The 72089-nt window shown below is 40.4% G+C and overlaps 1 protein-coding gene across 1 annotated transcript; it reads left to right on the forward strand.

Annotated features, from left to right (window-relative positions):
- Positions 1–1591: 1591 nt before the first annotated feature.
- On the forward strand, positions 1592–27867 carry LOC119543620 (cytochrome P450 27C1). Its single transcript, XM_037848471.1, is given in 12 exon segments — positions 1592–1765; positions 3288–3336; positions 3338–3417; positions 3419–3483; positions 9319–9447; positions 9450–9527; positions 10468–10622; positions 16254–16262; positions 23369–23532; positions 24801–24882; positions 25340–25543; positions 27751–27867. Coding segments are annotated over 12 exon segments (1191 nt in total). The 5' UTR covers positions 1592–1706.
- Positions 27868–72089: the final 44222 nt, after the last annotated feature.

A 72089-nucleotide genomic window follows, 5' to 3' on the forward strand; every position in this document is an offset into this window, starting at 1 on the left:
AAATGTCTATTCGCCATCCTTTGCTCATTTTAAAAATTGAGTTATTATTATAATTGAGTTGTAAGAATTCTTTATATATTTTAGATACAAGTTCCTTATCAGATACATGCTTTGCAAATATTTTCCCCTAGTTTGGGAGTTGTCTTTTCACTTTCTTGATAGTGTGTTTTGAAGCACAAAAGTTTTAAATTTTGTTGATGTTCAGTTTATCTTTTTTTACTTTTTTTGTTTGTGCTTTTGGTGTCATATCTTAAGAAACCATTGCCAAATCCAAAGTCTTAAAGATTTACCTCCATATTTTCTTCCAAGAGTTTTATAGTTTTGGCTCTTTACTTTTAGGTCTCACTTTTGTATACGAAGGATCTGACTTCATTCTTTTGCATGTAGCTTTCTGGTTGTCTCAGCACCATTTGTTGAAGAGACTATTCTTTCCCCATTAAATGGTCTTGGTTTCTGTGTTGAAAATCAATTGACCATATTTGTATGGGTTTATTTCTTGACTCACTGTTTGATTCCATTGATGTCTTCATCTATCCATATGCCAGTACCACCCTGTTTGGATTCCTGTAGCACTGAGAGTTTTGAAATCTGGACGTGAGTCCTCCACCTCAAGATTGTTTTGGCTATTCTGGGTCCCTTGCGTTTCCATATGATTTTAGGACCACTTGTCAATTACTACAAAGAAGACAGCCAGGAATCTGATAGGGATTGCATTGAATCTATGGAGCAATTGGGGGAGTATTGCCATTTTAATATCAAATCCTCCAATCCATGAACATGGGATGCCTCTCTATTTATTCAGATCTTTTTAAATTTCTTTCAAAAATGTTTTGTGGTTTTCAGAGTATAAGTTTTCACTTATTTTGCAAAATTTATTGCTAAATATTTTATTCTTTTTATGCTATTGCAAATGGAATTGTTACCTTGATTTCATTTTTAGATTGCTCATTGCTAGTGTATGGAAATACAATTGATTTTTGTATATTGCTCCTGTATCCAGTAACCTTGCTGAGCTCATGTATTAATTTCAATAGTTCAGTGGATTCCTTAGGATTTTCTCTATTCAAGATCATGTACCTGTGACAAGAGATAACTTTACTTCTTTCTTTCTAACCTGAATGCCTGTTATTTCATTTTCTTGTGTGTGTGCGTGTGTGTGGGCTGCATTTTTACAAGCTCTTTACAGCTGGCCATGGAGGGCATGCTTCATGGAGCAGTTGGGGGCACTGCCCACTTAAAGCCTGCAGGGCTTTTGGGACAGGGACTGGCCTGGGAAGTTTCAGTCTCCTCCGGAGCTGGGTCAGTGCATCTACCTCCAAAATGACATGCCTTATGGCTTCACACAAGACTTGAGAAAATAGTTCTAAAGAAGAAGAAAACTTCCAGGAATATGACCATCAGTGTGCAAATATGCTTATCCTAGGAATATTTAAAGTTGCCACCTGATTTGCACCATCTAACAGAGCTTCCCTCTGCTCCAATTGTCTGCTCTTGTAACACTCAGGAATGTTGATGCCAAACATGTGTCATATCTCTGTATTTTTTCCTTTCTGATTTCTTCACGGTATTGAAGCAAAAGCACATGCAGGAATTCGGAAGAATCTTCAAGTCTCACTTTGGTCCTCCAGTTTGTAGTGTCTATTGCACACCGCAACTTGGTGGCTCAAGTGTTGCAGGCGGACGGCGCCGTGCCCCAGAGAGCCAACATGGGGTGCTGGAGCGAGTACCGTGAGCTGCGATGCCAAGCTGCTGGGCTCATAACTGTGTAAGTCAGGGCGCCCAGGCAGGGGCACACGCTCTCTCAAATAGTGCAGGGGACCAGTGGGATTGTGCAAAGGGGACCAGTCTGGGGTCCTCGGCCCCTCCTCTGCGGAGAGGTTTGATGACCCAGCCATGGGCAGGAGCTGCTTCTCAAGCATGACGTTGTGGCTTTAGGTGTCTACTCAGTGACAGTCGAGGGACCTGAGGATCAGGAGCCCCTGTGCCTGGACAGGGGACGAGCGTGGGCCATTGTTTCAGGAGACCCCTGTCCTAACAAACTGTGGTGGTTATTCCCAGGGACAAACCTTCCCAGAGCAAGCCTGTGTATTGGCAGACTGGGAGGAGAACCCAGGACGTCTGCACATCCCCGGTCAAAATCCCTTTGCTTTGGAAATTCTACTGTGGTTCCTTTGAGATTATCTATCTATCTATCCATCCATCCATCCATCCATTATCTATCCCTGTCTATCTATCTTGATCAATGTCTAGGGGGAGAAATGCAACCGTCAGTTTCTCAAACCACGTAAACGAAAACTGTGATTGGATATTCCAGGGTCCCTCAATTTCTGCCCCATGGGAAATAATTAAAGGCATGGAAACAGCTTTTTCCTGCCTGTCATGCCCGACAGAGGAGCGGGGCAGGCTAAGGGCAAAGCCCTCTGTTCCTTGCTCCAACCCAAGTGAGCTTGTCTGCTTCCGTGGTGGGGTCAGGAGCCAGTGGGCACTTGGCAAGGAGGGAGGCTGTGCTGGTGGATGGAGCACAGTAAGGAGAGAAGGGGACGGGGTGCACAGGCAGAGGAGACTGCCTGCCCCGAAATCAGACCCTCAGGCTGGGGTTTGAGTGCAAGTGGTTTATTTGGGAGTGAGGAAGGAAGGGCAGGTAAATCACTAAAGGGTGTGTGGCTGGGTGACTTACAGAGGCTTAGTCCCTGGGGAATCCTCTGACAAGCTAGGTAAACCTTGGGCTTCTCCAGGGGGTTCTCTCACTAGTTCCTGCCTTCCTCGATTGACAGTGGCTCTGGGGCTGGGTACCCCCCAGGACCCTCCTGCAGATGGGCTACGGGGGATGGTGACAGCTTCTGCCACCCTGTCTGGTGGGGCCACCCTCAAGGAGTCACCAAGGCCCTTGTAGCAAGTTGCGGTGGCTTTTTTTAAAAATGTCAACACTTAATTCATTTATATATAAAACTTTTTTTCTCTTTTGCTAAGCATAGTAGTCTCATATGTCTTCACTATAATATTACTTCAAAGTTTTTCAAAGAGAACCATATAACTTTTAAGAAATAAGATTCCAGTGACCATTTTTTTCCCCTTAAAGTTTGCTTCAAGGGCAATACCTGAAGCTCGAAAAGGCTCCCAAGTTACTCCTTTCTCAACAAAGCCACCTTCGTGTTTTAATTGCCTTTTGATTGGCAGATTTTTGTTGCTTCTTTATTGCTGGGAAATTTTGCAGAGGTTCTTTTGAATTCCTTCCCAGGATGCCAATATAATCGTATGATTATTGGAAACTCATTTTGTTCTTTCAGGGAAGATGAACAGTGGCTCAAGATGAGAAGTGTTTTGAGACAAAGAATTTATGAAACCAAAAGATGTGGCCGTTTTTTCTAGAGAAGTTAACCAAGTGATTGCTGATTTAATTAAAAGGATCTGCATCCTCGAGTCGGGCGGAAGATGGAGAAACTTTGACCATCAATAACCTTTTCTTCCAATATTCAATGGAAGGTGAGGCCCCTCCACTGTGGGGCCAAGGAGGTAGGAAAGAGGATGAGGTGATGTTTGACAGAAAATAGTAATTATCGTTCATTGAGCACTGTCATATATACATTTATCCCTCACTCCTGTTTTCAGAGATGCAAAAAAGAGCTTGTTCAGGGTTACTCTGCCCCCTTCTTTTTAGCAGCAGAAATTTAGTCTCAAATACAGGAAGTTTTTTTTTTTAATACTGTTTAATTGAGATATATTCACACACCCTACAGTCATCCACAATATACAATCGATTATTCACAGTGCCATCATAAACTTGTGCATTCATCACTAGAATCAATTTTTGAACCTTTTCCTTACTCCGAAATAAAAATAAAAGCAAAAAAGAACACCTAAATATTTCCATCCCCTCCATCCCATCCTATTCTTCATCTAATTTTTGTCCACATTTTTCCACTCATCTGTCCATACACTGGGCAAAGGGAGTGTGAGCCACAAGGTTTTCACAATCACGCAGTCACACTGAAATGCAGGACTTTTTGACTCAAGCCTCCATTCTTCTAATTCCTACACTCTACTACCCCAATAAAGAGCACATTGTGTGTTAGCATGTCTTCAAAAAACTTCAAGTGTAGGGGGACATTGATCGCAAAGTCGTTTTGACTTATTTATTTATTTATTTAAAATTGAAATTGTTCACATACCATACAATTATCCAAACATCCAAAGTATGCAATCGATTGCCCATGGTACCATCATACAGCTGTGCATCCATCACCACAATTAATTTTTTTTTCAATTTTTAGAACATTTTCATTACTCCAGAAAAGAAATAAAAACAAAAAAAGGAAACTCAAATCCTCCCATACCCCTAACCATCCCCCCTCCATTATTGATTCATAGTTTTGGTATAGTACATTTTTTACTGTTGATGAAAGAACGTTAAAATACTACTAACGGTAGTATATAGTTTGCAATAGGTATATTTCTTTCCCTATATGCCCCTCTATTATTAACTTCTAGTTATAGTATCATACATTTGTTCTGCTTCATGGAAGAGATTTCTAATATTTATACAGTTAATCATGGACGTTGCCCACCACAAGTTTCACTGTTTTATATATTCCCAGTTTTTGACCTCCAACTTTCCTTCTGATGACATACGTAACTCTGGGCTTCCCCTTTCCACCACCTTCACACACCATTCAGCACTGTTGGTTATTCTCACAACGTGCTACTGACATCTTTGTCTTTTTCCAAACATTGAAGTTCAACCTAGTTGAACATTCTGCTCATAATAAGCAACCACTCCCCATTCTTTAGCCTTGTTCTATATCCTGGTAACTTATATTTCGTGTCTAAGAGTTTACATATTATAATTAGTTCATATCAGTCAGACCCTGCAATATTTGTCCTTATGTGTCTGACTTATTTCACTCAGTATAGTGCCCTCAAGGTTTCTTCATCAACCCATTTTTTTAAAGACAGTTTTGTTCACACACCATACATTCTGTCCTGAGTAAACAATTGATGGTTCCCTGTATAGTCACATATTTATGTATTCACCACCATCACCACTATCTATATAAGAACATTGCCATTTCTTCCACAAAGCAGGAGAAGAGTCAAAGAAGGGAGAGAGACAAAAGAAAAAGAAAAAAGAATGAGAAAAAAAAAAACATGACAACTGGGAAATAACAAAAGGAAAGGTAGCATTAAACTAAGTAGAATAAAGAATCAGACATTACCAATGCCAGGAGTCCCATACCCCTCCCTTATACGCATTTAGCTTTGGCATATTGCCTTTGTTACATTAAAGGAAGCATAAGACAGTGCCTCTGTTAATTATAGTCTCTATTTTGCATTGATTGTGTTTTTCCCCCAATACCTCCCTATTTTTAACACCTTGCAAGGTTGACATTCATTTGTTCTCCCTCATGAAAAAACATATTTGTACATTTTATCACAATTATTGAGCACTCTAGGTTTCACTGAGTTATACAGTCCCAGTCTTTATCTTTCCTCTTTTCTTCTGGTGTCCCACATGCTCCTAACCTTCTTCTTTCAACCATACTTACAGTCATCTTTGTTCAGTGTACTTACATTGCTGTGCTACCACCACCCAAAATTATGTTCCAAACCTCTCACTCCTGTCTTTTCCTATCTGTCTATAGTGCTCCCTTTAGTATTTCCTGTAGAACAGGTATCTTGTTCACAAACTCTGTTAGAGAATATTTTAAGCTCTCTCTCATATTTGAAGGACAGTTTTGTCCAATATAGGATTCTTGGTTGGTGGTTTTTCTCTTTCAGTATCTTCAATATATCATACCACTTCCTTCTTGCCTCCATGGTTTCTGCTGACAAATCTGCACATAGTCTTATCAAGCTTCCTTTGTATGTGATGGATTGCTTTTCTCTTGCTGCTTTCAGGATTCTCTGTTTGTCTTTGATGTCTGATCATCTGATTATTAGGTGTCTTGGCATAGTCCTATTCAGATGTATTCTGTTTGGGGTATGCTGTGCTTCTTGGATCTGTAATTTTAAGTCTTTCATAAGAGATGGGAATATTTCCTCTATTATTGCTTCCTCTTTTCCATTCTCTTCTCCTTCTGGGACACCCATTACATGTACATTCAAGCGTTTCATGTTGTCATTCAGTTCCCTGAGCTGTTGCTCATATTTTTGCATTCTTTTCTCTATCTGTTCTTTTGTGTGTAGGATTTCAGGTATCTTGTTCTCCAGTGCCTGAGTGTTTTCTTTCTTCCTCTTGAGATCTGCTGTTGTATGTCTCCATTGTGTTTTTCATCTCCTACATTGTGCCTTTCATTTCCATAGATTCTGCCAGTTGTTTTTTTGAACTTTTGATTCCTACCTTATGTATGCCCAGTGTTTTCATTACATACTTCATCTCTTTTACCATATCTTCCCTAAACTTCTTGAATTGATTTAGCATTAGTTGTTTCAATTCCTGTATCTCAGTTGAAGTGTAAGTTTCTTCCTTTGACTGAGCCATACCTTTGATTTTCTTAGTGTAGGTTGTAGTTGTCTGTTGTCTAGGCAGCTGGTTTCCTTGGTTGCCCAATCAGGTTTTCCCAGACCAGTACTGGCTCAGGTCCCAGAAGGAGGAAATATTCAGCACCAGTTTTCCCTGAGGATGTTTCTTAGAAGACTGACACACCCTGTGAGACCTCAAGGCACTGTGCTTTTCCTAACTCGCCCAGCAGGTGGCTCCTGTCAGCCTGTCACTCCCAACTGATGTAAGGAGGTGTGGCCCCTTTAAGTTTCAGCTTAAGTTGTTTCTGGTTTGATTGTTTACCCTCAGGCCCTGGGGTATGGTTCTGAGTGGAACGCAGGTAGTAGAACTGAGCACCATCTCTTTCCCCTAGGGAGTTTTCATTTGCATTTAAATAGGTTCTTTGTCTCTCTGACTCTGCTATCTCCACCCTTTTCTGGGTTAGAGGGCTGTGAGCTGAAAATGGCTGAAGCTTTCTCCACTGAGCTGCTCAGGTTGGGAGAGAGAAAATGGGACAGTTTCACCCATCAGCCAGAGATAGCACCTGGTCCTCTGGGCTCCCCCTCCCGAGGCAGAGAAGTCCCCTGGCTCTCCAAGGTCATTCGTCACTAAAAGCCTCTGTCTGCTTGTTGGGGATTTGCAGCTTGCATTGAGCAGTCCACAATTGCCAATTAAAACCGCAATTGGAGCTGGACTGAGGAATATTTGCTTGTTCAGAGAGTGCTGCTCCCTATCACAGCAAAGCTTTGCAGTTTGGGCTGCTATGGGGGAGGGGCTCCTAGCTTGCATCCTCAGTTTCTGCTCACAGATTCCGTGCTGCCATTTCAGGCATTCCTCTCAATCCAGGTAGGTGCACGATGTGTGGAAAGTCATGGTTGCCCCTCAGCAGTTATTCCAGATCATTTACTAATTGTTCCTGGTTGTTTATTAGTTGCTCCAGTGGGACTAACAAACTTCCAATCCTCTCTATGCTGCTGTCTTCTTCCATCCTCCATTTTGACTTTTTAAATTTATTTTGAACAAGTGGTACATTCCGCCTGGTTCAAAAATCAAAACATACCAAAGAAGTGTTCAGTGAAAAATCTTTCCTCCTCCATGCTGCTGGGGCTGCCTACTTCTTTGTACCTTTCAAGAGATAGTCTCTGCACATACAAGGAAATGCATGTGAATATTCTTTTTTATCCTTTTAAAATAAATGGCAGTATATCTTGCTTTTGTATTATTTTAAGAAGTGTTTATGGTGGTAAAATATATATAGCATAAAATTTGCTATTTTAACCATCTTTAAGTGGACTATTCAGAGGCATTAATTAAATTCACAGTGTTGTGCAACCAACACCACTATCTAATTTCAAAACTTTTTCAATGCCTCAAACAAAAACTCTGTACCCATTAAGCAATAATGCTTTTTTTTCCCTCACTTAAAAATATTTCCTGGAGGAACTTCTATCTGCTCTTTCATTCTTTTTTTATGAGTTCACCTTACTTCAAATTTAATTTTTAAGTTAAGTTTTTTTGAAGTCTTGATATTAACTCTATAAAAATTGTAATGAAATCAACAGAGAAGTGAATTGTGAACACGGTGGAAAATCCTGCTAGTTGTTAAGTCCTGGAAACCATTTCCTCTGCCTCTTTAGCTCTCTGGGCCTGGGGCTCCCTGCCCCATTTTGGGCCAGGATTAGCCACCTTCCAATTCCCCAGAGGTTGTGCCAGTGGGCAGAAAGGCGACTCTCCTTCGCCAGGTAGGGCTGGATGGGCCCGGAAGGTGCTTCCACCTCCCTAGTCCTCAGGGCCGCGACCATCCACCGTGAGGTACAGGACGGGCCTGGGCAGGGGCTTTGCAGTTATGCAGGTCGGCCCTCCCTGGTTTTCACGTCAGACCTGAGTTTAAATCCCATCCCTGCCTCCTCCTTTAGCCAGGCTGTGTCAATTCTGCATCTTAGTATTTCCTCTTTAGAAAGGGTTTCTTGACATCTGTCCCCCAGGGTGGTGGAGATGCTTAGATGAAGCAATAAAGTGTGAGCCAGCATGTTCAGTCCCCAACCCCAGTGAGGCCTTGCCATCTGCTGGCACGAAATGTGCAACACTCAGCCTTACAGGATGCAGTCTCAGACAATGCAGGCAGTGGTGCCTCACCCTTCCTGGGGTCGAAAGGCACTTAGGACATTTTTGTGTGTGTGTGTCTGGGGGGGAGGTGGGGAGGAGTTGTTTTTTAAAAAAATTATTAAAAAAATTTTTTGTGGTAACATATATACAACATAAACTTTGCCATTTTAACTACTTTCATGTGTACAATTCAGTGATGTTAATTCCATTCACAATCTTGTGCTACCATTACCACCATTTGCGACCCAAACTTTTCCATCATCCCGATCAGAAATGGCCTCCGTTAAGCATTTACTCCCCATTCTCCCCCCCCACCCCCGCAACCTCTAATCTACTTTTTGTCTCTGTGAATTTGCGTATTTTAGTTCTTTCATAGCAGTGCAATCAAATAGTGTTTGTCCTCGTGTCTGGCTTATGTCATGCAATGTGATGTCTTCAGGTTTCATCCATGTTGTCGCATGAACCAGAGCTTCATTCCTTTTTATGGCTGAATAACACTCCATTGAGTGTGTACCCTACGCTTTGTTCATCCGTTCATCTGCTGATGGACCCTTGGGCTGCTTGTCTTTTGGCACTTGTGAACGATGCCACTGTGAACATCGCTGTCCACGTAGCTCTTTGTGTCCCTGCTTCAGGCACATATTTGGAGAGTTTATTTTTATGGCCACATATTGCATGATGATGTTGTGTATAAGCTAAAAGAAGAAGGTTTTAAAACTCCGTTTCCTGTCTAGGAGTGGCCACCATCCTTTAAGAGCGCCGTCTGGGCTGCCCGGAAAACCATGTGCTGCCACCAACCGCAGAGTACATCGAGGCCCTGGAGCTCACGTTTAGCATGTTCAAGACCTCCACGTATGAAGATGCCACCCCAAATGGCTCCGCTCCTTCGTCCCAAAGCCCTGGTGGGAGCTCTGCAGGTCCTGGGATGGACTCTTCAAATTCAGTAAGATTGACCTGCCTTTCCCGCTGGTTGCGTATTTAACCATCCTCAGACTGGGAGTTATTATGGCAGGGGATGACCAGATACATTTACACCTTGTTACTTGGATTCATGAACTCTTAGGTTGGTTTGTCAAATAGGCAGAAGGTGGGTGGGTTGCCACTAGAAAGAAACATGATGGAGTTTTCATTTGAAAATGATTTTTAATTTTGACAGGCACACAAGCAGTGACACATATGAGTAAACATTGTCCATGAGAGATGGCATGTTTAGTCCAATAATCCCTTCATTGTTTAAAATGCAGTTAGAGTTTCTGGCCCTGGTACAGTCCTTTGAACATTCTCAGTTGTAGCTTTCTGGAAAGAGACAGATTCATTGTTTCCCACCTGGTGAGAACAAGCCAGGAAAAGCCATTTTTGTTCATACCCAATGTGTGACTACAAAATAAGGAGATTGGTTTTCTTCAGTGGCTAAAAATTTTTTGCCATAAAAGCATTTCCAGAAAAAAGAATCAGATTTCCAAAATGTTTAGAACAATGATTTTAGAACAATGCTAATAGAAGAAACTAAAAGGAAGTTTCCCATGGTGTTTTTTGAAGGTCAGCATTCGTTTGAATATATGTATTCTGATGCATGCGCATTTTCTCTTCTGGAGGCATCATGAAAAGAAAAAATAAAGAATCTACTTCCTTGTTACTCCTTAATAAATAAATTATTTCCAGTGCAATTTGATTTGCAAAGCTATTTGATTTAATTTACACGTAGGTTATTTTCAAAACCCTTCTATCCATTTACATGACCTAGTACTACTTGAAGTAAGTCCCAACTGTGCCGCCTTTTATTGACTTAGTTAAGTTATTGGGAGACAAGAGGGGGCTCAAGACTGAAAGAAAGATTATTCTCGACCGAGACTTCTTTCAAAAGAAATGCTATTTCCAAACAGGCCAGATTCACATTGACATCAAGATAAGGGACATCCAGTGCCAACTGGAGTGAGGCGAGAGGGTGACCGGGGGTTTTCTCACGTGCCTCATCCTTGGCCAGGAGCTGATGCTGGAGGAGATCTATGCCAGCGTGACCAAGATGTTGCTGGCCAGCGTGGACATTCTGAGTTTGTGGGGTCTCTCGTTTCCTGGGTAAAACACACATGGTTCAACCTCACGAGACTTGCCTGGTGATCGGAAGGGAGTTGTCTACTTTGAAGGCAGATCCCGCAGTTATTGGACTTGAAGACCCTCAGTGTTTGCATGAATGTGCATCCGCTTCGCTTCTAAAGGTCTCCAGGAGAAACTCTATCTTATTAAAAATATACATAAACATAAAACTAAGGTGTGCAACCAATTCTGAAAAAAAAAACAAAACTAAAAAAAACACACAACAAAATGCCATAACCGTGATTTCATTATCACACACACACATATGTAGTGACATTAATTTTAAAAGTTTAAAAATCATTCCTGATTTTTCATTTTTTAATATGGAAAAAGTTGACAATGGCCCAATGACCTTTGTTTTTTCCTTCTTTATTAGAGAAGTTATGAGTTTACAGGACAATCAAACATAAAATACAGGATTCCCATCTACCACCCTATTATTAATACCTTACATTGGTGTGGAACATTTGTTACAATTCATGAAAGCACATTTTTATAATTGTACAATTAATTATAGTCCATGCTTTAACTTAGGATTCACTGTTTCTGTAGTGTAGTTCTATGGATTTTTTTTTTTTTTAGTTTTTATGTTACCATATATACAATCTAACAGTTCCCCTTTTAATCATATTCAAATATATATTTCAATGCTGTTAATTAGCAGGATTGCCAGATGATATAGCAGTTTTACACTTGGCTTCCTGAGGAAATGCTGAACCATTTTCCACAGCGGCTGCACCATTTTATATTCCCACCAGCAGTGAAGGAGTGTTCCTATTTCTCCACATTCTCTCCAACACTTGTAGTTTTCTGTTTTTGTTTTTTGTTTTTTGTTGTTTTTTTTTAAATAGTGGCCATTCTAGTGTGAAATGATATCTTGTGGTTTTCATTTGCATTTCCCTAATAGCTAGTATTTTGAGCATCTTTTCATGTGTTTTTAGCCATTTGTATCTACTCTTTGGAAAAATGTCTATTCAAGTCTTTTGCCCATTTTAAAATTGGGTTGTTTGTTTCTTATTGTTAAGTTGTAGGATTTCTTTATATAGTCTGATTATTATACCTTTATCAGATATGTGGTTTCCAAATATTTTCTCCCATTAAGTAGGCTGCCTTTTCACTTTCTTAACAAAGTCCTTTGAAGCACAAAAGTATTTAATTTTGTGGAGGTCTCATTTATATATTTTTTCTTTCATTCCTAGTGCTTTGGGTGTAAAGTGTAAGAAACCATTGCCCACCACAAGATCTTGAAGATGCTTCCCTACATTTTCTTCTAGGAGTTTTATGGTCCTGGCTCTTATGTTTAGGTCTTTGATCCATTTTGAGTTTATTTTTGTATAAGGTATGAGATAGGGGTCCTCTTTCATTCTTTTGGATATGGATATCCAGTTCTCCCAGGACCATTTGTTGAAGAGACTGTTCTGTCCCAGTTGAGTGAACTTGGCAGCTTTGTCAGCATTCAACTAACCATAGATGTGAGGGTCTTTTTCTGAACTCTCAATTTGATTCTATTGGTCAATATGTCTATCTTTATGCCAATACCGTGCTGTTTTGACCATTGTAGCTTTGTAATATGCATTAAAGTCAGGAAGTGTGAGTCCTCCAACTTTGTTCCTCTTTTACAAGATGTTTTTGGCTATTTGGAGACCCTTACCCCTCCAAAAAAATTCGATAATTGGCTTTTCCATTTCTGCAAAGTAGGCTGTTGGAATTTTGATTGGGATTGCATTGAAACTATGAATCAGTTTGGGTAGAATTGACGTCTTAATGATCTTTAGTATTCCAATCCATGAACACGGAATGTCCTTCCATTTATTTAGGTGCCTTTGATTCGTTTGGCAATGTTTTGTAGTTTTCTGTGTATGGGTCCTTTACATCATTGGTTAAATTTATTCCTTGATATTTGATTCTTTTAGTTGCTAATGTAAATGGAATTTTTTTTCTTGCTTTCCTCTTCAGATTGCTCATTACTAATGTACAGAAACACTGCTGACTTGTGTGTGTTGATCTTGTATCCTGCCACTTTGCTGCACTCGTTTGTTAGCTCTAGTAGCTTTGTTGTAGATTTTTTGGGACAGTCTACATACAAGATAATGTCATCTGCAAATAGTGAAAGTTTTACTTCTTCTTTCCAATTTGGATGCCTTTTATTTCTTTTCCTTGCCTGACTGCTTTAGCTAGAACTTCCAGAACAATGTTGAATATGGGCTGGGCATCCTTGTCTTGGAGAGAAAGCTTTCAGTCTTTCACCATTAAGTATGATGTTAGCTGTGGTTTTTTTCCTATATGCCTTTTATCAGGATGAGGAAGTTTCCTTCTATTCCTGGTACTCTAAGTGTTACTATCAAGAAAGGGTGCTGGATTTTGTAAAATGTCTTTTCTGCATCAATCAAGATGATCATGTAGTTTTTCCCCTTTGATTTGTTTATGTGGTGTATTACATTAATTGCTTTCCTTGTGTTGAACCACCCTTACATACCTGGGATAAAACCCACATGATCATGGTGTATAATTCTTTTAATGTGCTGTTGGATTCAATTTGCAAGTAGTTTTTGAGGATTTTTGCATCTATATTCATTAGAAAAATGGGTCTGCGATTTTTCTTTTCTTTTAGTATCTTTACTATCTTTAGGGTGATGTTGGCTTCATAGAATGAGTTAGGAAGTGTTCCCTCCTCTTCAATTGTTTGGATGTATTTGAACCAGATTGTATTAATTCTTCTTGGAATGATTGGTAGAATTACCTGTGAAGCCATCTGGTCCTGGGCTTTTCTTTGTTGGGAGGCTTTTGATGACCGATTCCATCTCTTGACTTGTAATTGTTCTGTTGAGGTCTTCTGTTTCTTCTTGAGTTAGTGTGGGTTGTTTGTGTATTTCTAGAAATTTGTTCATTCAATCTAAGTTATCTACTTTGTTGGCATAAAGTTGTTCATAGAATCCTCTTATGATCCTTTTTATTTTTGTGGAGTCAGTAGTAATGTCCCCCCTCTCATTTATGATTTTATTTATTTGCAACTACTCTCTTTTTTTCTTTGTCAGTCTAGTTAAGGGTTTGTCAATTTTAGTGATCTTATCAAAGAACCAACTTTTGGTTTTGCTGTTTCTCTCTTGTGTTTTTATTCTCTATTTCATTTATTTCTACTCTAATCTTTGTTATTTCTTTCCTTCTCCTTGCTTTGGGATTAGTGTTCTATTCTTTTTCTAATTCCTCTCTGTGTGCAGTTCGGTCTTTGGTTTTAGCCCCTTCTTCTTTTTTACTGTAAGCATTTAGGGCTATGAATTTCCCTCTCAGCACTGCTTTCGCTGCATCCTATAGGTTTTGATATGTTGTGTTCTCATTTTCATTCATCCTGAGATATTTACTGATTTCACTTGTAATTTCTTCTTTGACCCACTTATTGTTTAAGAGTGTTTTGTGAATTTTCTGGTTCTCCACCTGTTATTGATTTCCACCTTCATTCCATTGATGGTCAGGGAAAGTGCTTGGTATAATTTCAATCTTTTTAAATTTATTGAGACTTGTTTTGTGACCCAACATGTCTATCCTGGAGAATGATCCATGAGCACTTGAGAAGAATGTATATCCTGCTGTTCAGGGGTGCAATGTTCTGTATATGTCTGTTAGTTCTAATTCATTTATTTTATTACTCAAGTTTTCTGTTTCCTAATTTAGCCTCTGTCTTGATCTTCTACTGTTGATGAGAGCAGTATATTGAAGTCTCCACATATTGTGTAGAGTTGTCTATTTCTCCCTTCAGTTTTGTCAGTTTTGCCTCATGTATTTTGGGGCACCCTGGTTAGGTGCATAAATACTTATGATTGTTATTTGTTCTTGGTGGGTTGCCCCTTTATTAATACATAGTGTCCTTCTTTGTCTCTTGTAAAAATTTTGCTTTTAAAGTCTATTTTGTCCAATATCAGTATAGCCACCCTAGGTCTTTTTTGGTTACTGTTTGCATGGAATGTCTTTTTCCAATCTTTCATTTTCAACCTATTTGTATCTTTGGGTTGAAGGAGAGTCTCTTGTAGATGGCATATAGATGGATCATACTTTCTGTCTATTCTGCTAATCTGTGTCTTTTGACTGGGGAGTTTAATCCATTAACATTCAATGATATTACTGTAGAGGCAGTACTTCAACCATTTTATCCTTTGATTGTTATATGTCATATCTTATTTTTGTTTTTTTACCAATATCAATATAGCCACTCCAGGTCTCTTTTTTTCACCCTTACTGATAATCTTCAGTTCTGTGTTTTCCTCCATCTCTCTCTCTCCTGTCTTTTCCTTTCAGCCTGCAGAACAACCTTTGGTATTTTTTGCAGGGCAGGTCTCTTACTGATGAACTCCCTCAGTTTCTGTTTCTCCCTCATTTTCTTAAAATTCAGTTATATTGAGATATAGTCACATATCACACAATCATCCGTGGTGTACAATCAGCTGTTCACAGTACCATCATATAGTTGTGCATTCATCACCCCAATCCATTTTTGAACACCAAAAAGAATAAAATGAGAATAAAAAATAAAAATAAAAAAGAACCCCAAATCAGTCCATCTCCCCCATCCCACCCTATTTTTCATTTTAGTTTTTGTCCCCATTTTTCTACTCTTCTATCCATACACTGGATAAAGGGAGTGTGAGCCAAAAGGTGGTGTTACACTGTCACACCATGTAAGCTACATAGTTATACAGTCATCTTCAAGAATCAAGGCTATTTATTGGGCTGCAGTTTGACAGTTTCAGGTATTTACTTCTAGCTGTTCCAATACACTGAAACCTAAAAAAGGATATCTATATAGTGCATAAGAATGTTCACCAGAGTGACCTCTCGACTCCAATTGAAATCTCTCAGCCACTGAAACTTTATTTTGTTTCATTTTGCTTCCCCCTTTTGGTCAAGAAGATTTTCTCAACCCCATGATGCCAGGTCCAGGCTCATCCCTTGGAGTCATATCCTGCATTGCCAGGGACATTTACACCCCTGGGAGTCAGGTCCCATGTAGGGGGGAGGGCAGCAAGTTCACCTGCCGAGTTGGCTTAGCTAGAGAGAGGCCACACCTGAGCAATGAAGAGGTTCTCTGGTCTCCCTCACTTTTTTGAAGGACAGTTTTGCCAGATAAAGAATTCTTGGCCAGTAGTTTTTCTCTTTCAGTATCTTAAACATACCATACCACTGCCTTCTCACCTTCATGGTTTCTGATGAGAAATTGGCACTTAGCCTTATTGCATTTCCCTTGTATATAACAAATCATTTTTCTTTTGCTCCTTTCAGGATTCTCTCCTTATCTTTGGCATTTGACATTTTGATTACTATGTGTCTTGGAGTAGGTCTATTCAGATTTATTCTGTTTGGAGTATGTTGTACTTCTTGAACATGTATATTTATGTTTTTCATAAGAGTTGGGAAATTTTTGGCCATAATTTCTTCAGATTTTCTTTTTGCCCCATTTCCCTTCTCTTCTCTTTCTAGGATACTCATGACATGTACATTTGTGTGCTTCATGTTGCTGTTCAAATCCCTGAGACCCTGCTCAATTTTTTACATTTTTTTCCTCCTCTGTTCTTCTGTCTGTAAGATTTCAACTGTTCTGTCTTATAGCTCACTGATTCTTTCTTCTGCTTGTTCAAATCTGCTGTTGCATGCTCTAGAGTATTTTTAATCTCTTTCATTCCCAGCATTTCTGTTATGTTTCTTTGTATAATTTCAAATTCTTCTTTATGCTCACACAGTGTCTTCTTAATATCCTTCATCTCCTTAGCTATATTTTCCTTCATCTCCTTCAATTGAGTTAGGAGATTTGTTTGAACACCTTTGATTAGTTGCTCCAAATTCTTTGTCTCCTCTGAAGTTTTAGTTTGTTCCTTTGTGTGGCCCGTATCTTGCTGTTTCTTAGCATGGCTGGTAATTTTTTGCTGGTATGCCAGTTTGAATAGATTATGTCCCTCAAAATGCCATTATCTTTGATGCAATCTTGTGTAGGCAGACACATTAGTGTTGATTAGATTGTAATTCTTTTGAGTGTTTCCATGGTGATGCAACCCACCCAAGTGAGAGTGATGACTCTGGATAATATCCATGGAGGTGTGGCTCCCCACATTCAGCATCGGCCTTGATTAGTTTACTAGAGCACTATATTAGCTCAGACAGAAGAAGTGAGCTTGCTACAGCCAAGAGGGACACTTTGAAGAATGCATGGGAGCTGAGAGAGGAACGACCTGGGAGAAAGCCATTTTGAAACCAGAACTCTGGAACAGATGCCAGCCATGTGCCTTCCCAGCTGACAGAGGTTTTCCAGACACTATTGGCCATCCTCCAGTGAAGGTACCTGATTGTTGATGACTTAACTTTGGACACTTTATGGCCTTAAGACTGTAACTTTGTAACCGAATAAACTCCGTTTGTAAAAGCCGATCCATTTCTGGTGTTTTGCATTCCGGCAGCATTAGCAAACCAGAACAGCTGGTGTTTAAGTATCTGATTATCTCAGTGAGTTTATTCTGGAGGTCAGTTTCTCTCTTTTGCCTAGGGTTTTCTTCTTGATTGGCTTTGTGCTAAGGCTCTTTTTAAACACTCGATTAAACTTATTCTATACCTTTAAAATAGCTTGTGTTTAACTGATCAGATTTTTTTGGCTCTTATTCATCTCATTCTTGCCTTAGATATGTGGTACAATTTTTTGAGATTGGACTTTCTGTGCAATTGTTTCACCCCATGGAGAAAGCTTCCTTTTCTTTCCCCTGTTTCTTCTCCAGGAGTGTCTATCTGTTTGTTTTTGATTTGCCCCTATAGTTTTTTTTTTTCTTTTTAATTTTTATTGGGATTGTTCAGATATCATACAATTATCCAGAGATCCAAAGTGTACAATCACTTGCCCCTGGGTACCCTCATACAGCTGTGCATCCATCACCACACTTAATTTTTGTTCAATTTTTAGAAACTTTTCATTACTCCAGACAAGAAATAAAGTGAAAAATGAAAAAAGAAAAAAAGAAAAGGAAACTCGAATCCTCCGCTATCCCTAACCAACCCCCCTCAATTGTTGACTTGCAGTGTTGGTATAGTACATTTGTTACTGTTTATGAAAAAATGTTGAAATACTACTAACTGTAGTATATAGTTTGTAATAGGTATATAGTTCTTCCCTATATGCCCCTCTATTATTAACTTCTAATTGTATTGTCATACCTTTGTTCTGGTTCATGAAGTGATTTCTAGTATTTGTACAGTTGATCATGGACATTGCCCACCATAGGATTCAGTTTTATACATTCCCATCTTTTGACCTCCAGCTTTCCTTCTGGTGACATATATGACTCTGAGCTTCCCCTTTCCACCTCATTCACACACCATTTGCACTGTTAGTTATTCTCACATCTTGCTACTGACATGTCTGTTCATTTCCAAACATTTAAGTTCATCCTAGTTGAACATTCTGCTCATACTAAGCAACCGCTCCCCATTCTTAAGCCTCGTCCTATATCTTAGTACCTTATATTTAATGTCTATGAGTTTACATATTATAATTAGTTCCTATCAGGGAGACCCTGCAATAATTGTCCTTATGTGTCTGGCTTATTTCACTCAGTATATTGCCCTCGAGGTTTTGTCATCAACCCATTTTTTTATATGGTTTTGTTCACACACCATACATTCTATCCTAAGTAAATAATCGATGGTTCTCTGTATGGCCATATATTTATGTGTTTACCACCTTCACCAATATCTATATAAGGCCGTCTACATTTCTTCCACAAGGCAGGAAGGAGAGTCAAAGAAGGTAGAGAGGCAAAAGAAAGAGGAAAAAAAAAATGACAACTAGGAAGCAGCAAAAGGAAAAATAACCTTAAATCAAAGTAAAGAATCAGACAATACCACCAATGACAAGTGTCTAACACATGCCTCTATAGTTTTTTATATGCAATTTTATTGAGATATATTCACACACCATGCAATCTATCCAAAGAGCTCTATACTTTCTTAACACTCCTTTTATTGTCAATAGCTACTTTTTTCTGTAGGGCAAATTCTAGGATGAGGGTCCCCCTTGGAGAAGACTTTCCCAAGTCAGTATTTCTCAGCTAAAACAGCACCAGGGACCCATGAAGGGAGTGTAGATTCAGTTCCAATGTGCCCTGGGGAGGAGACCTGGAAGGATGCCAGTCTTCTCTTTGACAGCTCCCCGAATTTGTTCTCTCCTGGCATGCCTGGCAGATGGCACTCTTCAGCCAACTGTTCCCCACAGTCCTAAAGATGTACTGTGCCTTTAAGTCTCCACCAACTCCACCCCTGACGGGGGTGTGGTTGAGACAGAGGCTGATGCTTTTGTCCTCAGTGGGTTGAAACTGTAGCTCAGAATAGGGACCTAGTGATCAGAATTTGCTAACCAAAAGCCACCAACAGTGCTGGGCCATGCCAACCCCATTTTCTTGGGGAAGAGCCAACCTTCAGCAAACTGTCCCCTGCCGTGGGGAGTGGTTATTGTATCTCTGATTCCTCCCTGCTTCCACCCCTGTTGGGGTGGGGTTGAAACAGAGGCTGTGGCTACTTTTTATCCCGGATGGGTTGAAGCTGTAGCTGCTCTCAGAGCCAGTTCCCAGAGATCAGAGTTTGCTAATCAAGAGCCGTGATTGGTGCTCCCCTCCCCACCCCCGTTCTTGGGGAAGAGGACTTTTATTTCCATCCAGGGAGTGGCTTCCGAGGCAGCCTGCTGCAGTGTGGAGAGTTTTACTCACAGCTTTTCATCACAATTTAGCAGTCTTTCCCTTCTGCTCATCCCTGGATGGTGTACAGTCTTCTGACCTCTGGAGCACCCGCTTAGTTGTTTCAGTTTCTGGTTGTTTACTAGCTGCCCTGGCAGATGAACTGAGTCCAGGGACTCCCTATTCTGCTATCTTACCCCACACCTCCAATTCATTTTATAAAGGTGGCTTAACCCAAAAACCAGGACCTGCTAAAGAGAGCATAAAGAGAGAAAATAGTAATAGATTGACTTATGAATATCTATATGTGTATGTACATATGTGTGTGTGTGTGTATATATATATATATATATATAAATTCTAAATAAAATACTAGAATAGAATCCATCAGTATAGCAAAGGAATAATATATACTGTGACCACTGAGAGTTTAATTCCAAGAGTTTAAGTTTTGTACACTGCCATTTGACTTGAAGGGAGTTCCACGTGCAATTGCTGAGAGAGAAAAGAAGATGCTGAACAGTGTGTATGTGTTCTCATCAGTAAGAAAAACAGTGCCCCTACCCCACACCTGTGTGCATGTGTGTCTTGGTAGTGAGCTCGTGGCTGTGTCTTGGTGGGGGTTGTGGAGCCAAGTTCCTTCCAGAAACATATGTATGCCATGATACACTTATTCATTTATGGAAAACGATATACATGTGGGTGTATGTACAGAGACATTTAGAAATTTGCTAAAGGGGGGTGATGAGATGGGGAAAAGCCAGATCAGCTTCCAGGGATTGGTGTCAGAAAAGGCAGTTGAATGAAATTTCTGGCAGGAGACTAGGGAAGCCCTGAGCTGGAGTGGGGACTTTCTGATGGTCTGGTTGGAAAGGTGATAATTGCAGTTTGCCCAGTGCTTTACTCTTTTGAAAGCACGCCCCTAAACACCTCTCTCTCCTGACAGCATGTTCCAAGGTAGGTGTTACTGTCTTTATTTTACAGGTGGGGAAACTAAGCAACTAAGTTTGTCACCTCAGAGCTTTTCCTTTGCATTAGTGCTACCCAAACTTGAATGAGACACAGACCTCCTTTTTAAAGGGAGAAAAGAACCCCTAGGATTGACCTAAATTATTTGTACTATAATGTGACTTAAACATGTAAAAGCAAAATACTTCATATGAACTCTTTATGCTTATGGAGCTTCTACAACTATGAGCAACAAAAAAGATTTATAAACTAAATGCAAATTAAATGATGCCATCAATGAAAGTTGTAACGAACTGCCTGAATGTGAGGGATGATGTGGGCTTGCTCAAGCCAAGTCACCATGCAGTGGTGAAGACATGAATGAATGACCTCTTCACCTGGTGATTTGGATGCTCTTTGCCTATTGCCCCCTGGTGGTAACTAAGAACATCACACCGGATCGGGTGGGGAGGCACCTGCTCTTTTTAGCACCCGAGATAGAAGCCAGTGAAGGGAACATCAGGAGACAAATTCTTACCACTTCACATTCGTTTTTTAAAATGTCATACAAAAATCAGATTTATTGTGGTTTAATTTAGGTGCCATACACTGCACCCATTTCAACCGTACAATTTGTTGAATTTTGATAGGTGTAATTCATTTATGAAACCACCACCACCACCAAGATACTGCACATTTCCTCTAGCTCCCCAAAGTTCCTTGTGCCCCTTTTAGTCTGTCCCTCCTTACACTGCCAGCCCCAAGCAACCACTGCTCTTTTTTTTTTTTGTGGTTGGTGGTTAGACTCTTCTTTGGACACATTGATGGTTTGGACCAAAAATCTTTCTCCTGATGTTGAGACTCGAGCCACAGTCTGTACCGCAACCATCCCATGCGTGCCTTGAAATTGGGGACTTTGGTTTCTCACTTCTCCATCTCCAGTGCATGGTGCACTACCTGCATATAATTAGGGTTCAGTGAATGCTGATCACAAGAATTAATGCATGTCTAGTTCAGTAAGTAGGGGATGCCAAGAACAGTGTGTTTTGGAATGTTAATCTGACCTTGAGAAGCATCGTAGATGGGGGAAAAGAGCTGGTGGGAGTAAATACATGTAAAAAAACTATTTCATAAAGAAAAGCTGGGGTGAAAAGGCATGGACAAAGCCAGGGAGGGTGGAGAGAGTTAGGATGAAGGAGGAGGAATTGAGTTCTTTTTGAAGACGACAAGGTGGGAATTAGAGGGTGTAGGGGAAGGGAAGGAGTTAATTCTGAGACTGCGGTGGTGCCAGTATTGAAGAAGGAAACAGCTGCTGTTTTTGTCACTCTACATTAGTTTGCATTTTTCTAGAAATTTATATGAATGGATCCATACAGTTTGTATTCTTTGGTATCTGGCTTTTGTTCACTTGGCAAAATAATTTTGAGATTCATCCGTGCTGCTTTATGTGTCAGTAGTTCATTCTTTATTATTGGTGGATAGTTTTCCATTGTATGGATGTACCACATTTTATTTTTTTCATAAAAATGTTATTTTAATAGAATATTTTTCTTTTCTCTTAATAGAAATCATCTAAACTATTTCCTTATCATTTATACATAACCACTATGGGAAAACTATATAAATATAGCCTATTTAAGTTAGATTATTTTTCAGTAAAAGAAAAGGCATTTATGGTGTGGAATTTCCTTTTTCCAAAACAGTGAAATACTGTTATGTAGACAATAGTACCAATTTTAGTGAAAATCTTGGGACCTGGGAGTATAATACCAACATAATAGTAATAATCCATTCCCAATAAATGAAAATGTAGTTCTTCAGTCTGAGAAGTAGTATAAAAATGATACTGCTTTGCACAAATGAGAAAGTCAATCACTTTATGTTAGTTTATTTGATAAATATACAGGAATAATGATTAATAATCCTCTGACAACTCCCCAGACCTTGTCTAGCTTAGGCAGCCAGATCAGATCCAGCCGAGACATCTTGAGCCTGTGGGATCCCAGAAGATCAAATGGTTCCAAGGCTGAAAAGCAGCCTCAGGTCACTCCCCACCCCCCTTTTAAAATTTTGTTGTGAGTACATGTATATAACCCCAAATTTCCCTTTTTAACCACTGTCACGTGTACAATACCATGATGTTAAGTCTATTTGTAATATTGTGCCACCATCACCCATCCATTACCAAGACTTTTTCATCACTCCAGAAAGAAATTCTGTACCCATTAAACCGTAACTCCCCATTCATTCCTCCTTCAGCTCTTGGTAACCTCTAATCTACTCTCTGACTCTGCTTATTCGTATAAGTGGAATCATACCACATTAGTCCTGTTGTGTCTGATTTATTTCATGCAACACAATGTCTTCAAAGTTCATCCATGTCGTAATGTGTTTCAGAACTTCATTCCTTTTTTACACCTTTGCCCCCTTTAGAATTGGGTGGTTTGTCTGTGTTGTGGAGTTGTAGCAATTTCTTATATATTCTGGATATGAAACCTGAGCAGATATATGGTTTGCAACTATATCCTCCTATTCTGTAAGTTATTTTTTCACTTTCTTGATAATGTCCCTTGATGCACAAAAATTTTAAATTTTGTCCAAGTCCAGTTCCTTTTCTTGCTCGTGCTTTTACTTGGGCTGCCTTTAGCTAAAATTGGGTGGCCTCTGCAAAGAAGGTCACATAAAGTCATGAGGCAGAACTTCCAGACTTGGCCAGCATCCCCTACCCCCTCTCAGGTGCCATAAGGCATATGGCTCTTAAATGATTTAAAAAAATGTTCCAAAATACTACTTCCCGTGACTCTTCTTTAAAGGACCACTTGAATCACATAGTTGATGTTATTATCCAAAAATATGTCTTTGCTCATTTTTTCTTCTGGCATGAACTAAAGTTTGGTAAGACATAAATTTCATGATCAAATTGCATGAAGATGACTTTACACCTACAGTTAGCCACAAAGTGACGTCTTCCTGGCCTTGCGCCCTGGGTTAAATCCGTGGCTTTCTCCCTGACATATCTGTATCTGTCAGTTTCTTTCCCTAGACATTGTTCACCTTGTCGTGGGCAGTGTACCTCCTGGCGAGGCATCCGAAAGTGTAGCAGACTGTGTACTGGGAGATAGTTAAAAATCTAGGGGAGAGGTATGTTCCAACTGCAGCAGATATCCCCAAAGTGCTGCTGGTCCGAGCTCTCCTTAAGGAAACCCTGAGATAAACAGACTCCAAAATCCATGTCAAATATGTGTCCATAAATCAAAATAATTGCCACTTTGACTTAAAAAAAGGAGTACGGAACCAATCCTCAGTGCCTGAAAGACACACATGGTGTTCTCACAGCTTGTCTTTTTCAGAAGAAGATATTTCCTCTCTGCTGTGATCAGAATTCAGGAAGGCTCTTCTGCCAAATGGTTGGAAATATAAATGATTCTTCACAGAGCTCTTTGGAGCAATTGCATTTAATGTTTTACCTGCTTTGGTCACAGATTCATCAAGGTTTCCCACTTCAGTTCCTGGATTAATACCCCCTTGGTTTCTGTTCCTCTGAAGATAAAACAGAACAAGACTGATTTGTTAGGAAAATATTTTGGGCTGTTGCTAATTACCTTTCCTGTTTTCACAATACGGTGGTTCTGGTGTGACTGTCCTAGTTAGTTTGGAGACACCATGTGGTAAAGCTCATTTGCTCATGAAAAGGTCTTTACTAACCTGAGAATTGGAAAAGCTGGATCCTGATGGACATGGATTCCTTGGGGGCTGGGGCGGTTGGGTGGGAGGTGGGATTAGGTGACCAGTGAATTTCCCCAGCCCACTAAGATTCAGGACACCTCAACACAGCATTTGTCTGCAGAGGAAATGCCGTGACAGAGTGCAAAGGCTAATTCTGCATAGTATACATTAAAAGAATTCATTCAAACCTGATGTGAAAACCACTCTTCAGTTTGCATTATATTCTCAATCCACGGTGTGCTGCTTAATCTCAAAAAATATGTATTCACTGCGATTTATTGTTATTTGTCAGTTAGATTTTTATTCACCTTTTTTTTTTAGGATCACTTCTCTGAGATGAGCCCAGAGCTGAAGTAGCATTTCTCAAACTGTGTTTCATAAAACCCTAGTACTATGAACTATTCCCTTTTATTAAAGGGTCCCAGGCCTCATCAATTTCAGAACTCTGAATCGTATACCCCTCTTTGGGATTCTCGTGTTGCACAACTGCATGTCAAAAGCTCAGCTTTGTTTGTGTTTCCCAAGGTTTTTGGACCATGCAACCTTTTTTTTTTCACATTCCTCAAAATCCTTCCTGGACAAACCTATCTAAGGAGCCACAGGGGTTCTGGTGAAGCTTTTTAGTTAAAACTGTACCATGTGTTACTTTTGAGAATTTCTCATGGAAAAGGCAATCCATCCAGATTTTTCAATGGTTAATGGAATATTTTCAAGTCACACCGCCATCGCCGGTCTCCTTGGCTTCTTGCCAGGCTGTTTCCAGTGCTGCCAGGGAATGGATGGGTGGCCCAGGAAGATCTGGTTATCAGAGGGTTTCTGATCCCGAGAGGGGTGAGTGTGGTGGCTGCTGGGGTGGGGAGGTGGGCTGTGCAGTGGAGGATGAGATGGGAAGCTGCTTTCAGATGAGGAAATCCTTGTACCTACTAGATAAGTTTTCTTTCTTCTGCATATTTTATAATGAAGATGGGCTTCAGGGGCAAGGAGCTGAATGAATTGTGTGAGCTTATTACTCTGGCATAAACAAAGCCACATATTTCTACAGAACAGTCCTGTTTGCCCCAAAGGGCACCCCTGAAAGAGGCAGGAGAGTTTCTGAAAGACTTGCCTTGCCTTCTCAGCAGCTTCCCCAGCCCTCAGGCGGGGCCTGAGCCAAAGGAGGAGCTGCCATCTTGGTTCTCGTGGGACCTTGAGTGGCTCCCTTGGAGGGTCTGCCCAACGAGGGTCTAGCCCCTGCTCTGCTTTTGAGTGATCTCATTTTGTACTTTTCTGGGATGACTGATGTCCTCAGACCCAGCTGGCCCTTTGCCACTATGCCACCTCCTACCAGGATGAGAACTTCCCCTGAGCCAAGGAGTTCCTGCCAGAGCGCTGGCTGAGGAGAGGAAGCATGGACAGAGTGGACAACTTTGGCTCCATCCCCTTTGGCTATGGGGTTCACAGCTGCATTGGGTGGAGAGGTGCAGAACTGGAGATCCACCTGGCCATGAGCCAGGTAGGGGAGGTGGAAGCCAGACGTGGGCCTTTGGGTTCTGACCTCTTTTACTGGACTCAGCAGAATCCAGACTTTAGGTTAAGGAGCAGAATGTGATTTTGAAACCCTGAAAGCCTTAGCTTTGCATTACAACCCTTTTATATTTTAAGACCCCAGCCCCGATAGCAGCCCTCTTTAGCCCTGTGGCCACCCCTGCTTGTTTCTCTCCTCCTTGGGGTTGTGTGGGCAGAGGTTGGAGGTGTTGGAGGTGAAGGATGGGCAGGTGTCTCTGTGGGGACCATCGCGGGGAGTTCCGGAGAGAGGTGGATGGGATGGCATCAAATAACGGACCATGGTAGTCACCAGGGGAGCTTCCTAAAAGACATTTTCCCAGGTCCCATTGCTCAGACAACAATTTGGTGGGTCTGGGGTATGCCCCCCATTTATTTCCCAGAAAATCTCTCCCACTCATTTTATGACACTTGCACGATTTCAATATTCGGACCTGGAAAGGATAGTATTTCAAAGGAAAACTGCAGAATAATCTCATTTATTCACACAGACGAAAAACATCCTAAATGAAAAACTGGCAAACTGAATTCAGCCTCGTATAAAACAGAAATGCAGCCTCCCCAAATCAGGTGTATTCAGGAATGCCAGGATGGTTTACCGTAAGAAAATCTGTTAATAGAATTCACCACGATAACAAATTAAAGGGAAAACAAATTATATGGCCGTCCCAAAAGATTATTGATAAAATCAGCGCCCTTTGCATGAAGAAAGTCTGTGCACACTAGCAACAGAGGGCTTCCCTTAGGTAAATAGGTAGTATCTTCCCCAACCCTATAGCCCTTGTGCCTGCAGGCTTTGGGAAGGGAAGGACAGGCTTAATGGTGAAATGTTAAACGTGCCCCCTTAAAATCAGAACCAAGATATTCATATTGCACAGAAGAATGTTTAGAATGATACACGTCAGCTCCTTAGGAGCTAGACAGTTGAGGTGGGAGAGAGGGCTTTGTGTTCTCCGTTTATGTCTTCTGTGTATTTGAGTTTTCTGTGAGCACATACTGCCCACTTGGCAAAGGAAAAAGACCCACGTGGCACATTGGGCTTGAAGTTAGGAGACCTTCCTGTGCATTCCCATTCTGCCACGTGGGAGCGTGCAAGCAGTTCTCTGAGGTCAGAAGAAGGACAGTTAGGTGCTTAGAGGAAGCCGTCTTGATGCCAGAACATTCCGGAGCTACCCAAAGACCAGCCACTGAGCTCAGCTTTTTAACGTTGATAGGGCAGTGAGTTCAAGACCCACCGTCGTCACAGCCCAGAACCCTGCCTGACCCTGTCCTGTGGCTCCAGCCCACCCCAGACACCCACCCATGTGTCCTGCTTCTTTGCTGGAGAGGGAGACAGGGCAGATCAGGGACAGCTTGGGTCACATGCAGGCACCTCTGTTCTCCAAAACTGGAGTCCTCTAGGGGGTGTTTGGGCTTTAATCCGGACACGGTGGGCAGTATGGAAGGGGCTTGGCCCTGACAAGGAACCTGTGCATATTTTGACCAAAGTGATTAGAGCAGGTCACCTTCTGTTTCCTCAGCCTGGGGAGAACGTCAGGTCATAGCCCATTGGTGACGGGGATTATTGCCTTAGGCAAATGGTCCTTTGGTGTTCTTTAGGTACTTTCCAGTTTTACCCTGACAGGTGGGGCTGGTTCTACTTTTGAAGTGTAGAAATGGGAAGTGGAATCAAAGGTCCAAGTCAAGTATATTTAAATGGAGGACACTGAAAAGGTGAGCTGTGTTTGGATGATTCACCTTCCCCAGTGGCTCTTCCCCCTGCGTTTTTCTGGAAGGTTCTGTACCAGCAGGAAGCGTGAATTTCATGCTTTTCCTCGTTTCTCCCTTCTTCTTTGATACCTTCTCTGTATCTAGACCTCAAATGGAAGCCAAAGAGTTAGAACTCTGGAGTGGCTAAGGGAATGTGAGTTATCCGCACGTTTTGCTTGCTGGTTTTAGAGCTGCTGGACGTGGCAGACTTGCATGGGACGTCATACCAGGGTGTTCAAACAACCAGCACCCCACTGGCTGAGGGTTCAGTGTTCTCCAAAACGGACCATGTGCAGTCCCGTTTCCTTGGCTCCCTGGAGTTTGGCCATGACAGGAGTCGTCCAAGCATGCAGGGGGCTTTGAAAATTTTCCCCAAATTTGAATCTTTCTCTCTCTTTTTCTTCTTAGTTGCTTCAACATTTTGAGATCAAAACGTCTCCTCAGACTAAAGCAGTTCATGCCAAAACCCACGGGCTTCTGACTCCTGTGGGACCCATTCACTTGCGTTTTGTCAACAGAAAGTGAACCCGGATTTCTGAATCCAGGCCAATGGGGCAGAGCCGGCTGCCTGACCCAAACGGGGTGTCCACGCAACACTGCTCACTGGGGAGGGAGAAAACCCTCACTTTCAGAGGCTGTCTTTGTTATAGGCAGGCTTCTCGGGTCCTGGGAGATTTGTAAATCACACATTACAAAGTAATGTCAAATGACTTTTATTTTATTTTTGCATTCCAGAAGTTGCCTTTTCTTTGGCAGCAACAGCTGTTTATAAAAACCAGTGGAACTGAATTCTCAGGCCGTGGGTGTTGTCTTGCACTTGTGCTGTACTCAATATTTAATTACTGGTAGAATCCTATCCCTTGTGCGAGTAAATGTTGGTTTACTTACACATTTAGTTTTTGAATGTATGCCCTCTGGTACAGGCTTCAGGACTGCATGTTAGGAGGCGATTTCCATTTATCATTTCTAATTTTGAGAGGGAACATCAGAATGCATCTGTTATACTGTAATTATGGAGGGAGACATAAGAGGTAACATTTTTATCTTGAGTCCCAGAGTCAGATCCTGTAGAAGGACTCAAAATTAGAAGGACTATATTCTAATTCTCTCTCCAAAACTAGCGCTTGCTTCTCTAATCATAGCTCTTCAGGGGGTCAAATATTTTTACTTGAAAGAATGAACAAAAAATAAAGCTGGTGAAATCAAGAGCAATCAAGTTTCCTACCCAACTCTATATACTACGCAGCTATATAAGAACTGAAAATCTATGGAAAATATCATTGCCTGCTTCATTTGAGAGAAATGAATTAAACCAGCTTTACGGAGAACAGTGTAACTTTAGGGCATTTTAATTTTAAGGACAACTAAGTGAATCATCAGTCGTGCTATATAGAAAATAAAATTTTTATCTTCATAGTGTTATTTTTAAATATCTAAACTGGAAATGTGGTCTAGCTGTTGGTGTCATCTCGAAGGGGATGTCCGGGGCACTCAGGCCTGTCTGTGCAGCTGTGCTGGCTTCTGGGGCCTTTCGTACGCTTGCTGATAGTAATAACAAAAACTGTAGTTTCATAATTTTCTTTCCTTCATTCTGAAATGTATTCCAATTTTTTTTGTTTCCAATTCCAGAATTCTTTTTACACAATCCTTATTCAAAAATCACTTTCCTACTAATATATACCATAAATCTTTTTTTCCCTTTAGTAATAATCCTAAAATAAAGTAGCAGTGACATCCATTCCCCACGCGTTTGTGTTAAAGCATACGACAGTGCTGAGATCTGTGGGTGACAACAGAATACTTGGGCACGAATGCTGCAGAAAAATGAACAGGTAAATAGGAAAGGTTGAGTGACTCGGAAGTGGCAGGATATATGTTAATTTGTATAAACTAGATAAATTTTTATTCTGTTGGAGACTGAAGTTTAAAAAATATTGTGACTGAGCAACTCCGAATTCCCTCATATTTGCCTTGCATTCACGTGACCCTAATGAAATCAGGGAGCGGGTGGACAGCTGAGGTGCTGACCACATGGCAATGCCTGAACCTCCTGCTCCGTCTCCACACAAATTGAGAGGCCACCAGACCTCAGGCCGCTCCTGATCACAGTGACACAGCACCAGGTATGAAGTCTTTTTGCCAAAGAAATGGCAATTGAATCGGGTATGTCTCTCGATCCACTACCGGTTTACAAGAAATAGAGAGTACAGAGGGACACATTAAGCTCCTATAGAGAGGCAGTCAGCAAAATCCAGAGTAGAGGGACATCTACAGGATAAATAACTCAGCTTTTTCAACAAATAAGTGACAAGAAAAAGAACAAAAAAGAGGAAGGGGCAACTGGTAGAGATTACGGGAGATTTAAGGGACATATCAACCAAAGCCAATGTCTGGACTTGGAATCCAGATCTAGATAAACTACTTTAAGAGATAATCAGGATGAATATTTGTTGATATTTTGGTGCAGTAAGGGGAGTTCCTATGCTAAAAAAGAGAGACAGAGCTCTTATCCCTTGGCAATATCTCTTAATGATGTAAATGCTATAATGTTTATGGATGAAATGTTGTGATGTCTTGGATTTGCTTTAAAATAACCAGCTTGCTGGGGGGTGATGGTGGTGGTGGTTACTGTGTATGTGGGGAGGTGGTCAGGGAGGAAGAGATAAACCAAGATTGGCCAAATGTTGGAAATCGTTGCAGCTGGGTGATGGGTACATGGGGGGCTTGTACTGTTCTCTGCACTTGGGGTATGGGTGAGCCTTTTCATAATAAAAAGTGATTTTGAAAAACAAAAGGCTTGACTGGTTAATCATCTCCTAGTTCATTTGTATTTTATGATTATTTAAAACCAGCCACACTGAGTATAAATTAGGCTCTGCAAGGAGACACACCTTCTCTTTCCAGAGCTGTCGTCAGGAATATTGATTTCCTGCACTGAAATACAACTGTTGTGTTAGAACTTGGGTGACCCATAAGACTAGGGCTTCACCTAGCCTTGGAGCTCCTAAGTCCAGCTGGGAGAGGTGCATTGGACAAATCCCGAGCTATCAGGAAGGGAAGCAGGAGCAGGGTCAGGCACTGCAAACCAAGTAGGTAGCTGAGCTGTGCAAAACAACTGGGTGTAGGATGATAGAGAGTGGTGAGGCCTGCAGACTGGACTCTTTGCCTGAAGGTTTTCAATCTCATTTAAAAAAAATATGTGCTGGGAAAATAAAGGGATCAGCAACCTGGCCAGATCTGAGATATAGCCATGGTACAGAGCTCCAGGGTGATAATTCGGACCTTGCACGGGCAAGTGCCCAGCAGCTGTTGACCTGTACTCCCCCTCACGGCCAAGACAGGCCCACCAGGATGGCAGGAGTGCAAGCAACAGAGACAGGGTGGTCCACCTACTTCAAGAGGGATGCTGGGTCCTTCACCAACTGGAGGAAAAGCTGAACAGCCCAGCATCAGAAAGCACATCTTCCTGCAGAATCTGTGGGCAGCCACCTGCCCCTGGCCTGGTTGGCATGTTGTATCTCGAGGATGCATCTGATTGGCCGAGACTGTGATTGACACATGCTGTGACCAAAAGGAGTGAGGAATGCTGGGCCAGCAAAACCCACTGGCCAGGCATCACCAGTTGCCAGGCAGCATGTGCCTGGTGCAAACTAAAACAACCCACCCTTCTCACTGCTGCCCTGTCAGCCTGTTCTGTGGACTGTTTATAGTTCACATGACACTCAGCTCACAGGACGTAGCTCTTCCCTACATCAGAATGGCCACCATTCCCATACATTTTAGGTTATTCCTGGAAAAGAAAACATTCCCCGGTTACTTTTAGCCTCTGCAACACTCGTATTTAATAATGAAAATATCCTGCCTGGTGTAAACAGAGTCTCAGATCTTCACTTCAAGTCAAGCCTCTCACTTCCTGTCCAGGCCCACTTCTGGATGCAAGCCTGAGAGGGGAAGGGGCACAGTCGGCCTCTTTTCTAGTTTCCTGCCTTGTTGCCCTGCCCCTTTCCAACCAGGATCTCTTTGGTGCCTCTGGGTTTGGAACTGGTGGGTTGGAAGGAGAGGTAGGGGGCAGAAAAGGTGTTCCTTGAATGATTCCATGCAGCTCTGGCATCAGTGCCCTTTCATCTTGGCAAATATGACCAAGGACCTCTTTTGGGGTTCTTTTCTGGGGTTTTCCCCAGCAGTGACCTTCCAACTCTATGTCCCAAGAAATGAGCAGTGCATGTCCCTGAGTTGGTTTCTTATGAGCCCCGACTCAGCCCTCAGGTATTCTGCCTGGGTCCCACAGCCCCTCCAAGCTCCCTTCTTGGGCAGAATCTAAAACTCCCCCACCTGACCCCCTCCATGTGGCTCGCCTATCCTGCATCCACCCTTGGTGGAAGCCGTCTCCTCTCCGTGTGTTCCTCTCCTAGCGTAGTTGCCTCTGCTGGTGCATGTAGTTGTGTCTGTGTATTTATGTTTGTCACTTCTCCAAAAACAGCCTAGTTCATGGGACAGCTGGATTTTGTGTGTTAGGGAGCCCTGGGCCCATCCTCCTCACCTCTGGGCCCTCCTTCTCTCTCCCATCCTTTTTGTTGCCAGCATTGGCTGTTTTCTACAGAGAAAAGATTGTGGGAAATCCAGGAATCTTCTCACCCACCCCCCAGCTCCTGCTGGCCGGGGCTGCCTGCAGAACCAATAGGAGATATCTGTAAATATGAGATTTTATGAAAGTGTCTCGCACAACTGTGGGGATGCGTGAGTCCAGATTCCACAGGGCAGGCAGCGAGCTGGCACTCTGATGAGGGTCTTCGATGAACTCCCCAGGAGACACTGGCTGGCTGCAGAAGTGAAAGTTCTCTCTCTTCTCCCTTTCTGAAAAGTTTTCAACTGATAGAGTTAAATCCAGCTGATTGAATCATCTCATTGTGGCAGTCACTCCCTTCTTGAGGTAATCAGCCACAGATGCAATCAACTGATGCTTTAGTAAACCAGCCTTCTGGTTTATTAACCAGTCACAAGTGTCCTTGCAGTAACAGATAGGCCAGTGCTTGCTTGGCCAGATACCTGGGCACCATCACCTGGCCAAGTTGACGCATGAACCCAACCATCACACCATGTATGCTTGTGAAGAACGTAATTCCCTAATTATCAGAGCCAGGTTCAACCTCTGCCTATTATGTCAAGATTGATATTGTGTTTTCGAAAATAGCTACACACCATTATTTGGATATTAATTATTGAGAATGGCACATGGAAAATTTCCACTCTCAAGATTTGCTTAATATATCTTGAGGTCATGTTATCAGGTGCATCCAGGTAAAGTATTGCTTTGCCTTTCTGGTGAGCTTCTCCACTTATCATGATGTAGTGACTCTTTACTCTCTGCCTTTAAGTCCGTTTTCATCTGACACTAATTTAGCTATTCTAGCTTAATGTCATTTGCCTGGCCTTTCTATTTCCATTATTTTACTTTCTTCACCTTCCCTAGTTCGTTTGCTTTCAACCTTTCTGTGTTCTTATGTTTTAAGTATGTCTCTTGTAAACAGAGTGAAGCTGGAGTTTTTAAAAATCCAACTTGGTGACCACAGTTTTTTCACTCTTAACCTTTATTGGGATCACTGATACATCTGGATTTATTTCTACCATTTTATTTTGTACTTTTTATTTATCCATTTTATTTTTGATTCACCTTTCCTGCTTTCTTTTTGACTTGATCAAGTTTTATTTTCTTTCCTCCTCTCTAATGACTTGGAAGTTATACATTCTGTTTCTACTCCTTTAATAATTACTTTTAAAATTTTAACACACATACTGAACAAAGTAAAAAATTAAGCTGTATCTCTACTTTCTTCTTGAAATGCAAGGCCTTCAGCAGGTTTTTACTCTGACCACACTCTTTCATTCGTATATTTTTATGTTGTCCAGTATTTTAATTTCACTTTTTCTATCCTCCTTATAATTCATTATAATAATTATTGTTTTATACAGTAAATATTCACTTATATTATCCATATATTTACCTGTATCTTTGCCATCTATTTCTTGAATCTCAGATTCCTTCTGGTTTTAATTAATTTTGTCCCGAGGTACATCACTTACAAGTTCTATCAATAAGGATCTGTTGGTGGTAAACTCTCCCAGTTTTTGCCTGAAAATGTCTTTATTACATGCTCATTTTTTTCATGCTTTCATTTTTAAAATAATTGCTATCAAGTTGGATCACTCCACACCTGCTTTTTCCTCTCAACATTGTTTTAAGTGCTGTATTCATGTTGTTACATATAGCTCTATGCTGTAATATTAACACGCTGTAGTATTTCATTATATTAATATGGTAGAATCTATTCTTATGCTTGGATGAAGACTTTTCAATTGACATTTGATTTTATTTAAACTATTATTAATATTATTTATTAATAATAATTAATAATATTACTATACTTTTATCATGGAAAATATCAAACATACACAAAAAATAGAATGATGAACCAACATCCATCATTCAACCTCAACAATGATCAATTCATAGCCAATCTGGCTTCATCTATCCCTCTACCCAATGCATTATTTTGAAGCAACCACTACACACCACACCATTTCATTTGTCAATTGTTCAGTGTATTTCCCAAGAACATAAGGATTCTTTTAAAAAATAAACACAATATCATAATGACACCTGCAAATTTAGCAATGATTACTTATTATCAACTATCCAGTAAGTGATAAAATTTTCAATTGTCCCATTAAGATCATTAAAAAATAATTTGTTTGAATCAATTCATTGAAATTGATATGATTCTTTTTTTAAATTCACTTTCATTGAGATATATTCACATACTGTACAATCATCCACAGTGTACAATCAGTTGTTCACAGCACCATCATATAGTTGTGCTTTCATCACCACAATAAATTTTTGAACATTTTCCTTACTCCCCCCCAAAATAAAAATAAGAATAAAAATAAAAGTAAAAAAGAACACCTGAAGACCCACCCCCCCATCCTACCCTATTTTTTCATTTAATTTTTGTCCCCATTTTTCTACTCATCTGTCCATACACTGGATAAAGGGAGTGTGAGCCACAAGGCTTTCACAATCACATGGTCACACCATGTAAGCTAATAGTTATACAATCATCTTCAAGAATCAAGGCTACTGGGCTGCAGTTCAATAGTTTCAGGTATTTCCTTCTAGCTATTCCAATACACTAAAAGCTGAAAAGGGTTATCTGTATATAGTACATAAGAATAAACTCCAGAGTGGCCTCTCAACTCCATTTGAAATCTCTCAGCCAATGAAACTTTATTTTGTTTCCTTTTGCTTCCCCTTTTTGGTCAAGAAGACTTTCTCAATCCCATGATGCCAGGTACAGGTTCATCCCTGGGGGTCACGTCCCAGGTTGCCAGGGAGATTTACACCCCTGGGAGTCAGGTCCCACATAGGGGTTAGGGCAGTGAGCTTACCTGCCGAGTGGACTTACAGAGAAAGAGGGCCACATCTGAGCAACAAAGAGATTCTACGGGGGAGACTCTTAGGCACAATTCTAAGTAGGCTTAGCCTCTACTTTGCAGTAACAAGATTCATAAGGGCAAGCTGCAAGATCAAGATCTTGGGCTACTAAATTGGTAGTCCTCCATGTTTGTGAGAATGTCAGTAATAACCCAAGTGGGGTCCAACATTTCCACATTTCCCCCCAGTTCCTCAGGTGTTTGAATATGGTATTTGAATAAATTGACCATACAAGTTAAATTTAGTGTACTACAGAAAAATGTAGATCCTGCCTCAAATAAACATCTCTTCCCTTGGTCTCACACAGAAGTTGAAGTTTTAAAATACAGTCAGTATTGTCCTTTATCCTTTGGCCTGATTTGCCTTAGTCCTAACCAGATCTGCTTCATTCATATCTCTAATTGAAGTCTGAACTCTTTCAAGTTTTTTAACAGTTGCTCTATGAGATAATAGTGACAATTATAGTTGCTGAGCTCTAGCTCTGAGTTTCAGGTGTCACACAGACACCCAAAGTTCCAGGGAATGACCAGGTTATACACAAAGAGCTCAGCATTTCTGAATTTGGAGATAGCCATTACAACTCAGTAATAGATGTGACTGCTAGATGTAAGAGCTTGCAATCTAGGGACCATTACAATAATCATTTCCCTGATAAGCTGTGCTCTAAGATTCAGTTCTCAGAGTTTACACATTATAGTTAGTCCATATTAGTGAGGCGTTATAATGTTTGTCTTTTTGTTTCTGGTGTACTTCACTCAGAATGCTGTACTCAAGATCCATTTGCCTAGCTGCGTGTCTCAAAACTTCATTCCTTCTTGCAGCTGCTCAGTATTCTACTGTATGCATATACCAGAGTTCACCATTCTGTTCATCAGTCGATGTACCCTTAGGCCACCTCCATCCATTGCAAATCATGAATCCTGCCTCCATAAACACCAGTGTGCAAATGTCCATTCATGTCCCTGCTCTCAGATCTTCCAAGTATATACCCCATAATAAGGTTGCAGGACTTTATGGCACCCATATACTTAGCTTCTTGTGGAACCACCACACTGTGCTCCAGATAGTCTACACCATTCTACTTCTCCACCAGCAGTAAATAGGTACATCCCTCTTTCCACATTTCTCCGGAACTTGTATCCCTCTGTTTATATTTTTCCCTTCAATTTTATAGAGGTATATTCATGTGCTATACAGTCATCCACAGTGTGCTATCAATTGTTCATCATATCATCATATAGTTGTCATTCATCACCACAATCAGCACTTGAACATATTCATTACCCCAAAAAAATTTAAAGAAAATAAAAAAAAGATAAAAGAAAAAATACAATACAATACAATAATAATAAAAAGGATAAAAGAAAAAATAGAATACAGTAATAAGGTCAGACAACACCACCACTACCAAGAATCCCACACCCCTCCCTTACATCCCCCTTTCATATACATTTAGCTTTGGTATATTGCCTTTGTACATTTAATGGAAGCATATTACAATGTCACTGTTAACCATAGACACCAGTTTGCATTGATTATATTTTTTCCCCAATATCATCCCTTTTTCAACACCTTGCAAGGTTGACATTCATTTGTTCTCCCACATGTAAAAACATTCTTATATTTGAACATTTTGTCACCATCACTGACCACTCTAGGTTTCACTAAGTTATACAATCCCAGTCTTTACGTCTATCTTTCCTTCTGGTGTCATACATGCCTCTAACCCTCCTCTTTCAACTTTACTCACAGACATCTTTGTTCAGTGTACTTACAGTATTGTGCTACCATCACACAGTATTGTGCTATCCATTTCTGGATCTATACAATCAATCCTGTTGAATATTCTATACTCCTTGAGCATCGAATGCCTGATCTCTACCCTCTATCTCCTGTTAACCTGTGTTCTCAGCTTTAACTCTCAAAGTTTGTTCATTAATGTTAGATCATATTAGTGAGACCATACAGTACTTGTCCTTTTGTTTCTGGCTAACTTCACTCAACATAATGTCCTCAAGCTTCATAGACATTGTTATATGTTCCATGTCTTTGTTCTGTCTTACAGCTGTGTAATATTCCATCATATGTATATACCACAGTTTGTTTATCCACTCGTCCGTTGATGGATGTTTGGGCTGCTTCCATCTTTTGGCTATCGGGAATAATGCTGCTATAAACATTGGTTTAAAAATGTCCATTTGTATCTTAGCTTTCAGTTCCTCTGAGTATATATCTAGTAATGGAATTGTTGGATCATATGGCAATTCTATACTTAGCTTCCTGACGAACCACCACACTGCCTTCCAGAGTGGTTGCATCATTCTACATTCCCACCAACAGTGAATAAGTGTGCCTCTTTCCCCACATCCTCTCCAGCATTCGTAATTTTCTGTTTTATTGATAATGGCCATTCTAGTAGGTGTGAGATGATATCTCATTGTGGTTTTGATTTGCATTTCCCTAATAGCCAGTGAAGTTGAGCATTTTTTCATGTGTTTTTGTCCCATTTGTATTTCCTCTTCAGAAAAATGTCTGTCCATGTCTTTTCCCCATTTTTTAAATTGGGTTGTTTGTCTTTCTGTGTTGAGTTGTAGGATCTCGTTATATATTCTGGATATTAAACCCTTATCTGATATGTGGTTTCCAAATATTTTCTCCCATTGAATAGGCTGCCTTTTTACTTTTCTGACAAAGTCCTTTGATGCATAGACATGTTCAATTTTGAGGAGATCTAATTTATCTTTCATTGCTCGTGCTGTGGGTATAAGGTCTAGGAAACCACCTCCTATCACAAGATCTTTAAGATATTTCCCTACATTTTCTTCTAAGAGTCTTATGGTCTTAGCACTAATGTTTAGGTCTTTGATCCATTTTGAGTTAATTTTTGTATAAGGTATGAGATAGGAGTCCTCTTTCATTCTTTTGGATATGGATATCCAGTTCTCCAAACACCATTTATTGATGAGGCTGCTCTGTCCCAGCTTTGTTGGCTTGACTGCCTTATCAAAGATCCATTGTCTGTAGATGTGAGGGTCTATTTCTGAACACTCAATTTGATTCCATTGGTCAGTATATCTATCTTTATGCCATTACCATGCTGTTTTGACCACTGTTGCTTTGTAGTATGCTTTAAAGTCAGATAGTGTGAGACTTCCCACTTTGTTCCTCTTTCTCAAGGTATTTTTTGCTATTTAGGGCACCCTGACCTTCCAAATAAATTTTGTTATTGGTTTTGCTATTCCTGCAAAGTAAGTCATTGAGATTTTTTTTAAAATTCATTTTTATTGAGATATATTCACATACCATGCAGTCATACAAAACAAAGGGTACATTTAATTGTTTATAGTATCATTATATAGTTGTGCATTGATCACCAAAATTAATTTTTGACATTTTCATTACCACACACACAAAAACAATATGAATAAAAACCAAAGTGAAGAAGAACACTGGGTGCCTTCCTTTGTTTTTTTTTTCTCTCCCCTCCCCCATTTTTCTACTCCTCCATCCATAAACTGGACAAAGGGGAGTGTGGTCCATATGGCTTTCCCAATCACATTGTCACCCCTCATAAGCTACATTTTTATACAATCATCTACAAGATTCATGGGTTCTGGGTTGTAGTTTGATAGTTTCAGGTATTTACTGATAGCTATTCCAACTCATTAGAACCTAAAAAGGGTTGTCTATATTGTGCGTAAGAGTGCCCACCAGAGTGACCTCTCGGCTCCTTTTGGAATCTCTCTGCCACTGAAACTTATTTCATTTCCTTTCACATCCCCCTTTTGGTCAAGAAGATGTTCTCCATCCCATGATGCTGGGTCTGGATTCCTCCCCAGAAGTCATATTCCACATTGCCAGGGAGATTCACTTCCCTGGGTGTCAGATCCCATGTAGGGGGGAGGGCAGTGATTTCACCTGCCAAGTTGGCTTAGCTAGAGAGAGAGGGCCACATCTGAGCAACAAAGAGGCATTCGGGAGGAGGCTCTTAGGCACAATTATAGGCAGGCCTAGCCTCTCCTTTGCAGCAACAATCTTGCCAAGGGCTAGTTCCGTGGCAGAGGGCTGAGCCCATCAAACCACCAGTCCCCTATGTCCGTGAGCACATCAACAACAGAGGTGGGGAAGCCCAACACCCCTGCATTCTCCACCAGCTCCTCAAGAGGGCTCTGCATACTTTTTTCATTTTTTTTTATTTTAATTAACTCTTTTTTTAAAATTAACTATATAAAAAAATTGAAAAAAGATATACAATAAAAAAAAAACATTTCAAACAAACCATAACAAGGGAGTAAGAAAAAGACAACCAACCTAAAATAACTACTTTACTTCCAATATGTTCCTACTCTACCCCAAGAAAATAACCTAATATAGCAACATTTCTGTGAACTTGTTCCTACCATACCCATCAGAAATTAACAAACAATAGTCATTCCTGGGCATTCCCAGAACGTTAAATTTACCTACGATAGCTTATCTGTTTTTATTGGGTTATCGTTCCCCCTTCATTAATTGCTCTCTGTCACTAGTTCCCCTGCATTCTACATTATAAACCATTTATTTTAGGAGTATGTTGTTTAACCTCCAGGTGTTTGTGAATTTTCTAAGTCTCTGATAGTTATTGACTTCTAATTGTATTACACTGTGGTCAAAGAATGTGCTTTGAATAATTTCATTTTTCTTTTAAATTTATTGAGGCTTGTGTTTTGTCCCAGTGTATGGGCCATCCTGGAGAAAGTTCCGTGATCACTAGAGAAGAATGTGTATCCTGGTGATTTGGGATGTAATGTTCTATATATGTCTGTTAAATCAAATTCATTTACCAGATTGTTTAGGTTTTCAATTTCCTTATTGGTCTTCTATATATTGATCTATCTATAGGAGAGAGTGATGTGTTGAAGTCTCCCACAATTATTGTGGAAACATCCATTGCTTCCTTTAGTTTTGCCAGTGTTTGTCTCATGTATTTTGTGGCACCATGATTGGGTGCATACACATTTATGATTGTTATTTCTTCTTGTTGAATTGCCCCTTTAATTAGTATGTAGTGGCCTTCTTTGTCTCTCATAACATCCTTGCATTTAAAGTCTACTTATCTGAGATTAATATTGCTACTCCTGCTTTCTTTTGGCTGTAGCTTGCATGAAATATTTTTTCCATCCTTTCACTTTCAATTTCTTTGTGTCCCTGTGTCTAAGATGAGTCTCTTGTATGCAACATATTGATGGTTCATTTTTTTGATCCATTTTGCCAATCTATATCTTTTAATTGGGGAGTTTAATCCATTTACATTCAGTGTTATTACTGTGAAGGCATTTCTTGAATCAGCCATCCTATCCTTTAGTTTATGTTTGTCAGATATATTTTTTCCCTCTCTCCCTTATTGTTCTTTAATGAACCAATATTTAATCTCTTTAGTACAGAACCTTTCTTTATATCTCCCTCTCCTTTCTTTGTTTCTCTGTTGGTAGGGCTCCCTTTAGTATTTGAGGTAGGGCAGGTCTTTTATTAGCAAAATCTCTCAGCATTTGTTTGTGAAAAATTTAAGCTCTCCCTAAAATTTGATGGGGAGCTTTGCTGGATAAAGAATTCTTGGTTTGCAATTTTTCTCTCTCAGAATTTTAAATATGTCATACCACTGCTTTCTCACTTCCATGGTGGCTGCTGAGTAGTCACTATTAGTCTTATGTTGTTTCCTTTGTATGTGGTGAATTGCTTTTCTCTTGCTGCTTTCAGAACTTACTCCTTCTCTTCAGTATTTGACAGTCTGATCAGAATGTGTCTTGGAGTGGGTTTATTTGGATTTATTCTGTTTGGAGTTTGCTGGGCATTTATGCTTTGTGTATTTGTATTGTGTAGAATGTTTGGGAAGTTTTCCCCAACAATTTCTTTGAATACTCTTTCTAGACCTTTACCCTTCTCTCCCTTCTGGGACACCAATGAGTCTTATATTTGGATGTTTTATTTTATCTATCATATCCCTGAGGTCCATTTCTATTTTTTCAATTTTTTCCCCCATTCTTTCTTTTGTTCTTTCACTTTCCGTTCTGCCGTCCTTGAGGTCGCTGATTCATTGTTCAGCTTCCTCTAGTCTTCTACTATGAGTATCCAGAATCTTTTTAATTTGGTCAACAGTTTCTTTTATTTCCTTAAGATAATCTATTTTTTTAATTTACTCTTGCAACTTCTTTTTTATGCTCTTCTAAGGTCTTCTTCATGTCCTTTATATCCTGTGCCATGCCCTTCTTCAAGTCCTTTATATCTTCTGCCATGCTCTCATTGTTTGTCTTTAGTTCTTTGATTAATTGCTTCAAGTACTGTGTCTCTTCTGAACTTTTGATTTGGGTGTTTGGGTTTGCATTTATCCATATCATCTGGTTTTTTCATATGCTTTAAAATTTTCTGTTGTTTTGGCCTCTTGGCATTTGCTTTTCTTGATAGGGTTCTTTTAGGATATCTAGGATTATTCAAAGACTAATCTCTGATTTGTCAGATCTACAGCTTGGTGGCGTACACTTTCTCTAACTAACCCGCAGATGGTGTCTGTGACTAACCTATTCCCCTCAAGTCAGTTCTCCCCAACTTTGTCTTTGTGGTGTGTGGGGGTCTGATTCTTGTGGGGTCCAATTGGTGGGGCGTGTGTCTGAGTGGTTAGGGAGTGAGGTCAGCTTTAATAATCAAACCTCCCAGGTGTTCCTGGAGATTTAAGGCTGTTGCAAGAGTCTAAACCTTCATTTCAGTCTCGCCACAGATTGTCTCTGCTGCTGACCCACAAGTCCTTGGTATTGGCATGTGGTCCCTGGGATTTCTGATTGGGTTCCTCTTCCAAGCCATGACCTTCTAGGGCCTCTGTCATTTCAGAACACAGACTCCCAGTTTCACAAAGTGCACGGTCTCTGTGGATTTAGCAGAACTTGTCCAGCTGGTGCATCACTGGAACTGGTGTTCTGGGTCACTTTCTGGCTTTTATCTAGTACTTTTCATGGAGGTGTTTTTTTGCCTTGTCTCTCCCAGCCACCATCTTAGGTTCTCCCAATGATCAGTCATTGAGATTTTAATTGGTATTGCATTGAATCTAGGAATCAGTTTAGGTAGAATTGACATCTTAACTATTTTTAGTCTTCAAATCCATGAACCTCGTGTGTTCTTCCATTTTTTTAAGTCCTGTTTGATTTCCTTTAACAATTTCTTGTAGTTTTCTGTCTTTCGTGGCCTTGGTTAAGTTTATTGCTAAATACTTGATTCTTTTGGTTGCTATTGTAAGTGGAATTTTTTTCTTGAGTTCCTTCTCCTCTTGCTCATTACTTGCGTATATGAACACTACTGATTTTTGTGTGTCGATCTTGTACCTTGCCACTTTGCTGTATTCATTGATTAGCTCTAGTAGCTTTGCTGTAGATTTTTCTGGATTTTCTACATATAGGATCATGTCATCTGCATACAGTGAAAGTTTTACTTCTTTCTCTCCAATTTGGATAACTTTTATTTGTTTTTCTTACTAATTGCTCTTGCAAGAACTTCACGCATAATGTTGAATAACAATGTTGATGGTGGGCATCCCTGTCTTGTTCCCGATCTTAGAGGGAAAGCTTTCAGTCTTTCCTCATTGAGTATGATGTTAGCTGTGGGTTTTTCATGTTTTGCCTCTATCATACTCATAAAGTTCCCTTCTATTCCTATCCTTTTGAGTGTTTTCATCAAGAAAGGATGTTGAATTTTGTCAAATGCCTTTTCTACATTGATCAAGATGATCCTGTGGTTCTTCTGCTTTGATTTATTGATGTGGTCTTTTACATTAATTGATTTTTCTTGTGTTGAACCAGCCTTTCACACCTGGAATAAACCCCACTTGGTCATGGTGTATAATTCTTTTAACGTGCTGCTGGATTCAATTTGCAAACATTTTGTTAAGGATTTTTGCATCTATATTCATTAAAATGATTAGTCTATAATTTTCCTTTTTTATAGTATCTTTGTCTGATTTTGATATTAAGATGATGTTGGCTTCATAGAATGAGTTGGGTAGTTTCCCTCCTCTTCAATATTTTTGAAGAGTTTGAGCAAGATTTGTACTAATTCTTTCTTGCATGCTTGGTAGAATTCACATGTGAAGCCATCTGGTCCTGGGCTTTTCTTTTCTGGAAGTTTTTTGATGACTGACTCAATCTTTTTACTTGGGATTCATTTGTTGAGGTCATCTATTTCTTCTCGAGTCCATGTTGGTTGTTCATGCTTTCCTAGGAAGTTGTCCATTTCATCTTAGTTGTCTAGTTATTAGCATACAGTTGCTTGTAGTATCCTCTCATTATCTTCTTTATTTCTGTGGGGTCAGTAATTATGTCCCCTTTCCCATTTCTGTTTTTATTTATTTGTGTCTGTGCCCCCCCCCCCACTTCTCTCTATCTTGTCTCTCTCTCTCTTGTTAGCCTAGCTAAGGGTCCGTTGATTTTATTGATTTTCTCAAGGAACTAGCTTCTGGTTTTGCTGATTCTGTCTATTTTCCTTTTATCAATTTCATTTATTTCTGCTGTAGTCTTTGTTTTTTCTTTCCTTCTGTTCTCTTTGGGGTTAGTTTGCTGTTCTTTCCCTAGTTCCTGCAGATGAACAGTTAATTCCTCAATTTTTACTCTTTCTTCTCTTTTAATATAGACATTTAGGGCAATAAATTTCCCTCTCAGCACCACCTTTGCTACATCCCATCAGTTTTGCTATGTTGTGTTTTCATTTTCATTTGCCTCAAGGTATTTATTAATTTCTTGTGCAATTCCTTCTTTTACCCACTGGTTGTTTAAGAGTGTGTTGTTTGGCCTCCATATATTTGTGAATTTTATGACCTTCTGCCTGTTATTGATCTCCATTCTATTATGATCTGAGAGTGTTTTGTATAATATCAATGTTTTAAAATTTGTTGAGAATTACTTTGTGATCAACTTGCTTTGTGGCCTATCCTAGAGAATGTTCCATGAGCACTTGAGAAAAATGTGTATCCTGCTGTTGTGGGGTGCAGTGTTCTATAAATATCTGTCAAGTCTAGTTCATTTATCATACAATTCAATGTTTCTGTTTCCTTATGGATCCTCTGTCTAGATGTTCTACCCATTGATGAGAGCAGTGTATTGAAGTCTCTAACTATTATTTTAGTGGTATCTGCTTCTCCCTTCAGTGATGTCAGTATTTGCCTCATGTATTTTTGGGGCACTCTGGCTCAGTGCTTAAGTATTTATGTTTGTTATGTCTTCTTGATGAATTGTCCCTTTTATTAATACATAGTTTCCTTCTTTTCTCTTTTAATTGTTTTACATTTGAAGTTTAATTTGTCAGATATTAACATAGCTACTCCTGCTTTTTTCTGGTTGTTTGCATGAAATATCTTTTTCCAACCTTTCACTGTCAACCTATTTTTGTCCTTGTGCCTAAAGTGAGTTTCTTGTAGACAGCATAATGATGGGTCCTGTTTTTAAATATATTTTGCCAGTCTGTCTTTTTATTGGGGAATTTTATCCATTAACATTTAGTGTTATTAATGTAGGAAGAATACTTTCTTCTACCATTTTGTCTTTTGGATTTTATATGTCATATCTTATTTTTTCTCTCTCTCCTTGTCTCCTTTCTGGTAGTCTTCGTTTCTGCACTCTTATCCAAACCTATCTCTCCTGTCTTTTCCTATTAGCCTGTAGCACTCCCTTTAGTATTTCTTGTAGTGCAGGTCTCTTATTTACAAACTCTCTCAGTGTCTGTTTGTCTGAAAATATTTTAATCTCTCCCTTATTTTTGAAGAACAGTTTTGCTAGATATAGAATTCTTAGTGGGCAGTTTCTCTTTCAGTATTGTTACTATATCATACCACTGCCTTTTCACCTCCATGTTTTCTGTGGGGAAATCCATATATATAGGCTTACTGAGCTTCCCTTGTATGTGATGAATCACTTTTCTCTTGCTGCTTTCAGAATTCTCTCTTTGTCGTTGCCATTGGAAAATCTTATCAGTAAGTGTCTTGGAGTAGGTCTATTAGGATCTATTCTGTTTGGGGTACACTGTGCTTCTTGAATCTGTAATTTTATGTCTTTCATAAGACTTGGGAAATTTTCAGTGATTATTTCTTCTATTATTCTTTTTGCCCCTTTTCCCTTCTCTTCTTCTTCTGGGACACCCATATCATGTATATTCATGTGCTTCATGTTGTCATTCAGTTCCCTAAAAACCCTGCTTGTATTTTTCCATTCTTTTCTCTATCTCTTCTTTTGCGTGTATGATTTCAGAAGTTCAGTCTTCCAGTTCACGGATCATTTCTTCTGCCTGTTTAAATCCACTGTTGTATGTCTCCATTGTGTTTTTCATCTCTTCTATTGTGCCTTTCATTCCCTTAATTTCTGCCATTTGTTTTTCAAGCTTATGAATTGTTCTTTGTGGTCGTCCAGTGTCTTCTTTATGTCCTTCAACTCTTTTGCCACATTTTCCTTCAGCTTGTTGATTTGATTTAGGAGATTTGTTTGAACATCTTTAATTAGTTGTTTCAATTCCTGTATCACAGTTGAAGTGGTAGTTTGTTCCTTAGGCTGGTACATATTTTCATGTTTCCTAGTATGGCTCATTATTTTTAGCTGTTTAGGCATATAATTTTCTTGATTAGTTTATTCTGGAGCTCATTTTCACTCTTTTTCTTAGGGTTTTCTTCTTGGTTGTCGTTCTTCTTTATCTGTTCTTTGGCATTCAGTTCAACTTATTCTATACCTCTAACATAGCTTCTGTTTAGTTCAGAATTTTTTAGCTCCTGTTTTTCTTGTTCTTCCCCTGCCTTTATGTAACCTTTTTGTGAGAGGCTCTCCCTGGATGTGATCGACCCCAGTCAGATTTTCCCAGTCCAGACAGGCCCATGTCTCAGGAGGAGGGTGTACTCCATATCATGTTTCCCTGAGAATGAGACCCCACAGGTTGTCAGACTCCCCTGTGAAGCCTCTAGATCCTGTGCTTTTCTTATCCTGTCCAGCAGGTGGCACTTAGCCCACAGCTGCCCACCAGTGTAAATAGGTGCTGTGCCTTTAATTCTCAGCAGACCCTGTCCTTGCCAGGGGCATGGCTGACTCAAGCCATTTCTGTTATCCAGTCCCTAGGGTCTGAGTTCTCTAAGTAAGGGCCATCACTTGAGCTGGGCCCTATCCCCTTTGTTTTGGAGATGTTATGTACTTTAGGGTATCATCTCCCCACCTAGGCTTAAATTGCTTTGTTGCTCAGACCTGTCTTAGCTCTGCCCTTGCCTGGGTCCAGCTGTCAATTGCAAATATCTGAGGCTTTCTGTAATGAGCTACTTAGAATAGTTATTTAAAAAAAAGGAATCCCTTTTCAAGGTTTTTCCCCAGTCCCCAAGTTTTGTCAGTCCAGTATAGACTATAATTTAAAGATACACTCTTTAGGCCATTATCTCTTTCACCTGAATATTTACTCTCAGACAGCTTTAGTTCCACCCTTGCCCAGGGCAGTGCTGGAGCCTGAGCTTTCCAGCAGCTCTGATAGGCTATTGAAAAGTAGAAAAAGAGTCAGAGAGAAAGAAAAGAAAAGAAGAAGAATAAATGAAACCCCTTTTCAGTGCTGGACCCCAGCTCCTTGGGTTTGGAAGCAAGGGCCAGAATTGGTACCTGTTTCTATGTGCCCCTTTTTCTTGGAGCCTGGTCCTTTTCCAGTATTCTGAACACCTCCAACTCCAAAAGTCTCTGTTCTTTTTGTTGTTGTTGTCAGCCTGCCTCCTCTCTGCTGGACTGAATCTTCCTGCTTCCTTTCATGCCCTCTTGGTTTATCTGTGCTTGGAGATTTTATTCAGCAGTCTGAATTTGTTAATTAATTCTGCAATTGGGGCCTGATTGAGCCCCCCTCCTTGCTCCTAGCACAGATTGTTTTTTTTTTCCTCCCTTCAGGGAACCAGCTCCAAGACAGACTGCCATGTCTGTTGGGGAAGGGCACCAGTCCCCTGGCCAGGGAAACTTACAGTTCTTCTCTGTCATCTCAGCTGTTCCATCCATTCCAGACTGGTGTATGATGCATGCTGGTCACAGAAGTCCCTGAAACTGCTGTTCCATACAGTTCCTGGTTATTTACCAGCTGCCCTAGAGGAGTAACTAAATTCCACACCTCACCTTTCTGCCATCTTGTCCCACCCCCCAAGGCATTCTGATTTGATTCTTAGGTATCATTTAAGGTTCTCCCTTTCTTCCTCCCCCATTAAAAATTCTTTCCTTGCCATTCTTTCCTTGCCAATGGCAAGGACAACAATTCCAAGTTGTTGTCCTATGGAATTTCCCATGATCTGAATACTGCTGATCCCTATGCTATGATTTAGCACATTCTTCTGTCCCCCCTTTTTTTCATTTATTTGTAGTTAGATCTAGAGGTTACCCTTATTCTTGAATAATTTCTTTGAGAGAAAGCCTCTTGATTGGTGGTTATTTTCTCTCAGCACTTTGAAGATATTCTGTTGTCTTTAGGCTTTGGTTTTTGTTATGGAGATGTCTGAGGTCAGTCTATTCTTCCTCCGTGGGCAATTTATCTATTATGTCTGGCTGTCCTTGCCTTTGCTCCTGGAGTTCTGAACATAAGATAAATATACAGCTTATTATACCCTCTGCATTGGGAGATTTATGTCCATCAATTATGGAAAATTCTCTGCCATTAATTTTTTACATATTGCCTCTCTTCCTTCTCATCATTCTCTCCTCCAGGAGTGTCTATAAAACATAAGCTAGATCTTCTCATTCTGCCTTCTGGGTTTCTTTTTCTTTCAAAATTTCCATCTTTTTATCTCCTTTGTGTGGTATTCTGGGAATTTCTTCAGACTTATTTTCCAATTCACTATCGATCTCTTCAGCTGTTTTATCTGCTATTAAGCATGTCTGTTGAGTTCTTCAATTGCATAACCATTGTTTTCATTTCTATATACTCCATTTGGTTCATTTTCAAACATTGCTGTTAATTTAATATCTTACCCCTTTATCATGGTTTGATCTTTTCAGACTTTTAAAATAACTTTAAACTCACTAATTTTGTAACCCGAATCTGATTGTTTTATTACTTGAATTTCTTAGGAGCCTAATTCTATGGCTCCTTGTTTCTTGAGACTTGCTCAAAGTGGCTTGCTCCTCACTTGCTTTGTGGTTTTGGATTCTGAATCCCTGTTGGTGGCCCAGGTTGAATGTGTGCTCCTCAAGGAAGCTTTGTCTTTGCTTCAGACACCTCAAGGGCATTAACAGTTTTAAATCACTATTGTTTTATTATTAATATTTTTATTATTTCTGCAGAGTGGGATTTCTGGATAATACCTGAGTGTGGGCTGGTACCTATGTATTCTCATGTGAACATTTTGTTTTTAATCCAGAGAACAATTTGAGACAGACAAGCTCCATTTTAGCCAGTTTTTTTGCTGGAGGATAGATTTTGCTTCTTCTCTGAAAGTGTAGCCCTTGGTAGGTCCTGGCTTTTTGGGGCCTCCATTCTGTCACCCCTCACTTGTGCCCCAAGCCATAACTCTTGCTTTCATGATCAGTGAAACCTAAACCCTTTGGAAACTGCTAACCTCCCCACCCAAGTCAGGCAAAGTGTTAGCCTCACCTACTTCTTTGGTTTTCAGTCTCCTGACTCTGTTGGGCAGAACAATGCCTCCCTCTCCCCAACCTAACCCTCTCTCCTCTCTCCACATCTGTTCTTGTTTGCTAATGCTGCAGAATGCAAAACACCAGAGACGGATTGGCTTTTATAAAAAGGGGGTTTATTTGGCTACACAGTTACAGTCTTAAGGCCATAAAGTGTCCAAGGTAACACATCAGTAATTGGGTACCTTCACTGGAGGATGGCCAATGGTGTCCGGACAACCTCTGTTAGCTGGGAAGGCACGTGGCTAGCATCTGCTCCAAAGTTCTGGTTTCAAAATGACTTTCTCCCAGGACATTCCTCTCTAGCAAGCTTGCTCCTCTTCAAAACATCACTCACAGCTGCACTGAGTTCCTTCTCTTTGAGTCAGCTCATTTATATGGCTCCACAGATCAAGGCCCACCCTGAATGGGTGGGGCCATGCCTCCATGGGAATATCTCATCAGAGTCATCACCCACAGCTGGGTGGGGCACATTCCAAGCAAATCTAATCAGCACCAAAACGTCTGCCCCACAAGACTACATCAAAGATAATGGCATTTGGGGGACACAATACATTCAAACTGGCACAACATCCTAGCCCCTGGAGCCTGTGAATATGTTCTGATGCATGGTGAAGGGGAGTTAAGGTTGCAGATGGAATTGATGTTAAGATAGGAAGATGATTTTAGATCATCTGAGTGGGCCCATTGTAAGCACATGGTTCCTTAAAAGTGGATGAGCAACAAAAGCAAAAGCAGATAAACTGGACGTCATCAAAATAAAAACTTTGGGGCATCAAGTGCACTTTAAAGAAAGTGAAAAGATAACCTACACAGTGAGAAAAATGGTTGCAAATCATATATCTAATAAGGGTTTCATGTCCAGAACTATAAAGAACTGCTACAACTGAACAACAGAAAGACAGCCCAATTTAAAAATGGGCAGAGACTCTGAATAGACATTTCTCCAAAGAAGACATACAAATGGCCAATAAGCACATGAAAAGATGCTCAACATCATTAGTCATCAGGGAAATGCAAATCAAAGCCACAATGAGGTATCAGTTCCCACCTACTAGGATGGCTATAATAAAAAAGATAGACAATAACATGTTTTGAAGGATGTGGAGAAATTTGAACCCTTGTATGTTGTTGGTGGGAATGTAATACGGTGTAGCTGCTGTGGAAAAGTTTGTGAGCTCCTCAAAAAGTTAAACATAGAACTACCATTGACTTGGCTATTCCAGTTCAAAGTATATACCCCCAAAAATTGACCACAGGGATTTGAACAGATACTTGTACTCCAATGTTCTGGTTTGCTGAAGCTGCCAGGATGCAAAACACCAGAGATGGATTGGCTTTTATAAAGGGGGTTTATTTGGTTACACAGTTACAGTCTTAAGGCCATAAAGTGTCTAAAGTAAGTCATCAACAATCAGGTACCTTCACTGGAGGATGGTCAATGGTGTCCGGAAAACCTGTTAGCTGGGAAGGCACGTGGCTGGCGTCTGCTCCAAAGTTGTGGTTTCAAAATGGCTTTCTCCCAGGATGTTCCTCTCTAGGCTGCAGTTCCTCAAAAATGTCACTCTTAGTTGCTCTTGGGGTATTTGTCCTTTCTTAGCTTCTCTGGAGCAAAAGTCTGCTTTCAATGGCTGTCTTCAAACAGTCTCTCATCTGCAGCTATTCTCTCAGCTTCTGTGCATTCTTCAAAGTGTCCCTCTTGGCTATAGCTCCTCTTCAAAATGTCACTCACAGCTGCACTGAGTTCCTTCTGTTTGTCAGCTCATTTATATGGCTCCAGTGATTTAATTTAGACCCACCCTGAATGGGTGGGGTAACACCTTCATGGAAATTATCCAATCAGAGTCATCACCCACAGTTGGGTGGGGTGCATCTCCATGGAAACACTCAAAGAATTACAATCTAATCAACAATGATACATCTGCCCACACAAGATTGCATCAAAGCTAATGGTGTTTTGGGGGACATAATACATTCAAACTGGCACATCCAATGTTCTTTGCATCATTTTTCACAGTAACCCCAAAGTGGAAAAAAACCCATGTTCATCAACAAATGAATGGACAAGCAAAATGTGGTATATCCACACAAGGGAATATTACTCAGCTATAAAAGGACTGAAGTTCTGACACATGCTGCAACATGGATGAACCTTGAAATCATTATGTTGAGTGAAATAAGCCAACAAAAAATACAAAATACCTAGAATAAACGAATTCATAGTGACAGAAAATAGATTAGAGTCTACCAGGGGCTGGGGTGGGTGGGGTGGGGGAAGAAATGGGGGAGTTTTTGTCTAATAGAAATAGTTTCTGGGGGTCATGAAAAAGTCTTGGTCTTGGATGGCGGTGATGGTAGCACAACATTGTGAATGTAATTAATACCACTGAATTGTACGTTTAAAAATAGTTAAAATGGGGAATAATTAATTCCACTGAATTGTACACTTAAAATAGTTAAAATGGGAAATTCTGAGTGTGTGTGTATATATATATATACACACACATATATATAACCATAATTTAAAAAAAAATAGAAGAGGGAGACAGAGGAGAGTCAGAGGGAGGACAATTATGGAAGAATTGTTAGAGAGAGAGGCAATGTTGCTGGCTTTGAAGGTGAAGGAAGGAGGCCATGATCTGGGGAATGTGGGTGGCCTCTAGGAAGCTGAAAACACTCTGGAAGCATTCTCCCTTAGAACCGCCAGAACAGAACAAGGCTCAGGGAGCCCCATCTCAGACCCCTGTCCCCCAGAATCGTAAGAGAATATGTGTGCATTGTGTTAAGCCAAGTTTGTGGCAACGCTGTGGCAGCAATAGAAAACTAATACCCTCTCCAGAATGCAGGGCCCCAAGTGATTCTTTTTACTTTTCTGTGAATGCGATGGTGCATTTGAAAGGACCCGTGTTTTATCCAGCATTTTTAGGTGTTTGGTGGTGGCAGGATGTCCATGGCCCAGTCTACCGTCTTTTTGGAAACAGAAGCTCTACCTTCACTTTTTTGAATCATATTTTTTATTGTAGAGTATAACATATATACACAGAAGTGAAACTTTCCAAGTGCAAGTTAACAAGTAGTTAGAAAGCAAATTTCAAAGAATGTTATGGGCTACAGTTCCACAGTTTCAGTTATTTCCTTATTGTGAAATGTAACATATATACAAAAAGAAAATATCTTTCAAAGTATGATTTAAACAAGTAGTTACAGAGGAAATTTCCAAAAATGTTATGAGTTACAGTTCCGCCATTTCAGTTATTATTGTGAAATATAACATATATACAGAAAGGTGATAGCTTTCAAATTACAATTTAGCAAGCAGTTATAGAACATATTTCAAAGGATGTTTTGGGTTACAGTTCCACCATTTCAGTTCTTTCCTTCTAGCTATTCTCATACCCTAGTCACTAAGAAGAAAAGAATTGTGTAGAGATTCAGTATGCATAATCCTTTGTTAAATTTCATCTCGTCTGTTGCTCCCCCTTCCTCTAATTTAATCACTTTCCCAATCTTCAGGGATGTCTAGGCAATGACCATCCTAACTTTTTTATTTATTTCAAATTTTATTATGCTACCTAGATTTGCATTTCTTGTGATCGAAGAAATAGCAGAATTTTAATTTAAGTTTGTTTTTAAAAATATACAATATTGCACTTTCATTTTTGGTAGATGAATTAAGTAGTAGCTGAATAAAGCAAAAAGCATATGAGGCTACAGTTTTATTTTGTTCTATAATAAACAGAGAACTTTGTGTAAAAGCAGAACTTACACTAGTGCCAAATAAACCAAATATTTACAGTGTAGACATTAAAGTCTTACCTCTGAAGGAAGATTCCGTGTACTGATATAAATATTATTAATCTGAGGAAAGCATTCCCTCCCCCCAGCTTCCCCCAGCCCCTTTCTGCTGATCATTTATTTTTAAGCCAAAGGGAATTGGTGTAAAATACTTTTGCAATTCTTTCTCTAGAAAAATACCTTCACTTTTGAAAGGTTCATATTATTGTTTATTCCCAGACCTATTTTTTGCAGGTCCCTCTACTGTGTTTCTCCTCCTCAACCCACCCATATGGGAACAGAAGGATGGGGAGCAGAGCCACTCCCAATTCTTTCGAGGGAAACCTTTTGGGACAAAAACGGATTTCAGCAACAAGGCTTTGAATATGGAAGGTCTTCATAGGTCCCGAGATCTGTGCTACACACAACGACCCTGGCCAAACCACCGTACCACATTCAAAACGTAGACGAGGAAGATGTATTTTGGTCATCGCCGTTCTTTAAAGCAAATGCCTTAATTTTTTTTTTTTTTTCTTCTGTGTAGAAGGCTTTAAATTAGCTCGTGTATCATGCAGTCCTCCCTACAGAACTCTCCTTGCACGTTTCCACCCTTAGACTCTGCAGAGGCGCGGGTTCTGCCTTCGGCCATTGCGCGGGTGCAGAGCGCAGCAGCGCGCACCGCCTCCCGGGGAGAGCACGGACCACATGAGCTGTGTCGGCCTTGGGGTGGGGTCAGCGTGGAGTCCACGCACCGCACTGAATACTCCCGGGTACAACGTGGGCTTTTGAAATGCTGGATACGTGGTAGGAGGTTGTGTGACTATTACCCAACATGGGTTTTAAATTACAGCCCTGGTGAAAACCTAGGATGGCAGTGTCGCTGCCAGAGCCCCTCCTCTTCCCCCGGAGTCTGAGTCACAGTGAGTGGGCTCCGGTGGCGTCGCCAGTGGGCTGCCAGGGCCACGCGACATCGAGGCCGCGCCCAGGACCTCCGAAATTGCCTTCTGTGGGAGAGAAAATGTTTCTTCTAAAACTGAGTTGTGTTTTTTTTTTTAAAGAAAACAAAAATATGTTTTGGGTTTGAGTAGAAATAAAGAGATAATGAACACCCTCCTTCAGGGCGTGGAAGCAATTTCCATAAATAGATGATTCCGGAGGCGCACAGGCATCCCTGGGCCAGCTGTAGGTGGGCAGCCCTGCCTCCAGTAGCCGGTGGGAGAGGGTGCTGGCCGCCAGCGTGTCCCAGCAGCTGCATCTTCCGCAGCAGGTGGGCAGCTTCACTATTGTGTGATGACGCATCCCCAAACCTCTCTTTCATCCCCTCACCCTGTGTGCAAAGCTGCTGAGATCAGTAGCCTCGGAGCTTGAGGCACAGACAGATGGGGTCTGGGTGTGTCCAGGCTCAGGAGCTGTCCAGCCCCTTGATCTTGGTAAGCACCCAGGGACCCCCAGGTCTGTACATAAAAACAAGCTACTTTGCTTGATGAGGATTAAATGAGATAATGTATGTAAAACATCTAGAGCATAGCTGGGACTCAGTAAGGTGCAACACTTTGGGTGTTTCCCACGTGTTATTTAATGAAGCAGCCTGCACAAAAGAACTGCCCAGGAATATGTGTGGTCGACTAAAGATGAGGGTGGGGACATGGTCTGACTTCTGGGCCACAGCCTAGTGCTGTGTCTGTGAGGGAGTGAGGAGAGAAACCAGGCTCACCATTAAGGGTGGTTGTGGGGAGTTGAGCCATTACAGAATCATGGCCCAGATGAGGAAGATGCGAAAGTAATGGAGACGAAGTCCCGGGCACGCAGTGGAGGAGGACGCAGCTTGGCCTGCAGGCTTGGCTCTTGCAGACAAGCTGTGCGACTCTGGCAAGTGGCTCCATCTCTCCCCCCTGGCTCCCTCATCTGTATAATGGGCTGATGGTGGCACTGGTCTCCTGGATTTGTCCTCAGTGGGGAACACTTTTGGCAGGCCCTGTGCCTAAATCCTAAACCACTTGCTGGCTGTGTGATCCTCTTTCCTCATGAATAGACAGGAATACTACACCCACTCAGAATTGTTGGAGTGGGTAAAGGAGATATTGTGTGGCAGTTGGTGCAGAATGAGTGAGTGATAGTTTCTTTATCTTCTGTTCTCCAGGACTTCAAGGAAGGACAGAGGTCAGGCTATTAAGTTGGCTCTGATCCACCTTACGAGAATTCTGATGAAGAAATCACAAGTTACACACGACCAAGCAACCGAGGCCAGTTTTTGTTGGACGAGTTAGAGCTTCCCAAAGCATCTCAAGTAAAACACCAGCTCTGTGGGCTGTTAATGCAGCACATTAATGTATCAAAGTTCTCCGTGGTCAAATACATCTGGGCAACAAACAGGTTTCTTTCCTGCAAGACTTCTCAGGGCCTTGAATATGCCAGTGTGCTTTGTGGACCTTTGCAAGTGGAGAGTGTCCAGAGTTTTGCAAATTTATTTGACCTTGTAATCTTTTTTCACAAAACAGCTCAAGGAGAGGTGGGAAACAGCTTTCTGCACTCCCTACTGTTTATATTTATTCTGTAAGAATCACATGCAGCATGCCTTGACTTCACTTTATTGTCTCAATTTCACTGATTTGGGCTCAACAAGTTTGGAGCAATTTACACGAAAGTGGAAAGAGAGGCTTTTACAATAGGTTGATTGAGCAGCCAAGAGTCATAACACAATGGTATGTTAGAATTGGAAGGACCCAGAAAGGCTGATTGCTTCCATCTCTGCCCTTTCCAGCCTTCCTGAGCTATAAAGACGTGGCTTGACTGTCACCTTCTGTGACAGTAGCCCATGGCTGTCCAGAGAAGCCTGTTCCCTCTTAGTGATCAGCTCTCAACAGAAAGTCCTTCCTTACCCAGCCAGCTCTGTCTCCCAGAATGGGAGCTTTCTACAAGGCAGCCTTACCACCAGTGCTTGAAGATGACTCTCCCTTGTGCACCCAAGAAGTCTTTTCTTCTCCAACACAAATGTCCTTGTTCTCCCAGCAGTGGCACATGTGCCGTGAGTTTCAGGCACCTTGATCTGTGGTGCCTCGCTCTGGACACAGTCCATCTGACATATTTGTTCTAGTTTGCTAATGCTGCCTATCATGCAAAACACCAGAAATGGATTGGCTTTTATAAAGAGGGTTTATTTGGTTACACAGTTACAGTCTGAAGGCCATAAAGTGCCCAAGGTAACACATCAGCAATTGGGTACCTTCACTGGAGGATGGCCAATGGTGTCTGGAAAACCTCTGTTATCTGGGAAGGCACGTGGCTGGCGTCTGCTCCAGAGTTCTGGTTTCAAAATGGCTTTCTCCCAGGACGTTCCCCTCTAGGCTGCAGTTCCTCAAAAATGTCACTCTTAGTTGCTCTTGGGGAGTTTGTCCTCTCTTAGCTTCTCAGGAGAAAAGACTGCTTTCAAAGGCCATCTCCAAAATGTCTCTGTAAGCTGAAGCTCCTCTCTCAGCTCCTGAGTGTTCTTCAAAGTGTCCCTCTTGGCTGTCAAGCTCGCTCCTTCTGTCTGAGCTTATGTAGTGCTCCAGTGAACTAATCAAGGCCCATGCTGAATGGGTGGGGCCATGCCTCCATGAAAGTATCTAATCAAGGTTATCACCTACAGTTGGGTGGGTCGCATCTCCATGGAAACACTCAATCAAAGAATTACAATCTAATCAACACCAATATGTCTGCCCACACAAGATTTCATCAAAGATAATGGCGTTTTGGGGGACATAATACATTCAAACCGGCACAGCGTCCATGTCCTTCTTTTTTTAAAATTCATTTTATTAAGATATATTCATGTACCATGCAGTCATGCAAAACAAAGCATACATTCAATAGTTCACAATACCATTACATAGTTATGCATTCATCACCAAAATCAATCCCTGACACCTTCATTACCACACACACAAAAATAACAAGAATAAAAATTAAAGTGAAAAAAGAGCAACTAAAGTAAAAAAGAACACTGGGTGCCTTTGTTTGTTTGTTTGTTTGTTTTTCCTCCCCCATTTTTCTATTCATCCATCCATAAACTAGACAAAGGGGAGTGTGGTCCATATGGCTTTCCCAATCACATTGTCACCCCTCATAAGCTACATTTTTATACAACTGTTTTCAAGATTCATGGGTTCTGGGCTGTAGTTTGATAGGTTCAGGTATTTACTACTAGCTATTCCAATTCATTGGAACCTAAAAAGGGTTGTCTATATTGTGTGTAAGAGTGCCCACCAGAGTGACCTCTCGGCTTCTTTTGGAATCTCTCTGCCACTGTAACTTATTTCATTTCCTTTCGCATCCCCCTTTTGGTCAAGAAGATGTTCTCCATCCCACGATGCTGGGTCTAGATTCCTCCCTGGGAGTCATATTCCATGTTGCCAGGGAGATTCACACCCCTGGGTGTCTGATCCCATGCAGGGGGGAGGGCAGTGATTTCACCTGCCAAGTTGGCTTAGCTAGAGAGAGAGGGCCACATCTGAGCAACAAAGAGGCATTCGGGAGGAGGCTCATAGGCACAATTATAGGGAGGCCTAGTCTCTCCTTTGAAGCAACAGTCTTCCCAAGGGCAAGTCCCGTGGTAGAGGGCTCAGCCCATCAAACCACCAGTCCCCTATGTCTGTGAGCACATTAGCAACCATCGAGGTGGGGAAGCCCAACACCCCTGCATTCTCCACCAGCTCCTCAAGAGGGCTCTGCGTATTTTTTTCATTGTTTTTTTCTTTTTTCTTTTTTTTTTTTTTAATTAACTCTTTTTAAAAAAATCAACTATATCAAAAAAAAATTTAAAAAAATACAATAAAAAAGCATTTCAAACAAACCCTAACAAGGGAGTAAGAAAAAGACAACTAACCTAAGATAACTACTTAAATTCCAACATGTTCCTACTCTACCTCATGAAAATAACCTAATATAGCAACATTTCTGTGAACTTGTTCCTACCATACCCATCAGAAATTAACAGAACATAGTCATTCCTGGGCATTCCCAGAACATTAAATTTACCTTCGATAGCTTATCTGTTCTTATTGGGTTATCATTCCCCCTTCCTTAATTGTTCTCTATCACTAGTTTCTCTACATTCTACATTATAAACCATTTGTTTTACATTTATTAATGTTCACATTAGTGGTAGCATATAATATTTCTCTTTTTGTGCCTGGCTTATTTCGCACAGCATTATGTCTTCAAGGTTCATCCATGTTGTTATATGTTTCACATCGTTCCTTCTTACAGCTGCGTAGTAGTCCATCATGTGTATATACCACATTTCATTTATCCACTCATCTGTTGAAGGCCATTTGGGTTGTTTCCATCTCTTGACAATTGTGAATAATGCTGCTATGAACATTGGCATGCAGATATCTGAAGAGGACTGTCTTTTCATATCTTTTGCTCATTTTATAATTGGGCTATCTATACTCTTGTCATTGAGTTGTAGGATTTCTTTATATATGCAAGATATCAGTCTTTTGTCAGATACATGGTTTCCAAAAATTTTTTCCCATTGAGTTGGCTGCCTCTTCACCTTTTTGACTAATGCCTTTGAGGTACAGAAACTTCTAAGCTTGAGGAGTTCCCATTTATCTATTTTGTTGCTTGTGCTTTGGGTGTAAAGTCTAGGAAGTGGCCGCCTAATACAAGGTCTTGAAGATGTTTCCCTACATTATCTTCTAGGAGTTTTATGGTACTGTCCTTTATATTGAGATCTTTGATCCACTTTGAGTTAATTTTTGTGTAGGGTGTGAGGTAGGGTCCTCTTTCATGCTTTTGGATATGGATATCCAACTCTCACAGCCCCATTTGTTGAAAAGACTGTTATGTCCCAGTTCAGTGGCTTTGGGGGTCTTATCAAAGATCAGTCGGCCATAGGTCTGGGGGTCTATCTCCAAATTCTCATTTGGATTCCATTGATCAATATGTCTATCTTTGTGCCTGTACCATGCTGTTTTGATTACCATGGCTTTATAATAAGCTTCAAAATCAGGGAGTATAAGTCCTCCCACTTCGTTTTTCTTTTTTAGAGTGTCTTTAGCAATTCAAGGCATCTTCCCTTTCCAAATAAATTTAATTACTAGCTTTTCCAAGTCTGTAAAGTAGGTTGTTGGAATTCTGATTGGGATTGCATTGAATCTGTAGATGAGTTTGGGTAGAATTGACATCTTAATGACATTTAACCTTCCTATCCATGAACATGGAATATTTTTCCATCTTTTAAGGTCCGCTTCTATTTCTTTTAGTAGAGTGATGTAGTTTTCTTTGTATAGGTCTTTTACATCTTTGGTTAAGTTTATTCCTAGGTACTTGATGTTTTATTTGCTATTGAAAATGGTATCTTTCTTGAGTGTCTCTTCAATTTGTTCATTTCTAGCATATAGAAACATTACTGACTTATGTGCATTAATCTTGTATCCCGCTACTTTGCTAAATTTATTTATTAGCTCTAGCAGCTATATCATCGATTTCTCAGGGTTTTCCAGATATAAGATCATATCATCTGCAAACAATGACAGTTTTACTTCTTCCTTTCCAATTTGGATGCCTTTTATTTCTTTGTCTTGCCAGAGTGCCCTGGCTAGCACTTCCAGCACAATGTTGAATAACAATGGTGATAGCGGGCATCCTTGTCTTGTTCCTGATCTTAGTGGGAAGGCTTTCAGTCTCTCACCATTGAGTACTATGCTGGCTGTGGGTTTTTCATATATGCTCTTTATCATATTGAGGAAGTTTCCTTCAATTCCTACCTTTTGAAGTGTTTTTATCAAAAAGGGATGTTGGATTTTGTTTAATGCTTTTTGAGTATCTATTGAGATGATCATTTGATTTTTCTCTTTTGATTTGTTAATGTGTTATAATACATTGATTGATTTTCTTATGTTGAACCATCCTTGCATGCCTGGAATGAACCCCACTTGGTCATGGTGTATGATTTTTTAAATGTGTCTTTGGATTCTATTTGCAAGTATTTTGTTGAGAATTTTGCATCTATATTCATTAGGGAGATTGGCCGGTAGTTTTCCTTTTTTGTAGCATCTTTGCCTGGTTTTGGTATTAGATTGATGTTAGCTTCATAAAATGAGTTAGGTGGTGTTCCATTTTCTTCAATGTTTTGAAAGAGTTTGAGTAAGATTGGTGTCAGTTCTTTCTGGAACATTTGGTAGAATTCCCCTGTGAAGCCATCTGGCCCTGGGCATTTATTTGTGGGAAGATTTTTGATGACTGATTGGATCTCTTTGCTTGTGATGGGTTGGTTGAGGTCTTCTATTTCTTCTCTGGTCAGTCTAGGTTGTTCATATGCTTCCAGGAAATTGTCCGTTTCCTCTACATTATCCAGTTTGTTGGCATACAGTTGTTGATAGTATCCTCTCATAATTTTTAAAATTTCTTCGGGATCTGCAGTAATGTCACCTTTCTCATTCATTATTTTGTTTATATGGGTCATTTCTCTTTTTGATTTTGTCAGTCTAGCTAGGGGCTTGTCAATCTTGTTGATCTTCTCAAAGAACCAAGTTTTGGTGATATTTATCCTCTCTTGTTTTTTTTTGCTCTCTATGTCATTTATTTCGGCTTTAATCCTTGTTATTTCTTTTCTTCTACTTGGTTTAGGATTGGTTTGCTGTTCATTTTCTAGCTTCTTCAGTTGATCCATTAGTTCTTTGATTTTGGCTCTTTCTTCCTTTTTAATATATGTGTTTAGTGCTATAAATTTCCCCCTCAGTACCATTTTTACTGCATCCCATAGGTTTTGGTATGTTGTGTTCTCATTTTCATTCGTCTCTATATATTTAGCAATTTCTCTTGCTATTTCTTCTTTAACCCACTGATTGTTTAGGAGAGTGTTGTTTAACCTCCAGGTATTTGTGAATTTTCTAAGTCTGTGATGGTTATTGACTTCTTTTTTTTTTTTTTTTTTCCACAAAATGAACACACACTTTTAATCACAACCCAGCAATTGCCAGTGTTCTGGAAGGCCCCTTCATGCTCTACTTCAGTCACTATCTCCCTTCCATTGACTTCTAATTGTATTCCATTGTGGTCAGAGAATGTGTGTTGGATAATTTCAATTTTTAAAAATTTACTGAGGCTTGTTTTATGTCCCAGCATATGATCTATTCTAGAGAAAGTTCCATGAGCAGCAGAGAAGAATGTGTATCCTGGTGATTTGGAATGTAATGCTCTATATATGTCTGTTAAATCAAATTCATTTATCATATTGTTTAGGTTTTCAGTTTCCTTATTGGTCTTCTGTCTGGTTGATCTATCTATAGGAGAGAGTGATGTGTTGAAGTCTCCCACAATTATTGTGGAAACATCCATGGCTTCCTTTAGTCTTGCCAGTGTTTTTCTCCTGTGTTTTGTGGCACTACGATTGGGTGCATAAACATTTATGATTGTTATTTCTTCTTGTTGAATTGCCCCTTTTATTAGTATGTAGTGGCCTTCTTTGTCTCTCATAACATCCTTGCATTTAAAGTCTATTTTGCCTGAGATTAATATTGCTACTCCTGCTTTCTTTTGGCTGTAGCTTGCATGAAATTTTTTTTCCATCCTTTCACTTTCAATTTCTTTGTGTTCCTGTGTCTAAGATGAGTCTCTTGTATGCAACATATTGATGGTTCATTTTTTTGATCCATTCTGCCAATCTATATGTTTTAATTGGGAAGTTTAATCCATTTACATTCAATGTTATTACTGCGAAGGCATTTCTTGAATCAGCCATCCTATCCTTTGGTTTATGTTTGTCAGATATATTTTTTCCCTCTCTCTCTTAATGTCCTTTAATGTACCCATACTGAATCTCTTTAGTATTGAAACTTTCTCCCTATCTCTCTCTCCTTTCTTTGTTTCTCTGTTGGTAGGGTTCCCTTTAGTATCTCAAGTAGGGCAGGTCTCTTGTTAGCAAATTCTCTCAGCATTTGTTTGTGAAAAATTTAAGCTCTCCCTCAAATTTGAAGGAGAGCTTTACTGGATAAAGAATTCTTGGTTTGCAATTTTTCTCTCTCAGAATTTTAAATGTCATGCCACTGCCTTCTCGCCTCCATGGTGGCCGCTAAGTAGTCACTATTTAGTCTTATGCTGTTTCCTTTGTATGTGGTGAATTGCTTTTCTCTTGCTGCTTTCAGAACTTGCTCCTTCTCTTTCATATTTGACAGTCTGTTCAGACTATGTCTCGGAGTGGGTTTACTTGGATTTATTCTATTTGGAGGTCGCTGGGCATTTACGATTTGTGTATTTATGGTGTTTAGAAGGTTTTGGAAGTTTTCCCCAACAATTTCTTTGAATAGTCTTCCTAGACTTTTCCCCTTCTCTTCCCCTTCTGGAACACCAATGAGTCTTATATTTGGATGTTTTATATTATCTATAATATCTCTGAGGTCCGTTTTGATTTTTTCAATTTTTTTCCCCATTCTTTCTTTTGTTCTTTCATTTTCTGTTCTGTGTTCCTCAAGGTCACTGAGTTGTTGTTCAGCTTCCTCTAGTCTTGTACTATGAGTATCCAGAATCTTTTAAATTTGGTCAACAGTTTCTTTTATTTCCATAAGATCATCTATTTTTTTATTTACTCTTGAAATTTCTTCTTTATGCTCTTCTAGGGTCTTCTTCATGTCCTTTATATCCTGTGCCATTCTCTTCTTTATGTCCTTTATATCCTGTGCTGTGGTCTCATTGTTCATCTTTAGTTCTTTGATTAATTGCTCCAAGTACTGTGTCTTCTCTGACCTTTTGATTTGGGTGCTTGGGCTTGGGTTATCCATATCATCTGGTTTTTTCATATGCTTTAAAATTTTCTGTTGTTTTGGCCTCTTGGCATTTGCTTAACTTTATAGGGTTCTTTTAGGATTTGTAGACCGATTAAAACCCTTATCTCTAATTTGTCAAATCTACAGCTTTGTGGAGAATACTTTCTCTAACTAACCAGCAGGTGGCATCTGCGAGCCACCTATTCCCCCCAAGCAAGTTCTCCCCCACTTTGTCTTTGTGGTGAGTGGGGGTGTGAGTTATGTGGGGTCCAATTGGTGCACAAAGCGTGCATGTGTAGTTGGTGTTCCCTGCCCTGTATATGGGGCATGTATCAGGGTGGGGGGGGCAGCTCTAACAATCAAATCTCCCTGGTGTTCCTGGAGATTTAAAGCTGCTGCAATAGTCTAATCCTTCAGTTCAGTCCTGCCACAGTTTGTCTCTGCTGCTGACCCACAAGTCCTTGGTGTTGACGTATGGCCCCTGGGATTTCCAAGTGGGTCCCTCTTCCAAGCCATGCACCTCCAGGTCCTCTGTTGAGAGATGACTGTGCTATGTCACAGGTGAGCGCTGTCCCCTCAGGGTGCTTCTGGGCTGCAGGGCTGTGTAGGGGAGTTCCCAGTCTGCTGAAAGGATGGCTGAATGGGGCATGTTAATTCACACAACTCTGCCTTCCCAACTCTGGGACAACCAGCTGAGGGTGCATGAAAGACTAATGTCCACACCTGATTTTGTGGTTTGTGCATGTGTTGTTGGAAACACTTCTTGTCACACTGGGTTGTCTGGGGCAGCTCTGGGCTGTGGAGCTGGTGCCTGGCAGGAGTGTTCCCTGCACACTGGGGAGATTGCTGTGAGGGGATGCCCCCCTTTTCTTGGGATGTTGTGGTGTTGACCGAATTTTCTCAGCCATTCGACTTATTGCCTTGTGTCTCAGAACTCTCTTAGCTCTGCTCTTGTCTGGGTCCAAATTGCAAGTCTTTGAGGCTTTCTGTAATCCCTTCTTAGAGTAATTGTTTTAGGGAAAAGAAAGGGGGAGGGGAAGGGCCCTCTTTGCAGATCTAATGGGCTATTGAAATGCTAAGAGACAAGGATATTAGGGCCATTCAGGAACGATCCAGGGAGCAGAGAAACCGGTTTTTCAGACAAAGAAATTGACCTTCTGGATTTGCATATGAGCCTGACTCTGCCTGAGCTCTGCCCTTTCCCATTCTATGTTCACTAGAACTCCAAAAAGTCTCCGCTTTTATTTTTGGGTTTTCCTTGTTGTTATAGTTTGCTAATGCTCCGGGAATGCAAAACTCCAGAAATGGATTGGCTTTTATAAAAGAGGGTTTATTTCGTTACAAAGCTATAGTCTTAAGGCCATAAAGTGTCCAAGGTAAGGGGGTACCTTCACTGGAGGATGGCCAATGGTGTCCAGAAAACCTCTGTTAGCTGGGGAGGCACATGGCTGTCATCTGCTCCGGAGTTCTTGTTTCAAAATGGCTTTCTCCCAGGACGTTCCTCTCTAGGCTTCAGCTTCTCTCCAAAATGTCACTCTCAGTTTCTCTTGGGGTGTTTGTCCTCTCTCAGCTTCTCCAGAGAAAAGTCTGCTTTCAATGTCCATCTTCAAACTGTCTCTCATCTGCAGCTTCTTTCTCTGCTCCTGTGCATTCTTCAAGGTGTTCCTCTTGGCTGTAGCTCCTCTTCAAAATGTTAACTCTCAGCTGCACTGAGTTCAGTCTGCCCATCAGCTCATTTATATGGCTCCACTGATCAAGGCCCACCCTGAATGGGTGGGGCCATGTCTCCATGGAAATGATCTCATCAGAGTTATCACCTACAGTTGGGTGGGGCACATTTCCATGCAAACAACCAAAGAATTACAATCTAATTAACACTGATAGGTCTGCCCACACAAGATTACATCAAAGATAATGGCATTTGGGGGGACATAATACATTCAAACTGGCACACTTGTTGTTTTTGCTATCCCTATCTCCTCTCCATGGGGCTGGCTGCTCTTGGATTCTCCGGTATCTGGTCTTGGTCTGTCTATGTTTGGAGTTTGGATCAGTAGAATGAGTTTCTGATAAGAGCCACAACTGCAGTTCTCCCTCCTTGTTCCCAGCACTGATGGCCCCTTTTCCCATGGGATTTAGCCTGGCAGGGAGGGGCGCAGGTCCCCTGGCCATGAAAACTTAACAGGTTTTGCTGATCTCAGCTATTCCATGCATTCATGAGTGTTGATTGAAGTATGCTCAAAGTCGAATTGCTCTGCAGTGTCCAGGCCATGCAGTTCCTGGCTTTCTACCTACTGCCCTGGAGAAGTAACTGAAATGTACACCTCACCACTCCACCATATTGCCCCACCCTCTCTCCATGTTCTTCTTTTTTTTTTTTTTATTTATCTTCATTTTACTGAGATATATTCACATACCACGCAGTCATACAAAACAAATAGTACTTTCGATTGTTCACAGTACCATTACATAGTTGTACATTCATCACCTAAATCAATCCCTGACACCTTCATTAGCACACACACAAAAATAGCAAGAATAATAATTAGAGTGAAAAAGAGCAATTGAAGTAAAAAAGAACACTGGGTACCTTTGTCTGTTTGTTTCCTTCCCCTATTTTTCTACACATCCATCCCTAAACTAGACAAAGTGGAGTGTGGTCCTTATGGCTTTCCCAATCCCATTGTCACCCCTCATAAGCTACATTTTTATACAACTGTCTTCAAGATTCATGGGTTCTGGGTGGTAGTTTGATAGTTTCAGGTATCCACCACCAGCTACCCCAATTCTTTAGAACCTAAAAAGGGTTGTCTAAAGTGTGCGTAAGAGTGCCCACCCGAGTGACCTCTCGGCTCCTTTTGGAATTTCTCTGCCACTGAAGCTTATTTCATTTCCTTTCTTTTTTTTTTTTTTTTTTTTTTTTTTTTTTTTTATCATCATTTTATTGAGATTTATTCACATACCACGCAGTCATACAAAACAAATTGTACTTTCGATTGTTTACAGTACCATTACATAGTTGTACATTCATCACCTAAATCAATCCCTGACACCTTCATTAGCACACACACAAAAATAACAAGAATAATAATTAGAGTGAAAAAGAGCAATTGAAGTAAAAAAGAACACTAGGTACCTTTGTCTGTTTGTTTGCTTCCCCTACTTTTCTACACATCCATCCATAAACTAGACAAAGTGGAGTTTGGTCCTTATGGCATTCCCAATCCCACTGTCACCCCTCATAAGCTACATTTTTATACAACTGTCTTCGAGATTCATGGGTTCTGGGTTGTAGTTTAATAGTTTCAGGTATCCACCACCAGCTACCCCAATTCTTTAGAACCTAAAAAAGGTTGTCTAAAGTGTGCGTAAGAGTGCCCACCAGAGTGATCTCTTGGCTCGTTTTGGAATCTCTCTGCCACTGAAGCTTATTTCATTTCCTTTCACATCCCCCTTTTGGTCAAGAAGATGTTCTCCGTCCCACGATGCCGGGTCTACATTCCTCCCGGGAGTCATATTCCACGTTGCCAGGGAGATTCACTTCCCTGGGTGTCTGATCCCACGTAGCGGGGAGGGCAGTGATTTCACCTTTCAAGTTGGCTTAGCCAGAGAGAGAGGGCCACATCTGAGCAACAAAGAGGCATTTGGGAGGAGGCTCTTAGGCACAACCATAGGGAGGCCTAGCCTCTCCTTTGCAGCAACCGTCTTCCCAAGGGTAAAACTTATGGTAGAGGGCTCAACCCATCAAACCACCAGTCCCCTATGTCTGTGGTCATGTTAGCAACCATGGAAGTGGGGTAGGCGAATACCCCTGCATTCTCCACAGGCTCCTCAAGGGGGCACTACATATTTTTTTTTTAACTTTTTTTTCTTTTTTAAATCAACTGAATGAAAAAAAAAACAAAACAATAGAAGAACATTTCAACGAGACCATAACAAGGGAGTAAGAAAAAGACAACTAACCTAAGATAACTGCTTAACTTCCAACATGTTCCTGCTTTACCCCAAGGAAGTTACATAATATAGCAACATTTCTGTGAACTTGTTCCTACTATATCCATCAGAAATTAACAGACCATAGTCATTCCTGGGCATCCCCAGAACGTTAAATAGCTTATCTGTTCTTCTTGGATTATTGTTCCCCCTTCCTTAATTGCTCTCTACTGCTAGTTCCCCTACATTCTACATTATAAACCATTTGTTTTACATTTTTCAAAGTTCACATTAGTGGTAGCATATAATATTTCTCTTTTAGTGCCTGGCTTATTTCGCTCAGCATTATGTCTTCAAGGTTCATCCATGTTGTCATATGTTTCACGAGATCGTTCCTTCTTACTGCTGCGTAGTATTCCATCGTGTGTATATACCACATTTTATTTATCCACTCATCTGTTGAAGGACATTTGGGTTGTTTCCATCTCTTGGCAATTGTGAATAATGCTGCTATGAACATTGGCGTGCAGATATCTGTTTGTGTCACTGCTTTCCAATCTTCCGGGTATATACCGAGAAGTGCAATCGCTGGATCGAATGGTAACTCTATATCTAGTTTTCTAAGGAACTGCCAGACTGACTTCCAGAGTGGCTGGACCATTATACAGTCCCACCAACAATGAATAAGAGTTCCAATTTCTCCACATCCCCTCCAGCATTTGTAGTTTCTTGTTTGTTTAATGGCAGCCATTATAACCGGTGTTAGATGGTATCTCATTGTGGTCTTAATTTGCATCTCTCTAATAGCTAGTGAAGCTGAACATTTTTTCATGTGTTTCTTGGCCATTTGTATTTCCTCTTCAGAGAACTGTCTTTTCATATCTTTTGCTCATTTTATAATTGGGCTGTCTGTACTATTGTCATTGAGTTGTAGGATTTCTTTATATATGCAAGATATCAGTCTTTTGTCAGATACATGGTTTCCAAAAATTTTTTCCCATTGAGTTGGCTGCCTCTTTACCTTTTTGAGAAATTCCTTTGAGGTGCAGAAACTTCTAAGCTTGAGGAGTTCCCATTTATCTATTTTTTCTTTTGTTGCTTGTGCTTTGGGTGTAAAGTCTAGGAAGTGGCCGCCTAATACAAGGTCTTGAAGATGTTTTCCTACATTATCTTCTAGGAGTTTTATGGTACTTTCTTTTATATTGAGATCTTTGGTCCATTTTGAGTTAATTTTTGTGTAGGGGGTGAGGTAGGGGTCCTCTTTCATTCTTTTGGATATGGATATCCAACTCTCCCAGCCCCATTTGTTGAAAAGACCATTATCACTCAGTTCAGTGACTTTGGGGGCCTTATCAAAGATCAGTTGGCCACAGATCTGAGGGTCTATCTCTGAATTCTCAATTCAATTCCATTGATCTATATGTCTATCTTTGTGCCAGTACCATGCTGTTTTGGCAACTGTGGCTTTATAATAAGCTTCAAAGTCAGGGAGTGTAAGTCCTCCCACTTCGTTTTTCTTTTTTAGAGTGTCTTTAGCAATTCGAGGCATCTTCCCTTTCCAAATAAATTTGATAACTAGCTTTTCCAAGTCTGCAAAGTAGGTTGTTGGAATTTTGATTGGGATTGCATTGAATCTGTAGATGAGTTTGGGTAGAATTGACATCTTAATGACATTTAGCTTTCCTATCCATGAACATGGAATATTTTCCCACCTTTTAAGGTCCCCTTCTATTTCTTTTAGTAGAGTGATGTAGTTTTCTTTGTATAGGTCTTTTACATCTTTGGTTAAGTTTATTCCTAGGTGCTTGATTTTTTTAGTTGCTATTGAAAATGGTATCTTTTTCTTGAGTGTCTCTTCAGTTTGTTCATTTCTAGCATATAGAAACATTACTGACTTATGTGCATTAATCTTGTATCCCGCTACCTTGCTAAATTTGTTTATTAGCTCTAGTAGCTGTATCGTTGATTTCTCAGGGTTTTCTAGATATAAGATCATATCATCTGCAAACAATGACAGTTTTACTTCTTCTTTTCCAATTTGGATGCCTTTTATTTCTTTGTCTTGCTGGACTGCCCTGGCTAGCACTTCCAGCACAATGTTGAATAACAGTGGTGACAGCGGGCATCCTTGTCTTGTTCCTGATCTTAGAGGGAAGGCTTTCAGTCTCTCACCATTGAGTACTATGCTGGCTGTGGGTTTTTCATATATGCTCTTTATCATGTTGAGGAAGTTTCCTTCAATTCCTACCTTTTGAAGTGTTTTTATCAAAAAGGGATGTTGGATTTTGTCAAATGCTTTTTCAGCATCTATTGAGATGATCAATTGATTTTTCCCTTTTGAGTTGTTAATGTGTTGTAATACATTGATTGATTTTCTTATGTTGCACCATCCTTGCATGCCTGGAATGAACCCCACTTGGTCATGGTGTATGATGTTTTTAATGTGTCTTTGGATTCGATTTGCAAGTATTTTGTTGAGGATTTTTGCATCTATATTCATTAGGGAGATTGGCTGGTAGTTTTCCTTTTTTGTAGCATCTTTGCCTGGTTTTGGTATTAGATTGATATTAGCTTCATAAAATGAGTTAGGTAGTGTTCCATTTTCTTCAATGTTTTGAAAGAGTTTGAGTAAGATTGGTGTCAGTTCTTTCTGGAACATTTGGTAGAATTCCCCTGTGAAGCCATCTGGCCCTGGGCATTTATTTGTGGGAAGATTTTTGATGACTGATTGGATCTCTTTGCTTGTGATGGGTTGGTTGAGGTCTTCTATTTCTTCTCTGGTCAGTCTAGGTTGTTCATATGTTTCCAGGAAATTGTCCATTTCTTCTACATTATCCAGTTTGTTGCCATACAGTTGTTCATAATATCCTCTTATAATTTTTTTAATTTCTTCAGGATCTGCAGTTATGTCACCTTTTTCATTCATTATTTTGTTTATATGGGTCTTCTCTCTTTTTGATTTTGTCAGTCTAGCTAGGGGCTTGTCAATCTTGTTGATCTTCTCAAAGAACCAACTTTTGGTGATATTTATCCTCTCTATTGTTTTTTTGTTCTCTATGTCATTTATTTCGGCTTTAATCCTTGTTATTTCTTTTCTTCTACTTGGTTTAGGATTGGTTTGCTGTTCATTTTCTAGCTTCTTCAGTTGATCCATTAGTTCTTTGATTTTGGCTCTTTCTTCCTTTTTAATATATGCGTTTAGTGCTATAAATTTCCCCCTTAGCACTGCTTTTGCTGCATCCCATAGGTTTTGGTATGTTGTGTTCTCATTTTCATTCGTCTCTATATATTTAGCAATTTCTCTTGCTATTTCTTCTTTAACCCACTGATTGTTTAGGAGTGTGTTGTTTAACCTCCAGTTATTTGTGAATTTTCTAAGTCTCTGATGGTTATTGACTTCTAATTGTATTCCATTGTGGTCAGAGAATGTGCTTTGAATAATTTCAATCTTTTTAAATTTATTGAGGCTTGTTTTATGTCCCAGCATATGATCTATTCTGGAGAAAGTTCCATGAGCACTAGAAAAGTATGTGTATCCTGGTGATTTGGGATGTAATGTCCTGTATATGTCTGTTAAATCTAATTCATTTATCAGATTGTTTAGGTTTTCAATTTCCTTATTGGTCTTCTGTCTGGTTGATCTATCTATAGGAGAGAGTGATGTGTTGAAGTCTCCCACAATTATTGTGGAAACATCAATTGCTTCCTTTAGTTTTGCCAGTGTTTCTCTCATGTATTTTGTGGCACCTTGATTGGGTGCATAGACATTTACGATTGTTATTTCTTCTTGCTGAATTGCCCCTTTTATTAGTATGTAGTGGCCTTCTTTGTCTCTCAAAACGTCCTTGCATTTAAAGTCTATTTTATCTGAGATTAATATTGCTACACCTGCTTTCTTTTGGCTGTAGCTTGCATGAAATATTTTTTTCCGTCCTTTCACTTTCAGTTTCTTTGTGTCCCTGTGTCTAAGATGAGTCTCCTGTATGCAACATATTGATGGTTCATTTTTTTTTGATCCATTCTGCAAATCTATATCTTTTAATTGGGGAGTTTAATCTATTTACATTCAACGTTATAACTGTGAAGGCATTTCGTGAATCAGCCATCTTATCCTTTGGCTTATGTTTGTCATATTTTTCCCTCTCTTTATTAATATCCTTTATAGTACCCATACCGAATCTCTTTAGTACTGAACCTTTCTCCAAGTCTCTCTGTCCTTTCTTTGTTTCTCTGTCTGTAGGGCTCCCTTTAGTAACTCCAGTAGGGCAGGTCTCTTGTTAGCAAATTCTCTCAGCATTTGTTTGTCTGTGAAAAATTTAAGCTCTCCCTCAAATTTGAAGGAGAGCTTTGCTGGATAAAGTATTCTTGGCTGGAAATTTTTCTCACACAGAATTTTAAATATATTGTGCCACTGCCTTCTCGCCTCCATGGTGGCTGCTGAGTAGTCACTACTTAGTCTTATGCTGTTTCCTTTGTATGTGGTGAATTGCTTTTCTCTTGCTGCTTTCAGAACTTGCTCCTTCTCTTCTGTGTTTGACAGTGTGATCAGTATATGTCTCGGAGCGCGTTTATTTGGATTTATTCTATTTGGAGTTCGCTGAGCATTTATGATTTGTGTATTTATGTTGTTTAGAAGATTTGGGAAGTTTTCCCCAACAATTTCTTTGAATACTCTTCCTAGACCTTTACCCTTTTCTTCCCCTTCTGGGACACCAATGAGTCTTATATTCGGACGTTTCATATTATCTATCATATCCGTGAGTCCATTTCGATTTTTTCAATTTTTTCCCCCATTCTTTCTTTTATGCTTTCATTTTCCATTCTGTCATCTTCCAGGTCACTGATTCGTTGTTCAACTTCCTCTAGTCTTGTACTATGAGTGTCCAGAATCTTTTTAATTTGGTCAACAGTTTCTTCAATTTCCATAAGATCATCCATTTTTTTATTTAGTCTTGCAATGTCTTCTTTATGCTCTTCTAGGGTCTTCTTGATTTCCTTTATATCCCATACTATGGTCTCATTGTTCATCTTTAGTTCTTTGAGTAGCTGCTCTAGGTGCTGTGTCTCTTCTGATCTTTTGATTTGGTTGCTTGGGCTTGGGTTATCCATATCATCTGTTTTTTTCATATGCTTTATAATTTTCTGTTGTTTTTGGCCTCTTGGCATTTGTTGAACTTGATAGGGTTCTTTTAGGATTTGTAGACCAATTGAAGTCCTTATCTCTAATTTATCAGATCTACAGCTTCGTGGAGTACACTTTCTCTAACTAACCAGCAGGTGGCGTCCACGAGCCACCTGTTCTCCACAAGCCAGTTCTCCCCTGCTTAGCCTTTTTGGTGAGTGGGAGAGTGAGTCTTGTGGGGTCCAATTGGTGTACCAAGCTTGCGTGTGTAGTTGGTATTGCCCGCCCTGTATATTGGGCATGTTTCTGGGTAGTCAGGGAGGGGGGGTGGCCCTAACAATCAAATCTCCCTGGTGATCCTAGAGTTTTAAAGCTGCTGCAATAGTCTAATCCTTCAGTTCAGTTGTGCCACAGTTTGTCTCTGCCACTGACCCACAAGTCCTTGGTATTGGCGTATGGCTCCTGAGACTTGCAAGTGGGCCCCTCTTCCAGGCTGTGCACCCCGGATCCTCTGTTGAGGGATGACTGTGCTATGTCACAGGTGAGTGCCGTCCCCCCAGGGCGGTTCTGGGCTGCTGGGCTGTGTAGGGAGGCTCCCAGTCTGCTGAAATGATGGCTGAATGGGGCTTTGTTAATTCACGCTGCTCCACCTTCCCAACTCTGGGACAATCAGCTGAGGTTGCAGGGAAGGCTAATGTTCACACCCAGTTTTGTGGTGTGTGCCTGTTATTTGAAGCACTTCCGTCACACTGGGTTGTCTGGGGCAGCTCTGGGCTATGGGGCTGGCGATGGGCAGGAGTGTTTCCTGTCCACCAGGATGATGGCTGTGAGTGGACACCCCCGTTTTCTTGGGAAGTTGTGGTGTTTAGTGAATTTTCTCAGCCACTGGATTATTGCCTTTTGTCTCAGAGCTCTCTTAGTTCTGCTCTTGACTTGACCTGCCCAAATTGCAAGTCTTTGAAGCTTTCTGTATTGGGCTTCTTAGAATATTTGTTTTAGAAAAAGAAAAAAGGATTAAAAAAAAAAAAAGGGCCCTC

Source organism: Choloepus didactylus, chromosome 9 (assembly GCF_015220235.1).
Source record: "Choloepus didactylus isolate mChoDid1 chromosome 9, mChoDid1.pri, whole genome shotgun sequence".
Taxonomy (NCBI): Eukaryota; Metazoa; Chordata; class Mammalia; order Pilosa; family Megalonychidae; genus Choloepus; species Choloepus didactylus.